The sequence below is a fragment of the Poeciliopsis prolifica genome, unplaced genomic scaffold (genome assembly GCF_027474105.1).
Source record: "Poeciliopsis prolifica strain line A6 unplaced genomic scaffold, Auburn_PproV2 SCAFFOLD033, whole genome shotgun sequence".
Lineage (NCBI taxonomy): Eukaryota > Metazoa > Chordata > Actinopteri > Cyprinodontiformes > Poeciliidae > Poeciliopsis > Poeciliopsis prolifica.
The window spans coordinates 2,589,464-2,650,411 of record NW_026562408.1 but is presented as its reverse complement, the minus strand read 5'-3'; the positions used below and the strand labels follow the sequence as shown (position 1 = coordinate 2,650,411).

The 60,948-nt window shown below is 37.5% G+C and overlaps 1 protein-coding gene across 3 annotated transcripts; it reads left to right on the top strand.

Annotated features, from left to right (window-relative positions):
• The first annotated feature begins 458 nt into the window (after positions 1-458).
• septin8a (septin 8a) lies at positions 459-36,614 on the top strand. 3 transcript variants are annotated; one of them, XM_055051317.1, is made up of 10 exons: positions 459-598; positions 10,260-10,374; positions 11,526-11,721; positions 13,829-14,015; positions 18,027-18,188; positions 19,328-19,424; positions 24,048-24,216; positions 24,368-24,500; positions 26,160-26,326; positions 33,405-36,614. In XM_055051317.1, the coding sequence occupies exons 1-10, from the start codon at positions 569-571 to the stop codon at positions 33,571-33,573; spliced, it is 1,425 nt and encodes a 474-aa protein (XP_054907292.1). In that variant the 5' UTR covers positions 459-568; the 3' UTR covers positions 33,574-36,614. The 3 variants fall into 3 exon arrangements, with proteins under 3 accessions (XP_054907292.1, XP_054907291.1, XP_054907293.1); XM_055051316.1 differs by having other exon boundaries at positions 33,402-36,614; XM_055051318.1 differs by lacking the exon at positions 33,405-36,614 and adding an exon at positions 28,494-29,553 and having other exon boundaries at positions 461-598.
• Positions 36,615-60,948: the final 24,334 nt, after the last annotated feature.

Here is a 60,948-nt window from a genome sequence, read left to right as displayed (position 1 = left end):
TAATTTTAAATTATTTTCTTGACTGTAACATTATGGAAAATAATAAAAGACTTAAAAATACCCAGCTGTGTGTAATTAATCTACATAATGTAAAATGGTTAGGAACTGAAGTTGTCTTTTTCAGGAGCTAAGCCAGAGGAGTCGGATCTCTGAACGGAACTGAAATTCCCATCACTAATTGAAACGTGTTCGTCACGAACAAAGATACAAAACACGTCAAGATACAAAACACTCTTTTTTGTTTTAGTCAAGCACTGGTCAAGTGCAAAAAGGATGGTTTCAACAAGTTGCAAACGGTTCAATTCTACCTTTATTTATCTGATTTAAAAATAAATAATGTTTTAAGATCGCCTCTCGGGTAAAGATGAACAAAACAACCGATCGAAGACCAAACAAGGCAGCAGGGAACCATCTTGTCACGGTTCGCCTCCGCCTTGTGTCGCTGTGTTTCCATCCCTGTCAGCTCGCCTTCAGTTAGTTCAGCAGGCAAAGTAAGGAGAGGAGGGCTGTTCCCTTTCGCCTCTGCTCAGTCTGCTGCTCAGCACGCCGTCAACACACATTCCACACCATGGCTGCCACGGAAGTGGACGTATTTTCGGTAAGCAAATGTCACTGCGCTTCGTGTTTAATCCCGTCAGCGGAGCAGAAACGGTAAAAGTGCAGCGTGTCGCGGATCATTTGGTTGGTTGTCGTAAATGTGTGTAGCTGAGCCTCCCCCGCTTATGGAGCCTGATCATCAGCGCCTGACGAGATGGTGGAAGTGATTTCTGCGACGGTGACTCAGTGGGTTTGTCGCTGTTAAGTCCAATCAATGTGGCTGCAATTTCTAGCTTGCTTACAGTAATATGTCCATTTTCTACCCATGCATGTTTGTTGGTATTATGCTAACATGAATGGTTGGCTTTAAATGAAGTGCCTCCAAACACAACAGCCAGGAAAGAGCAGCCAACACTGTCAGTGTGGAGAGTTGCAGATGAAAGTCCTCCCTGTTTTAAATTGGATTTTATTTGCTGCTTTGAATTGTAAACTCATTGGAACCATATATGCTCAAAATATTTTCAAAAGGTCCATTTTCACCTGGGGAAATGCATATGCACAGAGATCATGTATGCAACTTTAAAAAAAAAGAGACTTCATATTTTTATTTAAATTACTGGCATTAATGATTAAATGCCAGGTACTTACCTTAGTAGACCCATATTTCATGTTCCTTTCTCTAGGACATTGTTTCCCAGCCCTGGTCCTCAAGACTTTCTGCCCAGAATGTTTTAGATGTTTCCCTGCTTTAACACACCTGACTCAGATGATTGCTTAATTCTTAATCAGATGTTAATTGAAGTCAAGTGTGACTTGAGAACGTTGCTGTAGAATGTGAAATTAAATTATTTTAAATAACTTTAGGTAAAGTTAATTTAGTAATTAAGTTGTGAATTGTTTTGTTTTTTAATTAACAGACCTTGTTTGGGTATGTAGTCAATCAAATCACTTGATTTTATTTTGCATGTATGTGTCTGAAAATATGAACGCCATTTGAATGATGCAAGAAAAGCTATCATAGGAAGAAGTGCAAAAAGTTCAGATGTGTGTGTATAAATGTTTTTGTTGTGAGATTCGTGTGCTGTGGTACTTTTAGTTCTGACTTTGGTTCAGTTTGTTTATTTAGAGCAATTTCCTGTTTCTGTTTGGCAGTTTGCTTTCCAATACATAGACACACCAAAGTTTTAAAGAACTATGGTTTCAAAACTGCTAAAAATCTCACTGGAGTTATTTTGAACTGTATGGAAGGAGAGCAGCACAGCACTGCCCTCCTCTACTGTTTGTTGTGCACTGCTGGTCAGCTGGCTTAAAGAATGGTTTTTATTATTTTTATGCATAAAGACAAATTCAGCTCTTACAAAATATTCTGGTTTGAAAAGTAAAGTAGTGTTTATTAACCAGCTAATCCATCTTGTTATGGCTGAGTTACTGTACAAGTAGCGCAGCAGCAAAAACATGTTGAGACCTGAAGCTTCAGAATCGCATAAAGACAATTACAAAAACCCACCTGTACAATGTTTTTATGATCTAAAGCACTTTGAACTGCCTTGTGGTTGAAATGTGCTATACAAATAAACTTGTTCGATGCACATAAAATAGCGAGGGTTTATTCTATATTCTAGAGGTCATTTTATCAAAATCCAAGCAAATACTGAATAAAATAACTATATTTATCGGTATATCTGTATCTAGTGCAGTTTTCAATCTGATTTGGTGACAATAATCTTGTTAATCTAAATAGAAGTTATACGGTATTACACATTCTTAATTTTTATAAACAATACAACAAACTCACATGATCTGTCAGTATCTTACAGAGTAATTTGTACTTATCAATGCAGCTAAATGTAATTTGCATTTAATTGTAGTTGAATAACAGATGCTGTAGACATGAAAATGTTTACTGTATAATTTTTCCATGCACACTAACACAACGGCTGCCAGTGTAACCTTAACACAATTCATTCTCCAGTAATAGACTGTAGAATATGTTCAGGGTCTCCCATTGGCATATACTAGACGTTATTGAAACTTTTATTCAGTGACACAAAAGACAGAGAAAAAAATAGATTTCATTCTTTAGTTTAAATGATTATTTAGTAATTTTATGTATGTTTACAGGGTGTAGATAATCTAGTCAGATGCTGAATCACCCAGAAGATAGCAGCAGTAGGATGGACATATTTTCAGATTGGGTTAGAGTTTGTTTTATATTACACATATTGTAATATTGAGTGTTACCAGTCAGGTGTGGCCCAATGGGAATATCAGCAGGGTGGGACAGTTTATAGAAAACACCAGTAACACTGTGTAATAAAAGTAGAGGAGAGCATTTCATTGAAGAGTGGCCGGCGCAAACGACTGGGATTTAAAGAGAGGGGATTAACTTTTTTGGCAGATGCTTGAAAAGGTTCTTGAATTGGATAGTAAGCAGCACAGAGATCCAGGGATAAAGAGATTAAGTTCACACTCCGGCCACTCCTACTGCTTAGTGGTGCAACACGTTGTCAAAGAAGAAAGGAGCCAATGCAAAAAAAAAAAGAGAACTCGATATTGCTCAATTAGTACTTTTCAATTTAGGTATCTTCTTGGAATACAAAACCAGAGGATTGATTAGAGGGAAATGCTGAGCAAGCCGGGGAACAGGCCAGAGTTTGCAGCTGCCTGACTGACTTCCTGTCTGACTTTGTGAACAAAGTGAGACCACATTGAACAAACTGTCATGCCCTCCTGCCTGGCTGCGTAAAGCGAGAGCTGTTAATTATGTGCAGCTATTGATAGAGACGTGCGGCTTGTCAGACTGTAGGTCCACATCGACCACATCTGGTGGAAATGGAAGCTTTGGGATGAATTTCTGAGCAGGATACACGGGAAGTGATCGATTGAGCCCGACTGACTAGTAACTTTTATTGTTTTCATTTAGTAGCAACATCTGATTGTCCCGCTACGTATCCAGCATGTACAGTGCTTGCTGACCATGAAGAGTCTCGCCCTGGAGTCTTGCAAGCATAAAATGAAATTAGCGTCATCAAGCACTTAAAGCAAAGAGACAAGGAACAAGGAAGTGTTCATGTGTGCTCTAGTTTTAGGTCCATTCTGAAAACTCACTAGTTTCATGCACCAAGACAAGTGGGAAGAAATTTCCCATATATTTCAGGTCCAGCTGTACAACAGATACTGATGTTGGTTTGTTGTTTGTGTTCTCGGCTGCATAGGAACATAAAACCCAGAGGTTTCCTGAGGCACATTCATCAACATTGATGGAGAGTGACAGCCCAGATGCAGCGTTTTTAGTGATGATGAGTTCTTCCAAATCTGAAGAAAACTCAGGAAATAAGGCCAACACACATCTTAATATGATGTTAGGAAACATTTAGTGTTTCATGATGTTTCTTCATCTCAGAAGTGAGATTCTATCTGCTCCCATCTGACCCATCATCACTCAGCTGTTTGCCTTATTGATGCTTTTATTGATTTTTATCTGTAGGAATAAAATCCATTTTCTTGGTTGTATGAATTGTTTCAATGCTGCTTCCATTAGTGTATTTTTAACTATGAAAAAGTAATCTTCAGGTTGATTGCTTAGACTGTAAATAATCTGTAGATTATTTTTAATGCTCTTCCTCTTGAGGACTAGCAGTGTGTGTATTTGCACCAAAGATGTTCTTTATGAGGCCTTGCAGTGTGTTTTAAACTGTAAGTATTGCAGGGCGTGTGGACTGTGTGATATTAGGAAAACGTGATTCTAAGAATGTATTGATTGCTATAATGTGTGTGTAATAATTTTCGTTTAATTAATATACATTTATTTGCACTGCATTAGCAGCTCATGGAGATTTTGCTGATTGGATTGTTGATACTTTGGATCAAAACCAAATCATAAGTCTGAGAAATAAATTTGTTGTCATTGAAATGTGTAATAATTGATTGTTTTTGAGGAAGTACAAGAAACTGTATCACATTCGTGACAGTTTTTTGAATCTTTAAAAAAAAAAATGAAAATTTTTGATTTACAAGCATATAATTTTGTATAGTGGGGCATATATTTGTTGGATGGACTCTCAAACAAGAGATGCTGAAACTCCCAGTGTGGTGGATGAAGATGGAGAAAAACTTGCTTCTGTCTCTGCTTCCTTCCATCATTCCCTGCTTTCTTCATTTCTGTGTTTTCTTCTTCTTTTCTGTCCTAACTCCTTCAAACCTCTTGTCTTTTTTTCTTTCTTCATTCCTTTGCTGTTTCTGACTTTTCCAGGTTTCATTTTAAAATTGTTTTATTATTCACTATAAAACATTATGGGAACTCTCTAGTCTGGAAAAGGTGGAACTTTTAGGTGAAAGTTGAAACACGGCATCATATTTTCCAAAAGCAAAGTATATCTACCTCATAAAATCCTTCCCTTCTGTCTCCTCAGGTCTGTGTATTTTCTCCTCTCTTCCTGTTGGCATGAATAAAGCCACTCTGTGGTGATACAGTCGATGTATGTGAGTGATAAATGCCAAAAAGAAACTAGTTTTCATTCCATTGTTGTAGTTGAATTCCTGACGTGAAGCATGACGTTGAAATCTCAACCGTCAACATTTTTTGCCGTTGCAACATCACTGCCGGCCCGAGTAAGTACAGGAGGTTGCTGGCATGTGACTCTGAGATGGGAAGGTGTGGTTGGAGCTGGCAGCTTGGGAGAAACGTCAGGGCAAATAAAAAAGTGTTGCTCAATGAATTCATGATTTAAAAAAAATAAAATCTTTCTCCTACTGACAGAAACTACCCAGCAGCCATCAGACAGGAAAAACCAGTCAGCAGCCACTTCATGTAAAGAGTATAGCCTGTAAGTGTTGGTTTGTTGTTGAGGTTACTATGTGGTCAGTTCCCCTCACAAAACCTAAGTTCACTTATAAACCCAGCACTTAGTTCAAAACCCTCAAACTGACATTTGCACGTTCTCAACTTTCTAGACATGACTCGTTCTTCAGAAACTCTTAAAGGATGTGCAACAAGTATTTATAGTTATGGAAAGGTTAGACTTTCATACTTGAGATCTCGGTTTGTCATTTTTCACTTTCAGGTCAACAGTTTCTGGTGGTTAATGCAGTGACTGTATGAAATCAGGATTTCTGTCAGACTGCAAGTCAAACACCAAACTTATTCAAACGTATATTCATAGAGACTGGAAGGGTAAAAAAACTTGAAACAAACTTGCACTTCAGCAACTATTGACACAAGTTTTTGAAAATTTAGTAGGAAAACATGACGGTTGAGTTCAAATTGTGCAAAGAACAACCGGCATACTCAATGAGCATCAGCTGCAGTGCAGTGTGGTTGTCTGTCAGATGACTCAGAGACTCTCTTATCAAAAACAAGACAGTCAAGGCAGGTGTGGACAGAGGCCACGAGGTGTAAAAGATGGCCAAAAAAAGTAGTTACTAAAACAAAAACAAATGGCGTCTGGAGATGCTGATTGATTCACTACTGTTGGTTTATATCAGTCGTTATTGCAATGTTTGTTACATTTCTCTTTGACCTCTACAAAGGCTGGATGAGTGAGGAGTAGGGATGGGTAATAAATCAGTATATAGCGATAGACGTGATCAAAATCAATAGGTAATATGTCTGATAGACTGTTCAATAATTTCACTGAACTGGTCCAGAATCCTACAGCGTTCTGGATGATGTAGGCAGAGGAAAGACTTCAGGTGCTCAATCTGTTGGTGACATCAACTCACTCGCTCACTCTTTGGTTTCTGGTAACAACCTGTTGACTAACTCATGCAGTTGAACTTTTCACCACTGTTCCTCAAAAACAAACTGCTTAAAAGTGAAAACTGTGGATAAAACAGAAAAGGTGTCACCACTACTTTCCCAGTTTCTCAAATATTTAAAACAAAAACAAATCAATATTAATCTATTATTTATATAAATTCCTTATATCTTGATTTCAATTCTGACATATTTAACAGTGACTCTCATGAACATAGGTTGTTCAAAATGGCTGTTACAGCAGCAGCCACAATGTGAAGCTAAATTATTGCTTTAATGGGTATTTTTCACTCTTCATCAAATAGCACTCAGAAAAACGGCACTATAACGGACAGTTTATTCAATACTAACACAAAGACAAACTTAACTGTTCAGTAAGGCTAACAGCAACACAAAAGAAGTGACTTCTGTATGTCCCTAATGAGAGATGTGTGACGGAGCCCCTTTCTACCAAAATAATAAATAAATACACCTGACTAAAATCTCACAAAACCTGGGATGTGATGCGACATGGTATGTTTGACCCAAAAGCATCAGTAAGCATCAGTGTTTGAGATCCACAGTGAAACAAGGTGGTGGCCGTATCGTGATGTAGGTTTAGCAGAGGGATTTTATGGCTCAAAGTGAATCCATGCATACATCCAAACTTAGAAAAATTACTTTTTGGAATGGCATGACCAAGGTCCAGAAGAAAAGCTATGCTAAAAGAATCCCACCAGAGAGAACTGAATGTCAAAACTTAATCAAAATGTACTTCAAACTAGTATCTTTTAAAAAAAAGTTTCATTTTCCCTTTTTAACAATTCTTTATTTTTTGCTGCTGAATTGAACAGGGTAGTTTTCACTCAAAAGTTTGAGATTATTCACAGTCTCCTTTTGTCCACTTTACCTGACCAAACAGATCTTTTTAAACTCTGCATGTTACAAGCCTACTGTGCTGTAACAACATTGTACTAACTAGCAGATAATGTTTGCGCCTCATTGCGCTTTAAAGCGCCTTGGGGCTTCCTCTGCATCCATTTCCTGTTGGCCTGGTGATATGGTGGCCTGGGAGCGTTGTTGTCTCGTCACTCTGGGACTTTAAACCAGAAGCTTTTCATTCCTCTCATGCTCCATGCTGTCTCTCTGCGTTTCCTTTGTTTGTACGAGCTCAGATTTTCTTCATCGTTGGTCTAATAGTAACTATTGGGTGAACATCCTATGTTTCTGCTGATTCTTCTTGTGGTCTTTAAGTTAAAGTTATGCTTCATGGATGCAGAGCTGACAGGCTTGGTGGTTGTTTGAACTTTGTGTACATTTTGTGGGTGCAGCTGGTTCCAACTGAGGGAAAGGGCTTTACAGCTATAAATAATATGCTATATAGAAAAATTGGAGCAAGTAATTCGATGTTATACTGCTGTTGATGTGAAGAAGTGAAGTGAAGTTCTGATTTAGTCCAGTCTTGACTGACGTGGTTGAGTCCCAGCTGCAGGGCTTTGTGTCCACGTCTACACTTCTGTTTAGTCTGATCCCAAAAGATAACACTTTTGGTTTTGGTCAGCAGGCTCAGTTTGCAAGATTCAGTCACAAACCCATCTGTGTGTGTGTGCGTCACCGCTACATACACAACACAGACAAGCTCAATGTGATTCAGTGTAGGAGGTTAACCCTAAATTATCACCTGAGTCATAATCCTTGTTGTTCTTTTCAATTGCACAGTTTCACTGTCACACTTTGAGTTTGGAGCAGAAATAAGATTTAAATGGTGGCTTATCTGCTCACGGCTGATCATGGCTCCTTTAAAAAGCTTCCATACTTTACATGTTATGTTACAACCACATACTACAGTGTATTTTGTTTGGATTTTATCTGACACACCTGGACTGACATCGTTTCATAATATTCTCTCCAATAATGTTGAAACTTGGTAGCGTATATATGAACATCAGTTATCAAATCTTGCCTCATATTCTCAGTTAAGTTTAGGCCTGGATTTTGAACAGTGTTGTAACTGAACTTTTTTGTGTTAGGAAATGTTAAAAGTTACAACAATTGTAAGGTTTACAAGCACTCAGCACAGTTTGGACATAATAGCCAATGGGCAGGAGCAGGGATGGTGTAATTGTTGCATACCCCCTTGTGCCCACTTCAGTGTGTTAACTATAAACCCAGCTTAATCTGTCTTTAATGTTATTGGTGTGTAAAACAAATCCTATTTAGGATTTAACAACATTTAGCCTGATGGGGGGCATATAGTCCAGTGGCTTATGACACTCTGGGGGAAACCCTGCAACGGTATACGGCTCTTCCAAAGTTACTACTGGCATCCTTAGTAATTCCCCCATCAACTGTTTCCTTTCCTGAGTTGTTGGTTAAAGTGGACAGCCATCTCTTCAGAGATCTCTTGTGCGTTTTCAGACATAATTATGTGCTTTCTGCATCTTCATTCCTCACCTGTCTGCTGTGTTCCTTGGCCTTCATGATGCCGTTTGTTAGGGGTACCAGAGTGAAGGAGACTGAATACCATGAACAAAATAAGAGCAGTGAGTAATAGTTACCGTAGATTTATATTTGAGCCATCCAGACTGAAGAAATGAATTAAGATGAACAAAAAGGGAAGTTTTATTCAGTTTCACATGTGCTGCATTTTTAAACAAATATGCTGATGGAAGCATCGTGACATCCTTCATATAGATCATTTCTCTGTAAATAAAGACTTATGTAACTTCTCCCTTTTGTAACGTTCCTCTCATGAAGCTTCAGTGTGATTGCACTGGTTTCCTTCCAGGCGTGATAATAGAGCCAGCAGCCTCCCTCTGCTCCCTCCTCCTTCTGCAGGAATCTTAGTATCTCTGCAATGTTCAGCCAGTTAGCTAAATACCACAGGAAAACATAAAGACAGTAAAACAAGCTCTTAGTTTACAGTGAACAACAAACAAGGGCTCCTCCTCATTCCTGCAGTCTTTTCCTGGGTTTTTGTTTGTGTTGAAGCTGCAGTTAATTCAATTATGGAGAATTCAATAGCTTTCAGCTGACAAATTTTCCATTTAACAAATAACTGGAAAAGCATTATAAACTTAATGCCTGTGAAGAATTTATCAGGAATTTATTAATAAGAGAGGTTAATTATTGAAACAAGTCTGCTGTTTTATTGATAAGATTTTGCAGCATAACAGTTTCTTTTGGTATTTTCTTCTGTAAAAGTAGTGGCAGAAATGCTGTACTTTTGCTAAAATTGTTTTTTATTTATTCACCCTAAAACCTGCAGATCCCTGCTGTCCCACACTCTGCTCATCCTTCATTGTGAACCTCAGTGAGGTCATTTAGTGATCTGCTGTGTCTTGGAAGCCAGTCTCCAACCCCCAGTTGAATGCTTTGGTTGCATTCAGCTGAGCTCTCGTCTTTAGGCTGCTAGTGTTGAGTGACATCAGCCTTCAAGTATGCAGCCCGTCGTGGCTGGGCCAGGCGGGATTGGCTGCCTGTATTCATCTCAAGGTGCAGTCTGCTCTCTCTCGACCGATTCAGTTCAGATAGATAATCAAACACTTCCAGCGGTTTTTGCCTGCAAGGTTTAGTTTGTTCTATATTTGAGATCTTTGTCTGTAATGTTCTGGGATGCTGCCAGAGACAACAGCGTATTGGTTGTGGACTCTCATTTGTTAAAAATAGCATTGGCAACTTAATAGAAACTTTAATAGATCCCATAAGTATGAAACTCTTCTTTTTTGAGGCTTTTCATCCATTTTCTGTTCACAAGTCCCTTGTCCCTTCATGTGGGAGATTATTTGCGCTCATCCCTGCTGCAGGCGCTGATTAACTAAATCTGGGCACACATAACTGATGGGTTTTACATCTGCACACTGAGCAGAACGTCTTTGATGTTGTACAGAAAAGTGAACGTGTCTTTTTACTTTCAGTTAATATATTTACCATATGTTTTTCTCCTGACATGCACCAGATGTCTAATGTTTTGTCTCGTGTCTTCCAGAATGAGGAGAAACGTAACCTCAGCTTGGGCGGCCATGTTGGATTCGATAGCCTCCCTGACCAACTGGTCAGTAAATCGGTCACACAGGGTTTTTGCTTCAATATCCTCTGCGTAGGTGAGTAACAAAATGTGTTTGTGTGATGATAAAGTGTGAAATATTGGACGTGCTGCAGATCTGGTGGTGGAAACAACCTGCTGTTGGAAAAACAATCCACAGACACAATCATGTCCAAGAGCTTTTTCATGTCAACTTTAAGATGAAGTAAAGTTAAACAGTGACTACAGAGAAAATAAAACAGGGTGTTTAGCCAAAACTAAAACAAAATTTTAAAAATAACCTACTGGACATAATTTAGTTTGAGGTTTTAGGCTGAATAAATTCTTGGTAGTGAATGAACTGATCAGAATTTATTAATTTCCGATCTAATCTTTTTGAGTTGTGTTGAAATGAAACTATTACTTTAAATCAAACGTTGAGTTGAATTTAATGACTTGGTTTTGATTTATCTTTACCATTTTAATTTAGCAATAGCATGGCTGGCATTGCACAACTGTCTGTGTCTCCTACCGAATTGTATCTTCACCTAACTAATTAAAGGCTGCCCACATTTCCATGACGACAAGATGAAACAGAGTTGATTTCCCAGCATGTCGGGCTGAAGTCGAACTGTTGATGTACAATCATGCTGTTCTTGGATGTTCATTTTCACACGCACCTTTCACAGTCTTCAAGATAGGACTGCTTTCTTGCCAAGTGAAGGAACTGCAGACATGTGTTGACATGTTGCCGAAAAATAGTTTTCTTCTAAATGGTTTCGATCAACTGTGCTTTCCTTCTTCATCTTTATTTCTGAAAATCTAATTTATGTCGGTAATGGCATCAACACTGAAGGGTGTTATTGTTACCGTGGTCTGGTGAGACTTGCATATGGTGAGCTCACATATCTAGTTTTTGTTTGACTATGAAAAGCATCTGCTGTTAATGATATTTTGCCTCCACTAGTTTTGTAATTTTTCAGATGCTCACTATCATTTGTTCATGCATTCTGAAGATGTCTCCGATTTTTTGTCAGGACTTTTACCGATTTTTAATTAATTAATTTCTTTTTTTGACTTACTGTTCAGGCTGCAAGAAGCTCTGGTTCTTTGAAAGTGAAAGCAAAGTGCCAAGTATTCATAGATAACTAGATTTTTGCACAGTGGTCTCTGCATACCACTGAATAATTTAGTCAACTAACTTTGTTTTATTATTTTTTTCTTTCACAGGAGAAACTGGCATTGGCAAATCAACATTAATGAACACACTGTTTAACACCATGTTTGAAAATGAGGAGGCAAGCCACTACCAGAATGGTGTGTATCTGCGGCCTCGAACCTATGACCTCCAGGAGAGCAACGTCCACCTCAAGCTAACGATTGTTGATACCGTTGGGTTTGGTGACCAGATCAACAAGGAGGACAGGTAAAGTTGATAAAATAACAGATCACAGCACTGAAAGATCTCAGTAAATATCAAGTTTTCTGTAAATCAAAAGTGATGTAGTTATTTTTTTTATTTTATTTTTTCAAATCCATGTCTCATCTTTACATTTCCATTTATAAGATGTTGCTATGCAAATGTTGATGTGGATACCAATGAGAGAAACTGAGTTTATCACTCTGGAATTCCACACATATTTCTTGTGTCTTGTGGGACTAGAAGGGGAGGAGGTGGGAAAAAATAAAGAGGAAGTAGTTTATTTTTTTAAAAACATTTAGCTGTGGAATGAAGCGTTCTCGCTGTGGCTCAGCCAGCAAGCTGCACTCTCACGCTCTTTGATAGCAGCGTTCTCTGTGGGTCTTATGAACCAACACGCTGAAGGACGGACTCTGTAGCGAGCTGGAAATGAACACAGGGAGCTTCAAAAGGTCAGAGCGTGTGCATACCACAGCGAAGATTGAAGAGAGATGTGAAGGTAGAGGACAGATGACTGTAAACATGGTGCTTACTGAGGAAATGGAAAAGATTGTTAACCTCTGTCTCACTATGAGCAATAAAATGTTAGTGATGTGGGACATCCTGAAGTTGAGTTGGAGCCAAGATGGTTTAATCATCACTACTGCAACATTCATCTGCTTTATGATGAGCTTTTCTTGTTAAAATATTTTGCAACGTAAGATTAAAATGATTATTTGAAAGCAAATTAAGGATCTGTGTTGAATTTAAAGGCTGACTTCATACAGCAGCAGCTCTGCACTTTGGGCTCTTTTCTGCTAAGTCTAAATGTGCTTCATCTAAAATAAACATGTAAAAAAAAAAAAGGTGTCATACATCACAGGTAGAATTTTAAATGTGGTCAAATGTGGAGCAATAAGAGCAGCAGAAATGACTCATGGAAATAAAATATCAACAGTGGAGCTAATGAGTTGTCAGATGATTTTGTGAAGCTATTGCTACCATTAACAATGTGTACATTTTTTAAATTTATTTTTCATGGAAACCACTGCTAGTCTTGGGCTTCTAAGTTTAGCTGAATTGAGTTATTGACTGTCCTGAACTCTGTGTTCCCTTTATTTTTCACCACAGTGCTTCAGTATGTTATTTGAGTCTCTTTCCTGGATAGACATGGCAGCTATTAACTTTTTAAAGTCTTTTTTTTTCTTAGAAAGTACTCCTGGCTTAATTCTTATTTGTCTAGCTGTGGCTCTTTAATGAAGAAAGCCACTGGTTAAGCTGTTGTTGTCACTAGCTCTCTGTACAATTAATTTGTCCCTGCTCATAGAAAATATCCTCAGCGCAGAGCTTATATTTTGCTTTGCCTCTTTTCAGGTCATTTGACAAACCTGTGGCTGCCATTACGTTTTCTTTGTTTTAGATCAAACCGCTGCCTTCAGGACTTCTGTCTTTAACCGTTTCTCTTCACGGACTGAAGCTATCAATTTATGTCTTGCTGAGATTTTCAGTTCCTAGCTTTGTTTGTACTTTTGTTTTTCTTTCCCATATAAATTATCAATTAGCTTTTCTTCAAGAAGCCATTAACAAAACTGTTGCACCCTCAACTAATTATTCTTTTTGTCAATGTAATCAAGCAGCAAGTTGAAGTGTATTTCAACCATTCTGTTAGTTTTTCCAGTGCCATATTTTGCATTTCTTAAAATTTCTTTGGTTAATTAAAGAAACTTCTTCGATGGTGTTAAGAAACGCTATGCTGTTGCTGTCTGTTTGTAATAGTGTTTGACTTTTAGAAAAACAATGGGTTTTATCCACATCTTTAAATTTCTCATGAGAAAAGCATGACTGAACTGAAGTTTTCATGTTTATATCCCACAGAGAACAGGCTGATTTGTAGCGTTTCAGTCAGACGTCAGTAAGATCATTTTGATCAGAACTAAGCTGTGCAACTCTTAAGCTGAGATCCTGGCATTGAATCAGAACATACAGTAACTGAAAACATAATTCTCCTGGTTTATTTATTCAGTGACAAGTTCATATTTTCTTACATATTCATTATCAACACATGAATGGGAAGAAAAATATTTAGCTTTAGCAAAAAGGCATAAATCTGGCTTGTCTTTGGCTCTATCCACAGTTACAAGCCAATCGTGGACTATATCGACACCCAGTTTGAAAACTATCTGCAGGAGGAGCTGAAAATCAAACGCTCGCTGTTTAACTACCATGACACCAGGATCCACATTTGCCTTTACTTCATCGCCCCAACAGGACACTCCCTCAAGTCCCTGGACCTGGTCACAATGAAGAAACTGGACAGCAAGGTATACATAAGTGACATGCACACTCTGTTGCCCTATGGCCTACAAACTAACTCCTGTTCACCTGAAATCCAAACCTCTCCTTCACTTTGAATGGAGGAGATTTGAATGAACTGTTGGGATTCCTCATCTGTCTCTGTCAGGGTGTGGATTCTTTGTTCTGAAAGAAAAAAGCCTTAAGTTTCCACTTGGTGGTAGGGTTTCGGGAAGAGGTATTTGGAGATAACGTGACTTGTTTTTGCTCTTTTTTTTTTTTCTTTTTTAGAGAAGGCTGTTTTCTTCAAGTCAAGGTTGCCCAAACATAAATCTACTTCTCAGTTCATCGTTCCTTTTTGTTTGCTTTTGTTTTGACTGTAATCAAAAAACATTTTCATAAAAACCTTTAAAAATTGTCTTCTTGGTGGCATGTCTAATACATTCAAATTTTACTTTGGCATATCTGCAGCTGACATGTTTGTAGGTCAATAATCAACTGCGTTTAGTCAATAGACACACTCAAACATATCGATTTCTGGCATTTTCATTGCTCTCGTGCAAGTTTTACTACTGACAGTATTGGCTTGCGGCTCATCTGTTTTGCTGCATTTCTGTTTAGTGTAGCTGACTAGACATGCAACCCCTGGCATTATTCCAGCCAGACAAAATGATGAAAATAATCTCCTCAAAATAGAGGACGTAAAGTAAATCGGTTTGAATTTAAACAACATTGTTGGGACTGGAAAGGTTGAACCTGTAGGTTTTTGTATTTTAGTTTTAGTTGGAAATATTTTTACCTGAAATAAGTCAGATCATGGCTATATTGTTATAGCCATAATTAATGAATGAGTGCATATTAGGAAAATCTTTAAAAAGTAATAGGAGAGATTTATTTATTTATTTTTTCATTGTAATAAATGTTCGTTAAATGACTTCAATGCATTAAAGCTGTGTTTGATGGTTTGAAGACAAAGTTTTTGTAGTTTTATGATGCACAGCATCTTGCTCTGAGATAGTTTACTTGCTGCCCCCACAGTGTGTCTTTGTTATGGCTACTGACGGCTCTGCTGCACACATGACTGAGGCAGTCTTTGAGCCGTTTGGGGTTTTTTGCCGGTGCACAAATAATAAATCCTGAATAAACAGATGGAGATCGTGTAACTTGAACCTGCTGCCTTTACCACTGCCAACCTTCAATTCATGTCTGCCAAATACCTCCCGATACTATTCATAGCACTTACTGCTAGCTTAGCCAAGACTCACTCTCAAGGAACAGAAACTGGATCACGTTTAGGGAAAATGTATAAAATGAGTGTGCAATCGATAAAAAGATAGCTTCAGAATTAGTTTAGATTTTTTATTTATTACGACTTAACCCGATTCACAAAACTCTGGCCGTTGTTAGAACCTTGAAAAGGGAAGCCAGACTACAATTTTGAACTAAGACTAAACCTGTTCACACTTCAGATAAAGGGAAGAGATCCAAATATCAGAACTCATGGTGACTCAGTTGAGCTGACCACTGAGCTTCAGCTGTGTAACAGCCAATAGGACGATCACATCCTGGCACATGACATTTGCCAGCTGTCTACTGACACAATCCAAATAACCACAGCACACACAGTCAAGTCTCTAACCTGCTGTTGAGAAAAGAGGATGTCATTTACCTGAGCTAAAGCTTTCTAGATTTTCAAGTTGTAACTGGTGAGCTGTTGATATTTATAGTTTGATGCCTCAGTGCTTTATTCTTGGCTGATGATGTTTTTTAAAGTAAAGATCCAACTTATGTTTGTGATCAGTCTTTGCCCTAAAAATGATTAAAATGAGAGGTAATGTCCCAAAGTATTGTGCTTATATTTTCAAATTTATGAGCACAGCGGTCAGACACTTTACACACACCATCCTTACTCCTGTCCAGCCTGCTGCTCTCTCCTCTACATGTTTACAAGATTCATCTGCCAGCAGGTGATGCAACACACTGAGCACCTTTGTTTAGGTCACTGTCATCATGACGAGCTGTAATATTATCATGTTGATGTCAGTTGGGAACTTGAAACATGAAACCGTTAGCTTTGTTGTTGTTATCTGATTTTATGTTCATCTTTTTTGTATAATTTTGCATTGCTCTTGATATGGATTACCTTTGCTAGATGTACTTCACCGATTCTAACCTGCTTTTATGTAATCATTTAACTTAAAATAGGAGATTCAGTAAAATAATTTAGTTTCTTTGGACAGTGCAGAATAACTTGATGGTAAAATTACCTTCCATACTGGGTCAGTTAAGTAAATTATAATTGTTTTATGGCATTATGACTTATTTCCTGAATAGACAGTTGACAAAATCAGCTTCATTATGTCTAGAGCTAAATTACACTTATCGAGCTTCGGAGTGAATAAAAAATGTGTTTTAGTGGCTACAGCATTACATGTAATCTATAAAGTATTATTTTCTAGGTATTAAGCTACTTTGGTCAGTTTCTATTGAAAGTTAGTTAAAAATGTCCATTAAATAAGTTCATAACAATACCAATATTCACACTGCAGACAAATGTCTTTTTGGGCCCTTCAGGAGATTGGAGCTTCAAGTTCAAAACATTTAAGAATTAAATAGCCAATAGCATGTCCTCTAAAACTAATTAATATTTCCCCATGTTGCTTGTTCAGTATTTTTGTCCACTAAAGGTTTAGCGCACTGCCATTAATATTCTGCTGGTTTAGGGAGAATAAAACAGAAACTGTTGCAAACTGCATCCACTGCTGTTTTTCTAGTGATTTTTTTCTACATGTGAACTGATATGTATTTACAGCTGGTGGTCCTGGTTGTTCACAGCAAACAGAGCTATTTTGGCTTTCTGGTCAGCTGGGAAAACCCGGCTGTGGGAAGTGAACAAACATCACTGTACGCTCCTTCCTGAGCCTACATGTCCAGCCATCTTCCCCTCCATGTCCTTCAGGAGACATACAACGTTATCATCAGTTCTGGGTAGCGATTAGTGAGCACGGTTTGTTAAATAAGGGTGAGAACATGATGCTGGGGTGCCCAGCTGCAGATTAATGATCCAGCAAAGTGTGATGAGATTGTAATTTGACTCCCAATGAGAGCTAGCTTTTGCCCAGAGGCTCACTGTGGGATTGATTTGAGTGGATCTGTGAGAGTTTTCACATCATCCCAGATAGATTTCCAGCAAAGCAGCTGTGTGGAGGAATGCAGACAAATTATATTTATTTCTGCACATCTGTTGCTGATTCTGCAAGGAATGCAGTTTGTTTTCACAATGGCAGCTTGTTCTGTGAATGCCCATCAGTTCTAGCTGAACTTATTTACTGTTTCACTTTCCTGCCGCCTCTGGTAGATATGTGTAAGAGTAATCAAATAACCAACATGGCTCTTTTTTAGCCCTCAGCTTTGGAGATATTTTTAAAAAACTTTTTTACAATGCCACTCTTGCAATTATTTTAGCCTTTTCTAATCACTTAACTCACTGTGTATATGGAAAGTTTAGATGAGTTTCTATTTTCATCTTAATATTCCTTAGTTAAATTGCATGTTATTTTGTAGGACAGCTGAGAGTTACAGGTCTATGTGTTACATATTTCTTCCTCAAAGATAAAGGAAGTCATAAATTACTGAAAAAAGTGTTCATAGATATTCTGTGTAAAGTAAAAATATTTATTCAATTCTATTTAAAATTCCATTATTAATCCAAGAGGGAAATTACATGTTGCTGTAACTCATATCATATGACAATTTTCTATATAATTTAATATAGATGCTGATGGCTGTGAGAATCTCTTGTAGCACACTGTGTTGCACCAGTACTGAAGAAGCCTCTGACTGAAGAATATCTGACAAAAAACAAGAAAAAGTGCTGCTGTTAATTATTGTGTCTGATTCTGAGGAAGATGAATCCACACTTGTATATTTTCATGCATATGGCAAACTCATAAGTGTCACATAATTTGACTGATTTTCTTTCGTTACATAAAGATGATTTTCACCGTCTACCCTTCTGGTTGTTTTCATTCTCTCTTTAGGTCAATATAATTCCCATCATTGCCAAAGCGGACACAATCTCCAAGAGCGAGCTTCATAAATTCAAAATCAAAATAATGAGTGAACTCGTGAGCAACGGCGTCCAGATCTACCAGTTCCCGACGGACGATGAAGCTGTTAGTGAGATCAATGCGTCCATGAACGTAAGTCACGTTTTGTTTTAGTGGATGGTTTCATCTGGCAAATTCTTTTACGATTGGCATAAAATTTTACCTTAGTGGCTGCAACAGATTTTTATTTATCTGCAGAATGTCCAACACAGCAAAACATTACTAAGTGTTACTATGATCGAAGTGTATTTTTTTTCTTTCCACAAAGGTAGTAGGTGTATTTGTAGTAGAATAAATACAGAAAAAGGAAACGGATTGTATAAAAATACTTTTCCTATGTTCCTTCCTTCATTTATTTATTTGCCTGTTTTTCAAGTTGCCATGTCCGCCTTAAATCCATGATGACATTTTTGGAAGTGAAATTTTTGTAACTTTGAGGCTCGTGTTGAATATTGCTGCTGCAATGCACACTGGAGCACCAGTTTCCACATTTAGCTGCAAATGTCAGTCAACAGATACGCGAGTCTTACATTTTGTATCATCTTTTAAAGGTAACTACAATTTCTGCTATTTTGTTTTAGTGCAAGTAAAACTTATCATTTTACTTCAAAAAACATAATTTCATGACTATATTCCAAAAATTCAATAATAATTTAAAGAAATACTGCAAAAGTGTTGAAATGAAACTGTAGTGGGACTATTTTCCTGGGAAAATTTCCTTTTTTACTTTTGTTTCTATATAATGAGTTGTTTTCAGTTGACCTACACACACCCACTTATGTTCAGATGCACAAATGAGAGTGCATTTAATTCTGCGGTTTTATCCTTGTGCACTCTCCTGATCTATTTATAGTCTGTTGCATCAGTGCCCACGCCCACCATCTTGTCCCCTTCAGCTTCATCCCAGCTGGTTTCAGCTCGCCATCGAACTGTTGAGGAAGCATGTTGGGTCTGTTTCCACACTGCCCCCCGCTGTCAGTCCCACAGAGACGCCGTGTCTAAAGGAACAATTAAAATACAGAGGCTTGTGTTTGAATTATCACCTCCAGTAAAACTGATGCTAAAGATATTGCATTCAGAAAACCATTTCTGGGCTGTAAATGAGGAAAAGCAAGGAGCATAAAATTGTAACATGGAAAATGTAGGCCAAGTTGGAACCCCCGGTTCATGTCTCTATTTACAGCTGGATCTTTTGATCTTTCTAACATTTATGGGCCTTTCTGCCTGTGCAGGCTCACCTGCCGTTCGCTGTGGTCGGAAGCGTGGAAGAAGTCAAAGTGGGGAACAAAACAGTGAGGGCCAGACAGTATCCCTGGGGAGTGGTGCAAGGTAAGAGCTGCTCACAAAGACTCTGTCACAAGAAGGGTGTGTTTGTTTCACTCAAGCAAACAAGACCGTGTGCTGAATGTTGAATGTTAGTCGTGTTAGAGATCACACAGATGAAGCACCAACTAGGGTTGGTCTAAATACCGATGAGTTTAATTAACATTTCATTCAGAGTTTCATAAGGCAAATGTTGACAAACACCCAAAACAATGAAACAAAAATTTTAATTAAACCACATTTATAACATTTCAATAGTCCAGTTTTGGGTTGTGCATTTCAGGTCTGGTCAGATTTGGTAGATTTTTCCTGCTGTTTTTTCCAGTCATGAAGTTGTGAACTACGTAGTACTTGAAAGGAATTTTGTTTTGTCTTTTCCATTACAAAGATTAGTCCTAGGTCAAACTGTTACATTCAAAAATATTTCATAAGTTGTTTAACATTCTGATCAAAGTAGATATGAATCACATTATGTGCAATTTATAGGAATTTCTAGGCTTACAATTAACCAGTTCTTATTTTCTTTGCTGGGAAAATTAGTCACACTAAATGTTTTTCTGTTTGAATTTTTTTTTAAATTCTGTAATAAGAATATGATTATTGAATAGACGGATCAGGAATTCTGCAGCTACTTGTAAATATTGTGAATGTAAAATATTAGGACAGCAGTGACTTGTGTGTCGTGACAATAAATAAGTTCAGACATTTTGCAACAGTTTTATAAAAATATGTAGACTCAGTGTCACCATTTACTTGATTTATGTTTGTGAAATGTTAATTTGCCCTTGTGGCATATTGCTGTGGGATTATTGTCTTTTCAAGGTAAATGTAGAACCAAAGTTTAAGATTTACTAAGTACAGTAACAGTTTTTGAGTTTACACTTAGTTAAACTAAAAAACTGTTCTTGTTTTAAGTCTTTTTTTGGTTTTGCAAGACTTTTTTTTCTTGAACTGTTTTTTATATATTGGCCAAGGTGAAAGCACTAGCTTCTTACTGGAACTTCAAGATTCTGAGCATTTTCCTTTTTTATCCCTTGTTTATTTGTCTATTTTTCAAATTATCTTTATCTTTGTTTAAAGACAAATTAACTTTAACATTGAGAACTGCTTTAGCAGTTTTTTTAAGTGTTTAACTCTGCAGTTTAGCAAATATCCGTGTCAATGGAGATAAACTGCCTGTGGCAAAGTGTGAACTGCAACTTTGTTGGCCAGTTTATTTCTTCTCACTCTGCTAATGTTCCAAGTGTGATTTCCTGTGAAGGAAAACATAGTAAAAAGGTAGAAGGGTAAATGGCTTCCTTTATAAAGTTGCTAATAGTTGCTGGTGTTAGTTTTCGATCTGTATTGCTTTCTGTGTGTCTGTGGCTTTTTATATGGAACATGTTTTTATAGAGATGTCACCTCTCGTGCCTGCTTCTTAGGAGTTTTCTTTTCCCGCTCCTCATTCCTCGGTGTTTGTCAGTGCTGGTAAACAGTTTAATTTAATAACGTGACAGAGATGCACAGTGAGAATGTTACTGCTCATGTGGGAGCTCCTCTCAGGAACCGGCTCTCTTCTCCTCGGTTTACTGCGCTCTTCCCTTTATGCTCTGACCATTCTCATTCTCCAACCCTCAGAGGATGCTCGCTGGTTATTTATGAAGCTTTTTGTGTGTTTCCTGGGGGACAGTTTTTTTTTCTTTTCTGGAGTCGCAACAAAGCAACAGCTCAGTAACAGATTAACAGCAGTTGAAAACAGCCTTCTTTAACTATTAAACTGGACATTTTCTACATTTACTATTTTGTAAATTATGAATCTCTGTTAAAAGGTGGCTAATAAACCTTTATTTACCCTTAATTTGGCCTTTAGCAGTTGTTTAGCTTACAAGCTAATGACACTTCGTAGAAAGCAATTAGATTAGCTTTGTTTTTTGTTTTTTCTGCCACTATCCCTCCATTTCTGCCCAGCATGAACCAGCTGAATTCAAAGTGATATAAGCTTCACTTTTTCTGAAAAATGTATCACATTTATTGAATTATTTTTCTTTCAACACATTTTTAGGTGAATGTAAAGCCAGGAGGTGCAGGACAGCAGCTCTCTGTTTTCTCTCTGGTGGCTGAAATGAGGAGCTCCATCAGAGAAAACCGTTAGTTCATGCCAGATGTCATATAGATTGGTTATGTAGCCTCTTGAAAAGAGCCATGAGAAATTTCCATCTCCTTGGAAGAGAGACAGAGGAAGGACTGTGCTGTGACAAAAACAGAGTAATTGTAGGGATCTCAGTGAATGTGTGCTTGTCTTCCCTCGGGATCTCATGGCTCTGTTATCTCTGTGCTCTTCCTGACTTGTGTGACATAGGGCAGAGCTCTGGTATTTCTGCTCTGAAGCATCATGGTCGAGTGTTTGTTATGCTGCAAAAACATTTTCAAGTGCTTTGTGTGAAAATGAACGTGTGGAAGCAACGCATGCATGCAAAGAATGCATTTCATTCTCAGTCATCATGTTGCAATGCTGTCAGGTTAGGAATGTCAGATAGTTGATATTTAGGTGATAGACATTTAAAATGCATTCAATGACATGAACATTATGAATACTTAGATATTTAGTTTTTTTTTAAACAAAGGATAAAGCAGGAAAACATAAAGCTTTAGTAACGCTGCAACCTCAGCGCTGTTTAAAATCAGTCTGTGCCAGGAAACCAACCAGTTTATATGAGCGTTAAAGTCATTAAAGGGCCAGAATTAGATTATTTCCTGTATTTGGTAGTTTCTGGGGGCTTGTGGGACCAGGACACACCTCAGTTAAGAGTTTTCCCAACTTCTGATTACTTGAATTATTGAAATGTTCCGTAAGCCAAGATTTTTGGCCTAAATGGTATTTGTAGCTCCAGAATCTGAGATTCACAGCAGTCGAATCGTTCATAAATTAAGAGCAGTCGTTTCATTTTATTGTTTCTATGGAGTTACTGGGGTGACTCGCAGTGGTTTTTGTGACTGCTCAGTGTGGATTCACAGTTCAGCTTTTTCAGATTGACTATTAATTAGACGAAATGAAGACAAAACTTAATCAAATATATTATTATTTGCATTTTAAAAAATATTGGCTAAAAATAGAAGAGGACAGGATATTTCCCCCCCCCATCAGTCGACATGACAGACATGTCGACTGATGTCGAATCGTAGCCCGACCTCTCCTCAGGATGCCTGTTGGCACCAGGATTCAACCTCTCCAATGTCAGCAGATTTCCTCGTTTCTTCTCCCTGAGGGCTGAGCTCTGCCATCAGTCACAGGATTGGGGTTTCTCTCAGCAGGAGGCCAGAACAGGGAGGTGATTAGGAACCCAAAGAGCAGGCTGAACTGAACGGAGTGGTTTTCTTTTTTACTGGGCTTTTCCTACCACTGATGGGTTGTTAGCCAGCAAATTTTGTACACTCGTTCTTAAAGATGTTCTAAAAATAAATGTAGAGTTTTTGTAGTTTTCACAGCAACAGGAATGTGCTGGTGGCTGTTTAGTTTCTCTCTTTTGCCTTGACTAATATGAACATTTTATTCTGCTTAACTGACATGTTTGTCATTTTTCACCAGTCAGGCAGCTTTGAAAGCCACATGGTGGATTTTATGTTTTAAAGTCTTGCAGCCTGTTGTGGCATTAAACACTCGCCTTCCCCCAGCCCCTCGCTGCCATGTGTGGGGTCATGACCCTTGTAGTCCATGTACTTTCAGTTTACACATGCCCTGGGGTAACGATGGGATTGCACTTTGATTTCAATTCAAAAAATTCAAGACATAAAAATTAAACGGTTATTAATGGTTAGATCTGGCTTGAAATCAAAACTTAGTGTTTTATAAAACATTTCATGTTCCCTGAAATTTTCCATTCTATTTTGTAAAACTACAAACATTAATACATTCTGAGATGTTGGGGGGATTGCCCAACAGAAAAGATGTTTTATAAATAAATATTAGCCTGTTGCCTTCAAAAGTCTAATAAATAATGAGTAGATTCAATCTATTTCATTTCACATTGTTTTTTGTCTCCTTTGACAGTTTTTTGTGAAGGCTTCCAAGAATTGATACAGAACATTATTACACCATCTCCACTTTGAGACCTGGTGGTGGCAGCATCATGCTGTGGGGATGTTTTTCCTCTCAATGGAGGGGAATCTGGTCAGAGTTGTTGGGAATTTGTTTGGAGTTAAACAAAAGGATGTCTTGGAAGAAAATCTGTAAAATGCCAGTTGAGCTTGAGCTTTTTGTTATTTTTTGAAAGAAGAATAAACATGAATTTCAGTATCTATATGCACAAAGCTGTTGGCGACATACAGCAGCCTGCAACTATAAATGCAGTTGTTTTATAGTTTCTAGATTTTTATTTGACAAAACGTTTGAAAACCATTTCTCCTCTTCCCTCCGGTGATTACAACTGTCGCCTATTAGCTGACAAATGCATAATAAAGTTCATTGTTCTCACAACAAAGTTTGAACAAATTCAATGAGTATAAATATTATAGTATAGTATTGATGGTATAAAATGAGCTAAAAGAAATCTCAGAGGATTTCGGTCTGAATGTTAAGAAATTTGATTTGAAAAGTGAACAACGCTGCATATTTCACATCTAATTGTTGTGTGTTCTTGTTTTCTCTTTTAGTTGAGAATGAGAGCCACTGTGACTTTGTAAAACTCCGAGAGATGCTGATCCGGGTCAACATGGAGGATCTGAGGGAGCAGACGCACGCCCGCCACTACGAGCTGTACCGGCGCTGCAAACTGGAGGAGATGGGCTTTAAAGACACAGACCCAGACAGCCAGCCCTTCAGGTAGACCGAGAGAACCTCACTCAGAGTCCACCGGGATGGACAGGGTGCAAAACCACAGAACTGCTCAAATGTTAATGTCAGAAAGCAAGCTCTATTGTTTAGCAACAATAACAAATTTTTAACTCTTTGCCGTCTCGTTTCATTCATGCAGTCTTCAAGAAACATACGAAGCCAAGAGGAAAGAGTTCTTAGGGGACCTGCAACGTAAAGAAGAAGAAATGAGGCAAATGTTTGTAAACAAAGTAAAAGAAACCGAAGCAGAACTCAAAGAAAAAGAACGAGAGGTAAGTGAGAAATAAGTTGATGTTTCACTCCTTGATAATACATATCTATGTTCTGGGCCTCCAGTTTTGCTCGGGTTCATCTAACACTTCCAGTTTTAACCATTTTTACCACAAACCAGCAGCAAAGATATATCACATGATGTAGATTATGATCGCAAATTTTAGTTAAGACATAGCTCAGCTCAAATTTCTTAACAATTAAGAAATAAAAATATTCTTTAGATTTTGAAGTTGGGATTGGGTTTTAGGTTTTGTGATCATTTGCCATCAGGAGGTTTGAACTGAGACATCTTCAGTCTCTTCCAAGGCAGCATTACTGTTTTAAACTAGAGATAATGATCTGAAACAAACGGTAATGAGTTTTTCCTTTTTCCACGCTCCACCTCTTCTCTGGTTTTCTTTTGATAGAATCATCCGTGGTTCTTTGCTGGTTGTCCTCTCTAGTGACGTTTCAGAGTTTAATAGTAACACATCAATTTCCCAGGATGTTCAACACTGCTGGCTGAATTAGAATAAAAGTTGAAAAGACGAGGGAATATTTATACCAAGTGCTGTGTTGACATTTTTAGGATCAGATCATTCCATTAATTTCTGATGTGAATTTAAATCTACTTACAGGTGCCATAGATGCTGTTTTTTGGAGTTGGGATAAACATCTCCAAATCTAAATTCCTTTACTTATTGCTAATGTTTGCAATTTTACTTGTGCGATGGCTTAATAATTGTAAAATTATGTTGCACTTCTGTATAAATAGCATCACTTTTGGCAGAGTGTTTTATTTAGAAACTTGCAGAGTTTTCAAGGTTATGTCGTATTTGTTTCTTAAAGTTTTGGTGTGATGTGTGAGTGAAAAGAGTGAATATTGTGTCCTGAAAAACAGGAAAGTGTGCACACAGCTATTGGTCAGGTTTGGTGGACTGGATTTTATTTTGGAGGAGCCCAACTCATCAGATGCTTGTGGGATAATTAGCACACCACAGTGAGGGGGTTGTCAATTACTAAAAGAAGACATGAATTTAAAGCATTTAGTTTGTGGATAGTAGCTCCAATTTTATTATTTATTTTTTGAAGATGTCCATCCATCCTTTGGTCGCTCAATATGCTGGTCTAGTTGTTAATTCATCTGTTTTTTTTATTTTAATGCATTTGGTGATTCCTTCCTGTCATTTTCTGGCTATAGTAGCATCCATTTTAAGGCCTGACTACTGTATAAATATTTAGCATATATTCACAGTGCTTCATCACTTTTGTTAATAATAAAATTGGATACAAGAGAACCGAGTCTGGGAAAGTCAGAACATTTGATACAAAGCTGGAGAACAATGAACCAAGGTAGAGTCGATCAGATAAATACAGAACTGTAGTTTAATGCAGAACAGTTACCTGTGTGGAGTAAAACCTTGTCTAGTTTAGTTTTAATATTTTTAGCACCTTAACTTCCTCCACAACAGTGAGAAATACATTCAGCAGTTGCTGAATGTATAATAAGAAAATAAGAACAGAAATCGGAAACAAACTTTTTTAAAGAGACACAAAATATTTGGTTTCAATCTTTCAGCTTTAACTTAAAAGTTTTTTATTTCACATAAACTTGTGATCCACTTTTGAATATTAAAGGACACATAAAAATCTGAGCTTTTGTTTTTGTTTGGGCTCAGCTGCATGAAAAGTTTGAGCAGCTGAAGCGGATGCACCAGGATGAGAAGAGGAAGGTTGAGGAGAAGCGAAGGGAGCTGGAGGACGAGATGAACGCCTTCAACAGGAAGAAGGTGGCATGTGAGACGCTCTCATCTCAACCCCTCAAGAAAGACAAAGACAAGAAAAAGTAAGGCAGTCCTTCCTCTTAATCACCCATTTCCTGAATTCTTCCTCTAATAACAGGAGCTTCGTTTTCCAAGCCTCCTAATTTCTTTCAGCAACTCTCCTTCCTTCCATTGTGTGCCTTAGAGTTGAGATGCTGTCTACTGCTAGATGTGCTGCAGTTTTTCTTTCTTATTTTGCTGTTTAACTCATTTACTTAGAATCAGGAAGTGCACATTCTGCCATGTCCAGCGGCAAACCCTTTCATTAATGACTTTGTGATGGAGTGTGGTCTGCTGTTGTGGAATCATCTCCAAAACATAAAGCACTTCAGCGTTTTTAAGGACCTGGCAAGTGTGAAGGAAACGTCTTCCCTTTTTGTTCTGGCCAAGTTGAACATTTCCTGTGCTTTCACTCTTTCCTTTCGTTTCGCTCTAATTATTCTGGATACTCGGGGTCGGTTGCAGTCTGCGCGCTCTCAGGCAGCAAAAAGCTCTGAAAACTGATGTAGCATTTAGCCAAGAAACAGCTACACTTGTTCAAATTACAGATGTGCAGTTCAAGTGCCACACATTTTCATTTCAAACTACGGTACTTTAAGTTCATTTTCACAATAATAACTGTTGTAAAATGGATTTAAAGTAACATTATGTTATACTAGTAAACATAAATCAATCAGTCTCATAACTTCTCTAAATATAAAAAGTGATTTTTTTTAGAGCTGCATACAACTCACTAAAAAAATATTTAAAATGTAGTAATTAGAAATAAATTGCGAGATGTCATACATCAGCAATGAGCTGTGAAGAAGCTCCATTATTGAGTTTTGTATTACTCATCTTTCTCCATAATCATAATCAAGGAATCTTGAAAATTTAAACACGTATGTTTAAATTTAATCCAGGCCTTTCCTGTTCTATTCGCTCAAAATTTGCTTCTTAAAAGTGCCTGCTTTCAGAAAAAGGCATCTATTTTTACCCAAATGAAGGACCAATTATAGCTTCATGTTTATAGATCCAGTGAAATATTTTCACTAAATTAAATTAATGAGCTCACAGTAGTTCATGTTAATTAATGGGAAGCATCAATTATGCTGATTGTCACTGCATAGCATTTGCACCCTGTTAAAACCTTTTTAATCAAATTAACTGCAGTTTAATTTGCAGAATATTCCGCAAAGCTGTTTTCATTTTCATAGTTGTATGCTTTAATTGAGAAAGAAACATAAGTTTGAAATTTGATAGTTTTGCCTATTTGCACTACAATTTTAAGTTTTGGGTTTTAAAGCCTCGACCTGGATGTCGATAAAAAATGTATCATTTTTGTTTGCTGGGGTATAAGTCTTTGGTTCAGATTACGTTTAAAGGGAGAGGAGCCCAGTTATCAGTTACAGGTTGCTGCAGAAAAAATAACATTTGTACTTTACAGCTTAAATTGAGTGTGTGCCCACAAACATCATCTTTCTTCCACTTCCTGTTTAATGTTAAAGTTCATCACGTAAAAAACAATCCAAAGTTTTAAAATAACCATGCTCATAAGTGTTCATTTGAAAGTATCCATGCACAAACTGAATTCATAACAAAGTGTATAAAAACACATAAAATCAGTGGGATTTTTTTATTTTTGTCGACTTCTCACCGTTTTGCATATTTTAGTGAATATCTTCATTTTCAGAAAGTTGTAAGTTTGTCTTGCAATTAAACCTGGATCATTGTAGCTCAAGTTTGAAATTTGATAGTTTTGCTTATTTGCACTCCAAGGTAGAGCTCATTTGCTCTACCTTTTCTTCAGCTGGTTATTCATTTCTGTGTGGTTTGAATTATGAAAGTTTAAAAGCAGACAAGTGGCTCCCTCTTGTGGCTGCTCATGCACACTGTCGGTGGCTGTGTGATCTTCCATTTTGTGGATATGTTGAAGTTCTTCCTGAACTTCTCAAATTAAATTCCTCAAATTAAATGTGTAATTTTCTAAAACAGGTGATTGAACAGGCAAGCTTTATTTACTTTACCCCCATCAATAACGCTTGATTTGTTTTTTTTTTTTAAATGTAATTTTTTGATTTTTTTTTTTTTTAAATGTAATTTTTTTAATTTTGCTCCAACTTCTGTATTTCACAGTTTTTATTTAAAATGTCAAAAACCCAGCCAGCCATTGATTCACTTTATTTTCTTTATTGTTTCATTGTTTTTCAGTTAATTTTTGAGGCGCAGCAAAAACCCATCCACACACGACCACGGATTTGTCCTCCATCACCATAGCAACGACCACATCTGTGTTTTCTTTTTTTGTTTGTTTGTTTGTTTTGTTTTTGTTTTTTTGTCTTTTGACATTCCATCTTGACATTGTGCACATGGACCAAAGACACTGAGGATGATGATGATGGTGAAGCCACAGGAGAGAAAAAGAGTGAAAGATGGTGAGAGAGAGAAATATTCACGTCCATCAGTGGCCATCTCATTGATTCAGGATCTTTCTATGTGATTTTTGGACATTTTTTAAAATAAATATATCTGTTTATTTTAATTTCTTTGTTGTTTTTAATATTTCTGTATCTTTTCTTTCCTCATTAGCCATCCAAACTGATTAAATCTTGTCAAGCATTGTCATTTTGTGGTACTACAATTTTGGAAATATGGGCAAAATATGTATTTAAAGAAAATATAAAATATAAGGGGTACCCAGTTTTTATAGCCCTGACGTTCAAAGCGAAGATTAAAAGGTCCTCAACTTTTTAAGAAATGTATGACCCATTTAAAATATTCAGAGGTAATTTGTCTTTTTGTAACCCTGAGGAATTAGTTTAGTATAATCAGTCCCTCGTTAGTGAATAATACATTAAAATCTTAGCGTGTCAAGCAATAACTGAGTACCTGCTTTTAGAGGTACTGACAACATGTAGTCCTATGTCTTAAAACCTATGCAATATGCTAGTGCTGTAAGTCAGTAAATGTATGTGAATATTTTCTCGAGCTTACCAAGCTTCCAGTAATATGCAAATATGTACTAGTTTTTAAAATGATTAATGAATATGATGCAAGAAGCCCATAAGAGGGTGTACATTATTTGTGAGTGACTTATCTATATTGTAAACCCTGCGTGATCGTTTTGTTACGCCAGTGGAATCACGACTATGAAGCCAGTAAACATTTAAGCCTCAACTCGCTGTAGGAGAGTTTACGTTCAGACATGGAGAAGAGAGCAGCTGTAGTTACTGTCTGTCGGTGCAAATAAATGCAAACCCTCCCTCTGAAATGTGAAGCCTCTCTGTGCTCTGATTTGTTTGTCTGCGTTTACTCCTGGGAGATGAAGATGGTGGTGAAACACGGGCAGGTAAAGATGCATTCATTGTGTCTGTAACCAAAACAGCTGTCAGATGGAGGCGATTTGGAACTGAAGCAGCTGCACAATGTTTGCTCAGCGTGTTGCTTTTCTAACTCAACACTGCGTTATTACCCTGTGTGGTTTCTCTGTTTGCTAAAGATGGAGTGCAGTAGTGAAAAGGAGAAGTACAGCTCCTTGAAAAACCGAAGCATTTTGTCACTTATTTCACTGTATGTTCTATATTTCTAACCGTTTTTTCAGGTAAGTCTAATATACATGGCATGCATTTATATTCAGTCAATAATTTGTAAAACCATCTGTCAGTTTCCATCAGTGTTGCACATCTAAAGAATGACACTTTTCTTTGCAAAGTAGCTCTAGCTCATTCTGTGAACTTTAATTTTAAGATCTTGCTTCAGATTCTCTATTGCATTTTAGTTTGGACTTTAACTGGACCCTTTCAGCACATGAATGTGCTTTGAATAAACGTATCCTTTGCTCTTGTGGTATATTTAAAAACCCGATAAATGGTGAACCTTTACCCCGTTTTAAGACTAGAAGGTTTTTCCTTCAGACATTTTCTGTGTTCCCATAAACCCTGCTGTTTCCTTCTGCTTTTTGACATGGTGCTTCCACCACCATTTGTCTCATTGACTGCAAAACTATTCTGCAGGTTCAAGATCCTTACATTAGGAATAAAAATGTGCCTTGCTATTCCTTTTTATCAGCATGCTCTGTGAAACCAATTTTTAAGTGTTTGATTTTGTGCGAAGATCTTTTTCAGTTTCAGAAACTCTTTGAGATATCTGATCCGTTCTGTGTCTCCACCTGGAGTACTTCAATAATTCTTTAAACCCGACTGAGAAAGACGCACTACAGTAATACAGATTCTCTGTTTATGCCAATCCCTTGCCAAATCTATTATTATTCTGTGCACTACCTGCAGGGCTGACTGGATCTCTTCCAGCAGCACAATATGTTTGCAGCTCTTCGTCGTGTCCTTTAAAGCTCCAGGATACTGTGCTAACAAAGCTGAGTGAAAATCACTGACGTTGTACAGCAGCTGCTGCTTTCTGCTGCCGTGACACGTTTCATTGTTCGCTACGAAATGGAAAGTTAATCCCAGGTGAAGCCACATCCACGCTCGATTCCATAATTCAGATCGCAATTAACTTGATAAAATACCTTAAGAAAAGATGTTATACTTTTTGAGCTTTCTGAATACACTGTAAAGGACAGTTTTTTAAAAATTTCTTATTCTAAACAGAATCATAACTTCTTGGATTTTATTGTATGATATAACTGAGTCAGGGGGTGGTGGTTAAAAACAAATCAGTACTTCATTCAACCCACTTCCAGTCTTTGAGATTAACAAAGCAAACATTTGACCCTTCCAATTTTTTAAAGCTGTAGTTTATTTGTGTTAAAAAACAAAAAAAACAAAACGTATAATATAGCTGCCTTAGCACTCAAATGAAAATATGAAACATTGTTAAAGTTTAAAAAACAGGAATTAGTTCACATTGCAGACATTATTGCTGTGAGTATTCAGTGTCTGAGCTTCAGAGCTTTGGCAGTGGAGATACAATGTGCATTCAGAAACAACAGAAAATGTTGCTCAAATGGCTGCATTTTTAATCATACTTTGATAAAGTAAAGCTCATGGCACTGGCTAATCCGTCTGATTAAATCAAAACATGTCACCTTGATCCCAAACTTCAGTCTCGCATTACTTGTGCTCTCACACTGAATGCACTTACAAAATACTGAAAACAAAATACCAAAAGATTAATCACCTTTAGTCAGTCTAGTGTTGAACTAATCTCCCAAAAGGTGCTCATATTTGATATGTAATTACAATTGCATGAAGAAAATACATGTTGCAGCATAAAATGCTAAAAAAAATTGCATAATTTAGTAAAACAAAGTAAAGCTTATATGTGTAAAAGGTTGTGTTTGTAAATAAGGTAAATAAAACATGTTAAGTTTTATATATACACATAAAAAAAACTAAGGCTGAAAAAATATATTTGCAAAAAGTTTAACTTTATCTTAAAGTGCTTTGTGGCTCTGGAGAGAAACCTGAGCACCAAGATGCCTCACATTAAAACCTAAACCAGGATTAAGACAAAACTGAAAATTAAACTTCTTGCATCTAACAAATTGATACAGTTTGGCTAAAACAAACGCCTTTGCAGAGAAACAAATGTGTTTCTTTACAGTTAAGCTTATTAAATTCTCCTCAGTTCCCCTGATCTCACAGCAAAATAAGAGTGAGCTGGTACCCAAATCCACATTGAATGTGGCTGAAGACAAAAGAAGAAGAGGATCTAAAACTAAATCTTGTAAATCAGTAACTCTGGAATCATGAAGCTCGTTAAAAGCTGGATTGTGATTGACGTCCTGCTAGTTGCCAGCAGGGTGCAGCGGCGGGCAGGGAGACGCACCTTTCTGCTCAAATTCAAACATTTCCTCTCTGTCGCTCTCCTCATTATACAAACGCCTGAAACCGTCATAGTAGTCATCCAAATCCCCTTGCTCACTGGTACCACGCCCTCTTCTGGCCGCCATGTGTCGCTGCGAGGGGCTCCAGACCTGCTGCTGCTTCTCCTGGATCTGGGAGCCGTCCAGGATGTACACAGCGTTGGCGGGCAGGGAGAACTCCAGGCTGTGCAGAAACTCGTCTACAATCTCTTTGCAGTGGATGAACTCGGCACTGTCAACCTGGGAGGAGCAACACACCTGGTGAATGATGGCTCTAAAGCAGCGTGGGTTTTTATTTTTCAATCATTTAATTGGCCTCAAAGAATTAAAATACTAGGCTTCTACACCCCCATTTAAATAAACTTAACTATTGTTTTTCTGGGTTAATTATAGAGGCTGGAGCTGCAGAGGAGGCTGTTTTAACCAAATATTTCATTTTGTTTTCTTTTTCTTTAAACAGGATAGAACATTTCTTCCATCTGGATGAACCAAATTGTGCCTCCTTACAAGAGATAAGCAGCAGACCTTCACATTATTTGACAATAGTTCTGTTAAACACTGCGATAAACAGAGTCTTTCTTTTCCTTTCATTACCTGGGATTCCTGCACTCTGGGACATTTGGCATTTTGGACCATGTCTTTTTATGTGACCAGTTTTAGCATCCACTGACATGAGACTGTCTAACTGGCTCGACATTAAAAACGCAACTTCTCAACACTTGCAGTGCATTGAAAACTAATTTCACTGACGTGCAAAAATGCTTTTTATTCTAATAGCATAATTTTACAAAAAATGTTTTAGAAAAATCCAGCCTTTAGATTTTATTATGATGCAAACAAAACAACTACATTGAATTTTCTACCGAGTCACACAGTACGTATGACGTAAATGATGCCAAGTTCTATTATTCTTCCTTTAAAATGGGAAAGACAGGTGAACATGTCAAATATATGTTCATCTTTAAAAATCAAGCAAGAAAATAGCAACTTGGCTAAATCTTCCCAAATCTTCTGCAGTGGGACTTTTCAATGCAAAGACAATTGTCATTCAGTTAAATAGAGGGCACTCTATTGCCTTCACTACAATAAAAAATAAAGCTAAAGTGTCTCAAAAATTTAATTTCCTACAAATTTAAATAAAATTAGATTTTGCACTATTAATTTTTTAATAATTTAATCAAGTTTTTCTGAAACTCAGCTCAATATTTAAACACATTCCTGACAGTGGCAACGATTTACACCGTAGCTTAATCTCCAGTGGGCCTGAACTGCTCTCTTACCTGCGCTTTTTTCAGTAGGTCGGTGAAGACAGAGAACCAGTCTGGAGTGAGCGCCTCCAGCTCCAAAGTGATGATGGCCAAGGCCAGCGTGGAGCCCTTGAACTGCCAGAGCTGGTGGCAGGCCATACAGTGCTGCACCTGCCTGGTCCACAACGCCGCCTGGAAGCCTGAGGGGGGCGTCTTCTGATGCCCGGGCTTCACAGGGATTGCACCGGCAATCACCCCGGGGTCCATGCTGGAACCGAGACGAAAGGACGGAGCCAGGTGGGGATGGCCGGAGACGAGTAGGGCATGGAACTGGGAGCAATGAGGAGAAACAAGGCCAAAATGTTAGCATTATGTCATTTTCAGTCCTTCTTTTGCCATCTCATTATGTTTATTGCTATAAAAACCCTTTGATCCAGTCAGCCTAAACTTAAATCTCCTGTCAGTTTACAGTTGGGGATTTTGTAGTCCTCCCAAATTGTTTGTAGAGGTTCAGTCCAGAAACTGTTCACCTCGCCCCTTTAGAAATCTCCCATTCTGTCTCATGGCCGTCCTGTTTGTTTTGTGTTGTCTGTGCAGTGCTTCTCTGTGTTCGCGATTGTGTGCAGACAGTATAAAACCTAACCTTGTTGGATCAATGTTAAAAAAAAAAAATCTCCATTTGCTCAGTGAGTCACAGCTTGGGTAACATCTCTTTCAAGCAAAAGGATTTAGAACTCATTTGGTTTACAAGAGAGGAGCTTTTGTTATCTCATCCCGTCTTTCCTTCATTAATACATTCATGTTGTGCTTTAGTTTGTCTCTAGCAGAAATAAGCCATGTTTTTAAAGGAAAGTGGAATTGCACTGGGAGGTAAATTCAGTATCGTTGTGCCAAATGAAATGAAATTGAACTAAAACTATCTGAAAATCCTCCATTTTTCTGATTAAATATAAACATTTTCGATAGACTTGGCTTTAAAGGATGGCTGTTCTTCGCCACCATCCAGCTGAACGGGACTTTTATTTTGTTTAGATGCACATCAACTTTAATCTGTGAATCTCTGTAAGTTTATCCCTATCAACGTGTCATGGTGGAGAGTCTGTGACAAATCGCTGTTTTGTAGATAACAGAAAATAACTATTCAGTATTTAAAAATGGAATGCAAAGTAATTTCTTCAGGGCAGATGTTTACAGTATTGATGTGAAATATTTAAAGTAAAAATGATTTAAAATATATTTATTTAAAGTAAAAGAGAAAGAAAAATCTTTATTTTATTATAGTTTTGTTATATTATGGCTCTTTATTTTAGAAGTCCTGGATTTTGTATTACCCACAATAACTCAAATTCAGATCCTGAAAATGTACCAGAGGGGGTTTGGAGTTTGGGAGATGAATCCGCGTCTCGATGACAAGTTTTACGATTTGTGGCTTTATGGAAAAATATGTATTAAGTGTTTGCAGACAAATCCAAAGCTAGTGTTGAAGGAATGTAGGTTTCCCCTGTTGGAGAAGGAGAATGAAACTAACTGGGGATGATATTTGACTGAAAGGTTGATTTTGCAGAAGATGGTAATCAAGGTTTTTATCAAAAGGAGTCGTCTCATTGTAGCACAGTGGGATGAATATTACAAACTGGCCTGTATTCATAACACATTCAGCAATGGGCTCTAAGCTGTTGCATTCTGGGTGATGTAAGGTGCCTTGCAGAAGAATTCATATCCCTTGAACGTCAACGTATGATATCGAGATTCTTTGTGACTGCTTGTGAGGAAACGACTACTTTCAATGTGAAATCTAAATACAAATGATCAATTAGATTTAGTGCTGGACTGGCTGTAGTTCAGGTTTTATTCAGTTTCAGGTCTGTTGAAGCCTGCAGCTGCTTTTCTTCTAGAATTGGCTTGTATTTGACTTCTCTCAGTTTCAGTTTCTCTGCCTCCACTGAAGAATAAAAACAGCCCACACTCAGCATGATGCTGCCACCTCTATGTTTCACAGTTAGACAGTATGTTGAGACTGGTGTTCAGGGTTAGATAGTGGTTTGCATGTAAATGATGTGTTTGAGAATATAGGTGTCAAATGTACTTCTCAAATTTTTATTAGTTATTGATTCTGTTGATCAATACATGAAATCCAGAAAAACTATATCAAGTTCAAGTAATAAGGAGACTTTTGCAAGGCTGCCTTTATCTTGACCTCAAATTAAGAAGTTGTGCTCACTGTTAACCATCTTCAGCTTAATTCTGTTTAACCTCAAAAGCCTTATGAATGCAGCAGCAGGCTGTTTGTCTGTTGGTAATTTAATCAGTGAGTTCTGCTTCGAACAATAATTTTTAGACGATGGTGTACAGATCCAAGATGTAGACTAAAAAATAAACCTGTTTATCACAGTTAAACCACATTATGTTGTAAACTGCAGTGTTTGTGCTGCTTGAGGTCTGAAAGCCCAGACAACATGAAAGCCCAGACCAACCTGCCATCTGGTGGCGACAGATTTTATGTTTCCACAAAATGGCTGCAGAAAAGTCAGAAGTGCCTTGGCCCAATGCACAGCATGCATGTTTTGTTGGTAGCTTGCAAATGCACTCTTGAAATTTGGAACAAATTGTTTTGCTGCATCCATTTGGTATTAAAAGAATACACTATTTCTGCAAGAAGCTGTTATTGTCTCAGAAAACAGATTTGCTAGTTTTTTTGTACCAACAAATGTTTGCTTTTGCGACTGACGCAATTAGAACCCGTTTTTACTTGAAGTTATAATTCATCAAAAGGTGGGAAATCTAACAATCTCCCATCAGATTTTCTCACTTGAAGTTTGCATATCAATCAGAACTAGTAATGTAGTTTGTAATTCTAATCGCAGGCACATGAAGTCCAGTTAAATAAATGCACAATGTAACCTAGGACCAACCCTTAAATGTGGATCAGAGAATCTTGAAGCATGATGGTTTGCAATGTCTGCTTTTTGTACTGCTTGTGTTTCACTGTTAGACCACAAGTAACAGAGATGTTGAGTCTAATGGGAAAAAATGAACTGTTAATTAATCTGCTGTTCTGTAAACTCACAATGTGAATGAAGTCGACCGGTGTCGCCGTGTACAGATCCCAGTGCAGCTTGTCCAGAATGATCCGCTCCATGCGAAGAATCTCCGCTGTCGAAAAGTTGCATCCACTCCGCACCACCAGGTCTTTAACAGAACCAATAACCTGTTGCAAACAGACACCAACAGAAGCCAAATAAACATATTGTTTTGAAAATGTGTGACGCGTTTCTGTGTTTCTATGAAAGAGGTTACCTCGTCTTCCTCGTTGATTTTGGCAGCCAGGACCAGGGAGGTGAAAGCGATGCATTTTAGATATTTTCTCTGAGCCTGGAGGAAAAGAAAAGTGTTCATCTGGCTGTAGTTGCTGCAAAAAGTGAAAATAATTGGACAAAAACAAAATGTGCGTCCCCGCAGTCAAGGCTGCAGCCATTTACCTTGACAGTGGACAGCAGGCGGTTAAGGACACACACTCCCAGCGCAAAAGTTTCTGGACAGAACTGAAAGAGCCGGTTCATTTCTCCAATCCAAATGATCATTTGCTGGTGTTGAGACAAGGAGATGTCAGCACCCTGCCAGGTAAAGAAAGGACAAGTGTTGATCATTAACTGACAAGAAGGGAAAATTGGTCGCTATGACAATGGCCACATTCAATGCATTTTTTCACATGCAGTGAAAAGAAAAAAACTACAAAAACTGAAAGTATAGCAGAAGTAGAGAGAATGCTCTTGAAAAGCAGACAGACAGAAAACAATGAGTTCTTACATTAGTAGTGACTTTGCTGACTTTTTTACTTATAATTTCATCATTTATTCAGAAATTGTACTTGTCCACCTCTGGCTTTCACGTTTGCTCATTTAAATATTATATTGTTAAAACTTTTGATTGTTTTAAACTTAAAAATAGGTAAATCCATGCTGTACATGTACAACAAAAAATGTCAGTTTGATATTGTTGTAATTTATTGCTACCAGTTAAATTTTTAATCCACTAATGTTTGAGCTGAGGTTGTTGACAAATTCATCTTCCTGACTGAACTAAATCAGTGTCAACACACTGCTAGCGATGGCTGGTCTTCAATGGGCGTAACGGGTCGTGGGCCCCAAGTCACATTCTACTTGAGGCCCCCAACATCCTTAGGATGACCTTCCTGACAGACTGGAACTAAAATTCAGTTCTGTGCATGTCTCAACCAGAAACAACAGGATCTTTCCCAAATCCGTAATAATTAATAGCTCACCTGAATGTATCCGTTTTTGAAGAGCGGGACCTTCCACAGCCGAGCCTCTCTGAGCAGAGCAGCCTCCAGCAGGCCCAGCAGCCGGCGGCTCTCTGCAGCCACCGGGTCCTTCATCCCCTCCACAGCACAGGCCAGCCTGCACCCAGCGCTCACACACCTGACACAAGCATCGCAAATGGTAATTAATGCAATAAATTCATTTTCAAATTGTGTTGGTATTCATGTAAACATTGACAATTTATTAAATAAATATTTAAGTGTGTGAATTACTGCATTAAATTATAGTCGAGCTTTGCATTTTGTGAAAAAGAAACATTCATATTTGTTTAATTAAATGAATTTGTTATGTTAGTTGTCCATATAAACGATTAAAATCTTTAATAATTTTAGGGACTGATGCATTTATTTACTAGACTAATTTCCGATTTTATTTAAATGATAAAGATTTACCTGATTATTTATTGAACTGATGTATTTTTGGCCTTCAGCAAATTACTGCATGCAATGTTGGAGCTGCAGTAATTTGCAGCTCCAACATTGGAGCTGCAAATGTTGCATTAAACATTTATTTTAATGCAGTTTTCAAACGTAAGAACTGAGCGTTGACTCTTTGGAAGAATCATTGTGTATTAATATGCATAAATTGTGAACTCTTCAAAACATCCAGTGTGCAGCAGGAAATCAGATGCGCGCTCACTTTGTTCAAAAACAACGCCATTTTCAGACTCTGCATGCAGACATGAAGCGATGCAGCGACGTTCAAACCCACATTTAGTGACAAAATGAGCTTAAATCTGCAGATTTAATGGTTTAGGCTTTATTATTCTGGCAGAATAATAAAGTGCAGCAGCTGCAGCTTCCTGCACAGCTACAAACAAAAGCATTTGGCTTCCTGTCATTTCGCTGCTCAGTCTTACCTCTTTGATTTGAGAAGCAGGCAGTGTGTTGGACGGCGGTTGCATTTATACGATGTTTTTGAATCAATCCATATTCACAGAAGAAAACAAACCAGCAGTCAACAACAGAAATCAGTTCCGGAAAACAATCTCGGCGCAAAATGTAACTCGGAGAGCAGCCGCATTATATCTTTACAATAACAAAAATAAAACAAAGAGTAAAAGTGAAGTGAAGTTCCACAAAGCAAATGATAAAAATAAAAGAAGGCGAAAATAAAAAAGAGCGCAAAAGAGGCAGGAAGCGCAGATCAGGAAGGACAAGCTGCAGCCTCCGCCCCCTTATGACGTCAGGTGAGCAGATCTGTGTTAGTGGGTCAGACGTGCGGGGCTTCACGCACAAAATGGTTGAGCTGTCTGGAAATGGAAGTTCTCAGCAGTCTGTGCTTCTATTGATGCTGTTTGTTCTGTTTTCCGCATAAACGCCGCTGTGACGCAAACTGCGCGCGGCGGCTGATCTTCCGCAAAGAAAACCCAAACACTCAAAACTTGATTTTAATCATTTGCAGTTGTTAAGGTTGGCCTGACCTCTTTACAGCCATGGAAACAAAGAAGTAAATAATTTCACCATATCACAACATACAAAACAAATAATCTGTTTCCTTTGAAGTTCTGCCATTATTCAATCTGAAGAGTTTCCTTACTCATTACTTATTAAACAAAAATGTAGCACTAATACAATTATAATAATACTCCTTGAACTTTTTCATAATTATTCATGATGCAGTCAAAAACCTAAATGTATCTATATGTATGCACTCTGACGTAGAAACAGGACAGAGTCATTACTTCATGCTGTCGATTTGCTGCTGTGCTTTGGATCATGATCCTGCTGATGACCCAGTTTGCACAAACTTTCTTTTGTCTAGATTATATTTTTGGAACTCAAAAAAAGTTTCTGGTCAATCAAAACTGACTGCAAAATAAGCCCAAATCATCAGCCTCCCACCACCAAGTTGACTCAGATTAGATGGAGAGCGTTCATTTGCTATTCGCTGCTATTCGCTGTAAACTGTTTGCCAGTTTAGTGACTTCTCAAGCCAGTTGGATGCACTTGGTTTTACGTTGTGGTATTTGAGTAAAGAGAATTGAATACAAATGGTTTTCTTGATGGTGAGAAATGTTCTGTTCTGTTTTACTTTAAATTTCTAAATTACTTTGTGTTAAACTTGTTCATAAAAACAAAAATAAAACACATTGACTTCTTCAGGTTGACAAAGTGAAAGTTTAAAGGGCAAAGGTAAGTAGGGTTGTGTTCATGTCTGTGTAATTGAGTGATAAATTGCATTGGAGCCAGTGCATGTTATTCATGAAGTTTCTTTCATCAACAGATTTTCCGAGTTTTCTGGCGCAACACATCAAACAAACAGAAAAAGATTGCTGCTAGATTGGAGCGGTTCTGTTGTCAGTAATAAACCTGCTCTTATCCTAAAACCCAATCACATCCCTGCTGCTCTTATCTCTCTGGCTTCATTCAATTTAGCACCAGCTCTAAGAAAAGAGATGAGAGATGGTTGATTAGACTGTTTACATATAAGAAAAGCAAAAGGAAGACTTTGAAAACAGCACGACTACAAATGGATGTTTGATTAATGCTGGAAAATACAATTTTAAACTCTTTGTTCTTCAGCCATCAACAAACTTTCTCCGTGTTTTGCCTCTTCTTCAGCTTTGCAATGAAAGCTGCCAAAGTAGATGACGATGAACATGCCCTTTGGCACAAGATGTTTATAGATGCGTGCATAATTCCTATTTAGAATAAATGAACATTTTTAATGAGAAAATGTATTTGTATTTTAAGCAGAATAACAGGATCTCAGAGCTTGTCTGTACACAGCCAAACCTTCGACGTGACCTTTTTCTCTTTTTCTGATGCTGTAAAATTTTTTAGCCATGCAGGCAATAGTAGTTTGCAAGTACTTTAAAGCTAAATAGTAAATCATTACGTTTTGTTTTTCAGTTCCATTTAAATCATGTGAATGGCTTTGGATATTTGGATGTTTTGTTGGGTTATGTTGCAGAACAGTGATCCAAAGCATTCTAGCAAGTTCACCTCTGAATGGTTGTATAAACAAAAGCAATATCATGTTTTGTAAGTGGCCTAGTTAAAGATCTCATGATTGTACGCAAGCTTTTCATGTTTGAACATGTTCCAGTGTGGGAGAATTAAAATAACTCTGTAAAGAGGATTGAGCCAAAATTCTTCCACATCGATGTTAAAACAGACAATCAGTTCTTGAAACTGTCATGGAGTTAATGCCCACAGACAGTTTTTACCCAAACTGAGCAACAGTCCTAAAGTGTCAAAGTTTGACTAATGTCTGATGAATTCAAGTTATTCAAACTAAACTCGCTGTGGTAGAGGAAGACATTAGCATGTTCATTTCTTCACTGTGTGCCTGCAAGCATCATCCGAAATAAATATTCAGAAAAGGATCAGATTTCAATTATAGTGTTAAAATATTTCACCTAATGTGAGAAAGTATTTGCTTCCACTCTCAGCTGAAATTCACGACAGTCGCAGCAGGCAGCAGCAGATCTGCGTGTTGACAGAGTGCAAAAGCAGTGGGAACACACTGATTATGTTTCCGCATGAGGTCAGGTTGTGTTTGACTAAAAGAAAACTTGTTTGTTCTTTCCGCTCTGAGTCACTGGGATAGGACAGGTTTGTGTACACCATTTAGGCTCAAAAGGTTGTATAAACATATGGTGAGAGTTTTCTCCGTCAGTGTGCATATTCTCTCTACTTTTCAATTTTCTGCATCACCTCTGACCCGTACAAGGTTGTGTATTAGGTTTTCTCACTGGTTCTGGTAATTAAAAATGTCAGTACTTTTCTGCACTGTGTGAAAATTAACTGAAAGAACAAAAATTCAAACTCAATGTATCCTTTAGTTAACACTCTATTCACACTTTGTTTGAAATGTCATGTCTAAGTCATTATCAAAATATCAATTTTCCCACAAGACCCGCGTCTTGTGTGCAGTGAGGTCGGAATATCTGCGAGGCAGCCGAGTCTGAGATGAGAACACTGACATAGCCTGAAGGTCCCTCTGCTTTCTCGGTGTGAAGCTCTGAGAGAGGATCTACATGTTGAGCTTTTCTCAGTGAAGGTTGGAGGATCAGTCTGCTCCGATCAGTTTAACCGGACCATCCAGAGCATCTGCGGTTCCCCCGGCTCCCTCCATCTCTTCATGTGTCCGCTCTCCATCACATTGTAAATTAATGTCAGCCCTTAACCAACTTTGTCCTGTCAGGAGGGCTTTGTGCACTTGGCCGAGCACATTATGTTCCCAAAGTCACATCTAATCTCTGACTTTGATAACTGCCTGTTGGGCCAAACTGAAATGGATTTTCTTTCCCTTTTTATCTTTAGAGGCCCCTCGCTGATATTTTAAGGACTCAATGTTTAGACAGAATCAGGCTCCACCGGTATCTGCTCCTACCACTGCAGTATGAGCATTGTTCTGTAATTACATTTGACACGACCATGCTCAATGTTCAGTCACTATGGAAGTGAAAGCTATTTTATATTTAGGATTTTAATTATTTATATGAACTGCTCTTTTTTAAAGTGTGATGTTTAAAGAATCTAGTGTGATTTATCGATGCCAATCACTTAATGTGAGTTTTGAAGAGTTTCCTTCGACCCATTTATCTTCACGTTGTTCAATGAAAGGAGCTCAATCAGTTTGTTCAAGAACAACACAAGAACTACAACTCAAGCTGATAGTAAACTGGAAGTTACAGAAACACCCAGTTCAGTTAGATCTTCTGCAGATAAAGACAGAGCAATTTGTCCACAAAATGTTTGGAGGAATCAAGATGGTTTTTTTAACCTAAAGACCCTGCACTAAGCATGGTGCTGAAGGCGTCATGCTGAGGGTTTTTTCCACTCCTTGTGGACCAGGTGCTTTGCACAGAATGGGTAGAATAATGAAGGTGAAGGATTACATCTAAATATTTTAACTTTGTAACACATTAACGTCTAGATGAATGTTTCTTGAGGACCTTGATCCCAGACACACATGAAAACATTGTAGATTTTAGAATAGATAAAATAAGCTACATTAAGTGAACGGGCCCTAACCACATGTACAAAATGTACAGATTGCACTTAAACACCAGTTCCATTTCAGAAAACCAACCATTTTTAATTAGAAATGTGGTCAAGTATCCAGACATGGATATGGCAGCAAGCTGTTTATCCCTCTGTCCTCAGAGAGTTATTCACATATTAGGCTATAAGTAAACATTTGACCCATCTAGAGAAAATTCACAATGTATTAAAACAAACTGATACATGTCTATTCATACATTTGAGAACCTCAGCTTGAATATAAATAATTTTTCTAAAACTTTTGTCAAATTGCTCAATCTTTGTCCTATCAAGCATAACAACTAGGATGGACTGGAATTGGCATTTTACCCAGAAAACCATTGGATTGATGCCAGCCAGCTCGGGCTTTTTACTCTGACTTTGAGTAAAAATGGTTCAGAAAGCATCATATCTTTGATCCCTTAACTCTCTTATCGGGTCATTGCTAACACTCTGAGGACGTTCATGTTACAAGATTTAAAAACTTGGTTGTTCCAAAATGTTATTATAATTTAATCACAGAAAACTTTTATTCAAATGCATTCAGTTGCCTTACCAATGACACCAAATTCTGCTTAACATAACATAATTTAACACTAAAATTCTAAAGACATATGCATTATAAATTCAATCAAACTAAGTAAGTCTATTTAAATCTGAGATAATGTTCCTAATTGCAAATGATGACACTGCAGTATGTTATGTTTTAAAAATTCATTATTCTTGGCTAACTAGAAGCATTTTACTGTCTATGCAAAGTAAGAAAACATAAACAGATCAGCAGATGTTTCCTGTAATTGTTGCACTTATCCATCGACCTCCTGTAATGCGTATAAGAGAGGAGTGACTGGAAAACTGTTCCATCAAAATGCTGCAGGAATCACTATCCAGACTGAGTGGCTCATTTCCTGCCCAGCTTACATTTAAATGAACATGAAGATCTCGATGTATCTGCTGCCAGCCACTGGAGGGAGACAAAGGCCAGCTCATGCAAAGGAACATATATATGTAAGGCTTCATTAACTTCAGCGGATTCTCTTTATCATTTTTATTGCCTCCATGATTTAAAATAGCTGAAAAGGTGAACTGAACATCCATTTTTTAGTCGTTTTAAAAATACATGTTTCTTTTCGTCTTTCCCAAGGCAAGCTTTTCCTATTTTGAGCCCCACAGATGACAGATTTCACCCTTGCCTGCCTTGAAAAGCACCAGTGCATCATTTCCAGAGGGAGAGACTTCACATTATTGGAGATGAAAGAAAGTGCTGAAGAAGAGGTGGGAACAGGGAAATGCCCCGAGCTTGACCATCATTGCTAAGCCGGCGTGAATAGCTGAAAAACATGATGTTCTTTTCTCATCATTTGCACACTGAAGGTGAAAAACATCAAGATAACAGGAACAAGGCCAACTCAATCAACGTCAGAGTGCGTTTTAATTTAGAGGTGACTATATTTTGCAGAGACAAAATGTCTGGATAGAGATGTGACAGTGGGAGGTTGCATAAGTCAGTGTCTTATTAAACCCCAAGCAGAGGCTTTAAATTAAAACCAAATCTCATAGGATGTGGTATTTATAAACCTCTTCTGAAGGTGACTACAGAGTGCTTCGTGAAAACCTTTTATTTTATTGCAAAACGTTAACACTCCCTAAACAAATTAGTGCATAATAGTGAAGTGGAAAGAGAAAGATCTATATTTATTGGCAACTAAAAATCTTAAAAGTGTGGTGTGCTTTTATATTTTTATTTTTGACCAAAATAATTGAAGGAGTCTTATCGCAAATGATCAACTATATTTTCATTTTATCTTTGACCTTGCCATTTAAAAAGCAATTTAAGCTACAGTAGCTCTAGTTTACTGAACAATGAACTAAAATGTTTTGCTAACTTGCGACGGGGGCCATCGTGCCATATGCTTTTCTTTTTTATATGATTAATTGAACAACAGCTCTGTGAGAAGCTGAAAGCCTTTGATGTTGTTCTATAATGTTCACTAATGTTCTCCAACAATCCTCTGAAGTTTTCACTGAATAGCTGCACATTTACTGTAATATAAAAAAACAGGCTCTTTTTAAAGACTCTTTCTGGTTGACTTCTGAAAAAATTAAGTGTCAGTGGATTTTATTTAGGAGAATCGCATTAAAAGCACCACACACTCTTCATTTTTTATTTAAAAATAATGTATTGTGCATGTCTTTAATTCCACATTGATATTATGCTCTGTGATATTTTAGTTTATCACATATAATCTCTGTAAAATATTTGAAAGTTTGTAGTAAATTGCACAAAAATGTGGAAAAAGTTCAAAAATTCCATATTTGTTATTTTTGACATATGCCAAATAATGCAACAGCTTTTGTGATTCATGACGAGTTTCTCCTACAGTGGCCTGAAAAAGTGTTTTAAAATGCTGCGATTGACAGCATCTGCATGACTTTCCATTGATTTGTGTAGCTTTTCAATTTATCTTTATGGGAGTCTGATATATTTTTAAAACATGTAGAGATTGGTGAACAATATCCCACCTCAGACCAATTCGCTCTAAATTCAGAAGACCACAAAATGTTTTGCTGTTCCCATCCTAGATCAGTAGGGGGCAGTGTGCTCTCATAGGAGCAGAGTCATTTTTCAGTGAGCAAAGACTCTTAAGTACAAAGGCAGGAAAATATTATATAATAAAATCATCCTGGGAGCAGAGCAGCAGTTGCTGAAAAATTTCTGGAAACTCAATAACTTTTATTGTCAGAGATAGAGTTCCAACCTCTGATTCTTGTGTCGCCTTCTGCCTTTCAAGATCATATTAGAGCCATCCTGACGCTGTGAAAACCTTTTCATTTTATTGCTGTTTAGTTTTGTGTTTGCTGTCTTTCTCCTGCTATTTGACTCAGTAATCAGACTTGCATTTTTATCCTCTCCCTTCCTGAGCGTGTGCGCCGCTCAATTTGAAAGCAGAATCGATAATTTACTGTGTCGAAACAGTTTATTAATCTAATCACATATATCCAATGTCACAGTCTCTTCTTTTTTCACAGCTCAAGTGGAAATGGATTTGTTCTCAGTTCCCTTTCTGATTGACTAAGCCCCTGGAGGAGCCCTTTTTAAAATACCTGTTAACTTTGAAATTAAATTCTAATCATCAGTCTCATGCATAAACTGGAATAAGCAAATTTCCATTTAAATCACTTTTCTCTTGTATAGCACCTCTGGTGGAGAATTGTATTTAAGACTAATCGGTACTGAGTGTGGGTTTACTTCAGGCATTAAACAAATTAAAATTTATGCTATAAGATTGCTTTGCTGGAACCACCCACTGTATAAAAATCATTACAGCACAGCTAATCTTCCACTGCTGTACATATTACAGCAGGAGTACCTGCAAGGCTCAGATTGAAAGGGGAAATTCTGCATTTATGGGAACAATTAGCAGTTTTATAATCCACGCAGGACAATGCAACTGCGGTCAAAATGAACATAACACATAAAATCCAGCATGCTTGCTTTATTTTTCAAGCTCCCCTTTCAGAAAGCAGCTCTGTTACCACGCTGAAATATCAAAGTGTCTTCTGATCTAATTTAACCTGGATGAAGGAGGAGATGCAGCTGCTGATTTTTCAAACTGCACACCCAACTCTTCCAACTGTTTCTCCTCGGCTTGCTTTTTTCTAATTATGTTATATAAGAAGTGAACCGCAGTCCTTTGGATGTCTGGGAATCTAACACACTGCTCTTTTTGAGGTGGGATTGCAGAAGTTTTGGCTAAGTGAGTAGAAACTTCCTGAGTTGCACTGATCAGTGGGTCAGACAGTACAAATCATATTTTATGAAGGTATTCATTCTAAAAAATAAATCATCCTTTTTACTTCCAGCGTTGGCTAAAATGTATCGACTTGCTCATTGGAGTGAATTGGCAGGCAAAACCTGAATATAGATGGCAAGAGTACCAAAATAAAAATGACAGCTTGGGTTATTTGTGAGACTAGTTTGTGACATTTTATGACATTACAACTACAAACTTGAATGTATTTTATGTAATAGAAAACAAAGTGTTGACTTAAAGGAGGTAAATACAAATGTTTTCCAAATACAGCTGGACCTGGAGTCTGGACTGACGTCAGAAGAAAAGCACATGCAAAAGAGCTTGAGAAATATTATGAACATTGAACCATTCAGAATTGAACAGTTAAATAAAATGACGCATGGAGTGGCCAACTTCTGTTAAACTGGATTAAGGAGAAACTCTGCCTGAAAAAAACAAAAAACTGAGGCCCCGACCGGATAGTTAAATTACTTAATCTCATGCCACACCGTGCAAAAGCTCTGTTTGCATTGAAGAAGACTGGAGTGACAAAAGGGGCGGCAGGTTTGTTCCTGTTATTTTATGTAACACGTACAAGAATATTTTACAACTTGGACTCTCATAGGTTGTATTTAGGTAAAATTTTCAAAGAGGAACTTATTCCTTTTGGGAGGATCAGGGTTTTCCTCATGCTGCAAGCATTCTAGGAAATCTGAATTCATTTTGATTGTCATGGTAAATTTAAAACAAAACTACTTAGGAAATTGAAAATTTTTAAAAAGGAAATATATCTTCTAGTCACTTCTTGTTTCATTATTATGAATCTTGGAGTTCCCATTTGGCATCAAACGCTGCAGTGGCTAACTGCTGCCTGTCTCTGACAAAAAAAATAAAATATTCAGAGCAGTTAAACATAATTACTTATTGCTTCACAGGAGCTATTGTCTAAAACACACAAACGTCCACAATTCATTGCAGACATTATGGCTCAGAAGATCTCATCTGAGATTCCTGCCAAAAATGTTCAGAGTATTCCTGTGACAGATTTAATTAACTGCTTAATTTTTTAGCCACATTTTAAACTGTTGTTGGCTGGAGTCTCCATTATCTCTGCCTATTTGCTCCAGCCAAAAACACCCTCCCCACATACAACACAAAAAAAGAAAAAAAACAAGTGAAATTCAGACAAAAAGGCACGACAACGAGGATGAAAAATACCAACATTCATTCCCACTATGTTATGAGACATAATTGAGAAAGATTATTTTGATACAGGTTTTATAATTGCCAGCAGAGAGAAAGAAAATAGTTTTATTGTTGATTTTGTCCCATCATTATCCCTTTAATCTTACTGTGACCTCAAAAAGTCATCATTTTCACCCGGAGGATGTTTGCCCTCCAGGTTGAGAACAATAAATCACTAAAATGTTGAAAAGAGTTTTCAATTCTTCTATGAAAACAATGTCCAAATATCCTCCCCCTGCAGAACAGATGGAACAGCACGTTAAAGCCCTGCTGCTGGAATCTAAAAACGATCAAAAACCCAGTGGCGATGTCTCTTCTCGTTGGAGAACGTCTAGGGGATATGCATCAGAGAAAGTGACTGTGATGTAGGTGCAAGACGAGGTGCACAGCATACAAACCTAGCAATGGAGGAAAAAAACCCACCTGAAATACAAAACAAAATCAGAAAAGTGGGGCTTTTTATCTTAAAGGTGATAAACTAAAAGAGACATGTGAGTTACTCATTTGTTTATTTTCTAATTAGACATTTTTGGTTGCCACCCTCATTTCCCATCTCTGAGGAAAGGAAAGCACCAGTCCTCATCACATCAACCTGTCTAGAAAATGCTCATTAAAAAAGTGTCTCACACACACACACACACGCGCAGACACGCACTCACACACACACACACACACACACACACACACACACACACACACACACACACACACACACACACACACACACACACACACACACACACACACACACACACACAGCGTGCTGCCTCTGCCTCCACGTGAGGGGAAGGAGAAGAAGAAAAGTTGCGTCTGCAGAGGACAGTGATGAAGAGATCCAGCCAGCCGGATCTCTGAAATGTTAACATGCTGAGCAAACAGAGCAACAGCAGAATCGCTCGCCTTCTCCATGAAGCTGCTCTGTTTGGGTTGAATCCAGCCTGCAACAGGTCGCCTGTTGCACTGCCGGACCCAGAACCGGACCTGGGGATCCAGTTTGCAGAACAAGAAGCTAAAGAGTTAAAAATGAACAGGAATAATTTGGATAGTTTCCTTCAAAATTGACTGCTTCTTCTTTTTTTTCACTATTGGCTACACATTGAAATTATTATGTGGCATTGTTTACTTTTTGTCATGTAACTGCAATAGAAATAAATACAGTTTTGGGGTAAAAATTGTTTCAGGTCATGTTTCCAAGCATGTGAGTATAGAAAAATAAATTACATTAATGTCCTCCGTTGAAAAATGTCTGGTATTCCTGCCATGGATTTGTCTAAAAATGTGTTTGATGCCAGAAAAAAAAATCTAATACATACACAAACATTATTTCCCACAGCTACAAGTGAAACTGTGGTAAATTATTATTGTGTAAACCCAAAAGATGGGGATAAATGAGCAAAAACCCTGAAATTGAAGTTGGACACTGACTGGGCAGAGCAATTTCTGTCAGTTGACCTTGATGTGAAAATGTCTCTATTATGAGCCTCCATCTGGTGCAGAAATCTATCGGTGGTCCTGGAGGAAGTTTATCTAAAGAATGCAGAAGACAAAAATTACTCTTTTTTTCAGCTTCTGTCAGTGCAAGATAATGCTGGATTCTCCTGGCCAACAAAAAAAACCTTCCATTTTCTTCTTTGAAATAAACAAATTATGTTTTTTAAAAAAAACCACATTGTCCTCTGTTGGCTTCTGGTTGTCTAAATATTTCCCTCTTTTCTGTGTGGCTCTGTAAATGCATATGTGAGAGAACTGAAGTCAAGTCTTTGGATTAGAAAATTATTTCAATAATGTAAATGAACTTAATGAGTAATATAATGTGAACATTCCTGCACATAGTATGAAGGGACAGTGCTGGCCACCACTGCTTTCCTCTGGTGGAATCTGATTCCTGATTTCTGCCGCTCGTTTTTCTCAGCTGCATTGCTTCAGGACTTTGGGGTTCATCTCAAGTCGCATTTTATCCATCTCTTAAATCACTTGCCTCCAGCAGTGACAACATAAATACTACTGTGTGAAAATATAGTCCACTATTTGTCTGCGAAATACTCAATACTGAAGTAGTAGCCTGTTTTATGCATTTGTAGTGAAATTCAAGAATGACTGAGGCAATGATGGGAAGCATTTATCATGCATCATGTGCTTATTGGCATCTTAAGCTGTAATTGTATGTGTATTTGCAGTATCTAAAATAAAGAAGCTGTATAAACATCTTCCAAACCAGGAGCCAATAAAACTACATGTAAAAATAAACTCTTATGACTTTATGATTAACAACCAAATAAAGTGGATCTGTAAACTTATTTTATGCACACACTCTTACTGGTGATATTTTGAAGTGTTTTTATTATCAATGCATTAAATTTTTATAGTTTGTAAGCATCCTTTAAGAGTCTCATCTCATCATCACCATTGTATTATCAGCTAACATGGATTTCCAGCTCATCCACTAGAAAAGCCCTTTATAATAATGCACAACACATCAACAGAACAATAGCTGGCTGATTTTTCATTAGGATAGTTCATACCTGCATTATGTGATGTACAAATTACGATTAACCATAAAGCATAACTTTATTGTAAGCATTTGTTAAATAGTCATATGTTATGTGCTGTTCTTCCCTGATGATCAGCAAGAACATTTTGATCACTGACTACACTTTGTCTTGAATCAATTCTTTATTCCTTTCTGGTTCTTTTTCTGGTTAATTTAAAACAGCATCCATTTGACCTCTGTGGGAAAGTACTTTTGCTTAAAGAGGTTTCACACTACTTTATATCATGCTAGAAATCTGAAATGCAACTAGACAATACAGCTAAACTCTTCCTGAATAGGAAGAGTCTGAGGAAAGTTTGTCCACAGGTTTATTGAATCCAAGGAAGTGTGAAACTAAAACACACATCCATCCATCCATCCGTCCGTCCGTCCGTCCGTCCGTCCATCCGTCCATCCATCCATCCATCCATCCATCCATCCATCCATCCATCCATCCATCCATCCATCCATCCATCCATCCATCCATCCATCCATCCATCCATCGAGGCATCCACAAAAATCCCCAGCAACACAAATATATTTATTAGTGTGCTTGCTGTTTGTCAGCCATTTTCTTTTAAGACAATCTGGGGAGTACATCAGTAGTCTGTTGTTGTCTATTTTCTTTCAGCTTTTTAACAAAGCTGACAAAATGATACAAACATTGATCAGTCTTGTCATAATAATAAAAGTGTATATTTATTTTTCATTAAAGTTACTATGTTCTGTTGAAAATATATTGTCAAGCAAAAATAAACCAGCAGGACTTAATATCTTGAATGTAAAGTTAAAAACTGTAGAAGATACATTTATTATATCCTATTTGCCATGTGTTTAATTTGAGTTTACAACTTAAATGCAGTTTATTTTTACATGTGAGATAATTGCAGCAAAAAAAACATGAAATATTAACAATTTGAAAATAGGATTTTGAGTGTACTATAAAACAAGGTGTTTATCTAACCAGATTATCATAATACAGAATACCCAGATTCTGTATTATGTTTTGCCTTCGATCAAGCTACAGCATACTTTGTATAGAATTAAAAGACTCCGGCATTACTGTTTAATGGCCCTGAACCAAATTAAACATTTAAAAGGCTCCACCATCAAAGTGATGTAAAAGGAAATAAATATTAATGAATGAACCATCACTTGGTTCAAAAAGCTGGAGAAATTAAAAAGGGCCCATCTAAGGAGAAATTCTCATGGCAGTGTGTTAAAGGGCCACTAAAGGGATCACATTTTTTCTGTGATCGCATGTAAACCAATGCATGGGTTCTGCTGTGAGGCAAATACAATAAACAGCATACTTTACCTCTGATGCTGAGATTATTGCAAATACTAGATCATAAAAACATCTGTATATGTTGGGAAAATCCCAAACTTTTGAAAGTGAAATTTTAATAGATCATATTTTAAAACAATGATTAAAGATTTTAATCTTAGCACTAAAATTACAAAATTATATTTATTTCTTGTGAGTCAAACTGGAGAACTTCATCACACTAAACAATTTAATAATATGGTGATTTGTAGGCATATTATTGGTGACTTACAGTCTGTGCAGTTTGATAAAGCAAACATTTTATATATAACAATAAATATGCTAAAACTATGTCTTTGTCTAGATTTAATCTTATCTCACAGGAAACTAGATTTTTATTTTAAAATGTTCAAACTCTCACTGCCTCTCCAGAAAACTACACAAAGAGATTGTTGTATTAATCCGTATATATTTTTACAAGGTATTCTTCTGGTTACAACTTTAGGAATTAAGTGAAAGAAAAACTAAAGTCATTGTGCCATTATGTGACACTTTTCCAGTGCAGTTTAATCTGGAAATAGCTTTGTTTGAATATCTGAACGGGGAATATGTTTGACATCAAAAATTATGAGCTGGGATGGATATGACAACTGAGGCAGGAACATTGCATGTGCACCCACATCAAACTGCGTGGGTGCATGAGCTTCGCCAATACGTACAGCTTGAATCATTATTTATAAATGTAGCTAGTTTTGAATGTATTTTTTTCCTCCATCCACAGAATTGTCATCATTATCTATGCCCTCAGGAGCTCTGATCCCTGACCATGTGATAAGGTAATGGTGAATAGGTTGGATTATTTTTCATCTTCGAAATTCTCTTTGTGGCAGCCCAGGGAGGTGTAGGAAAAATGGGCTACTCATCATGCTGGAATGACAAGTGTGTGGGTGTAAACTTGACCAAAAGAGCTGAGAAAGTGGAGACTAATGACTCATTTTTTTTTCTTCCTTGGGACAAAAAGTTACATGTTCATGAGTGAGGATTCCATGTTGCCCACTGGCAGAAATGGTGATGTCCTCCGTAATGCAGTATTGTATGGCAGCATGCCACAGGTTGACATTATTATAGTTGGAGAATTATAAACCTACACCAGACCAGTTTTTAAAACAAATCATGAAGATATATATATATATATATATATATATATATATATATATATATATATATATATATATATATATATATATATATATATATATATATATATAACGATAACTATCAAATCAGCGAAACCTTTTTTAGAAAGAAAAAATTTGTGATTTTTCAATTTTTGAGCCATGGACAAATCACAATGCAAACAGAAATACAAGACAAGACACAATTTAGAAATCCACAATAAACCTCAAATATTTTTTTATGTTTGCTGTAATAGCGAGCAATTGGATACGAGGACTGGTTTAATATAAAGCTGCAGATTTTCTATTCCACTTATATTGTGAAAAGTTACATTAAATTTTCTCATCATGAGCAAATTTCTCCATGTTTGGTTTCTTGCTAAAATCATTCCTAAGACTGTTGTCTTGAGAATCTGTCATCATTATTTTCTTTCTGCTTGTTTTCCTACCAGAACTTGAAAATATCTGCCAACTATCTGGCAAGCAGGTTTCAGCTCCCAGGCTATGTGCTTGCATTTTAAATAGTCCCTAACTTTAACTACTTCACCCGTCTGTCTCCAAGGCCCCAGAAAAGTAGCAGAAGAAATGCTGTGCTATTCTAAAAGAAGCATCCAGGGAGTATTTGTGTTTGACGGAACGCTCTGCTGCCATTTAATTAAGGCTTACATGACGAGGTTTCAAGATGAACTGCACTCATTTAGTTTGAGCACAGAGTCTCTAGTGTGGGCTTGTATAACTTGGTTTCAGACAATGTGTTTATATTTTTAGATTGTATTTGTGTTTTGCTTTCAGTCAGTATTGAAATAGTGGTTTCTGTGAGCTTTTTTGATAGACACATTATCTTATTTAACTTATCGCTGTTACAGAATTTCTTTTACTTGCATAACAAATGGAAAAAATAAAATGATACTCTGTGGGATAGATGCACAGTGCAAAAAAATAAATAACAATGTGTTTTTGATGCCATTATCTGGCACCACTATTAAACTCACCGTAAAAAGAGGCAAGAAAAGCTTGGCAAGATCTGCCATTTCTCAGAATATTAAACTGCATATGAGCCCATTTGAATGAATAATTCAAAGAGATGAAATGAAGCATGCGCAGGCTGCTAAAATGCATGGATTTTTTTTGCATAGCTTTGAGGCTGTTACTACTGTGAGTAGGGGTGGTTGCACTGCCTCATTCGCCATGATCGATAGTGAATTTTCTAATTTGATTCTGTGCTCCCTCTGATAAAAATGAGTTTACACCACACTGAAGATCTGTTTGAAAGCAAAATAAAAAAAAAAAAGAAAAAGAAAGTAGCTTCCTGGCTGACAGTCAAGAATTAATAAGGCATAAGGGAAAAGATGTCCTTAGAACATTGTGAATATCTGTATTACATGGCACAAAATGTGTCAGGACATTGTGATTTCTGTGCAGGGCAATAATTACTGAAGTATGCCATCAACTGGTTATTAATGGATTTTGCAAAAAGTATTTAGAACCTTCTACACTCTGTCACATTACAACCAGAAGCTTCAGTATGGTATTTGGGTATTTTATGTGACAGACAAACAAAAAGCAGATCACAATCTGCAACAGAAGGAAGAATAAATCATTTTAAAATAGTTTTTACATTTGTACTCAGTCCCTGTCTGTCAACATTTTGTACAACTACCTACAAACTGAAACGGCATTTCGAGCGACTCACTACCAGCTTTCGCTCATTTTTCTTTGCAAATTTGCTCTAGACCTCTCAGATTGGTTGAAGTGTCTTGATCAGCAATTTTCAACTTTTGCCACAGATTCAAATATTTATTTCTGACATTGACTGGAAGACTAAACACCGGAAAACATTAATCTAAGCAATTTAATTGTAGCTCCATGTTTGTGTTTTGGCTCGTAGTCTTATTGAAACATTGAAGTCTTTTCTTACTATTGAGAATTTTGTCTAGGATTGTCCTGTATTTTTCTCAATCCATCTTCCTATCAGTTCTGACCATCTTCTTTGCTCCTGCTAAGAAATTGGATTCCTATGCATCGAATATGGTTTTATAACCTAACTCTGCTTCAAAATTTTCAACAGCTTTTTTTGTAGTCTGTCTGGTATGTGCTTTTGTCTTCATGATGTTGTTAGTCCGCTATTGTTGTCAATTTTCTTAAGAACTTAACAGACAATTCTTTCCTCGTTCTTTGGTTTGATTACTGCTTTTCAGGACTTTGAGAAGAAGTTCTTCTCAAAGGAAGGGGACTTCTTTTTTTAGTGTATAAAGTTGTACACTAAAAACTTCATACAATTTAGTGTATAAAGTTTTTCTTTAGTCACATTTTACCCTCCTTATGCATTTGGGTCACAAAAAGAAAATCCTAGATTATATCTTTTCAACTTGTTGACTATAAAGTCATTTTGGATCATTTTGCCACAATAGTTATATTGTGTTGAAGACACAACCATAGAGTCAATTACACACCACATAGATGTGAAAATGCTTCGGTTCTAAGATTTATTAGGAGCAGACAAACACATGAAAAGACATGTGATCTTCTCCAGCAGAGTGCTCTGCCTCACTCTGCCTGGATTTGGCAGCCAAGAAGGTGGAACTATAGATGAGGGTGTTGAGAAATACGGGAACATGTAGAATCTGCCACCTGCTCAGGTACAGGTTCTCATGACTGAAGTTGAACAATATCGCCACCTATACAAAAAAATAATACAATTAACAGTGTCATAGAAACAAGTGGTATCTCCAGAATAAATGCAGTCTTTCTGCCATGTCAAGAAGAAAAATTCACTCAATCTGTGGTGAGTGGCAAGTTGTTCCTTCAGGCAAAACATCTATAAAAATCATGCTTAAGATTCAGTTAAGCTATTTCTATTGGAGGTTAAGTTAAGCCAGGTCATTCTGACCTGGAGGACCCAGGTGTATACTGAATATGAGGAACACAGCAGGGTTAAAGCATTCTGTTCACTGCTATGGGGAAGCTTTATGTGGGCCGACTGACAAAGAAACCCATATTATATTCTCTGAGTTGTCTCAAAAATGTTTGCATGGTTGTGTCAAACACAAAATAAGATTGCAAAGATGTCAAAATCATAATCCATTCATTTTCTAACAACGACTCAACCTGTTTCAGCTGAAGCAAGGCATAGCATCTGCCACTGGTCCTCTATCTCTGACAGGACTAGATAAAAAAAACAACACAAAACAACATCAACTGTGTACCAAAATGTCACGCATATACTGTATATATATTTTTAAACCTGTTAGAAAACTGGAATACACAGTTTGTGGAAGCGACTTCAAATTCCAACCAAGGCTCAAACCAGACCTGTTTCAATATTCTGACAGCGTTGAATTTAACATTACAGTCAAAAAGTCTTCCATCAAGAGTGGATTTTTACTATTTAAGGTTTTTCAGAAATCAGTCTTGTTGCACAAAATTTGAAGATCTGAGGCATTGCTGCATTAAGATTGTGCTGTGGAAGTCAGTTTGGTCACTAAAAACTTAAAACCATTGTCTTCAAACTCAGTTTGGTACCATATCGGCAAATGAAAGTCAAAAGTGACTCAATCAAGCTGGACTAAGACAAAGTGGAAAGCTGTACAGCAGACAGACAAATCTAATTTGTTTTATCTTTTGTTTGGAAACCTCGTCTCCTCTGGGCCAAGAGAAGATGAATCATCTGGCTTGTTTGGGGGGACAATTTCAAAGTGAGCAGTCATGATGGTAATGCCTTTTTACTGAAAGTCCAAATAAATGTGAATAATATATATAAAAAAAACCTTTTGAGCAAAATATACCATAAATACAAGAAATAATTTATTCTGCAAGATGTTCCACCAAGAAAAAACCTTCTGGCCTGACTACACCACAGTTTAGTAATATTTCTTACTGAGCGCTAAATTGATCTGCCTTTATTTATAACCCTACACATGTATGAAAAGAGGGGAGATGTAAAGGGTACTGATGCTTAGTAACTCAGACAGGAGAGGTTGGATAAAACAGCCCTGAACACAAGTTTAATCTTCACACTTTTTCGGTCTGTGATCTGACCACATTCTTCAAAATCATCTGAAAAGGTAATGGGAGTTGTTGAACTCCCATTCTATCTTTGATCCACGTTGGGAGTGGCAACAGGGCTACAGCAATAAAGAACTGGAACTGAAAGAGAGGATGGGACTTTCTGCTTCTGGCAGATCTTTGCAGGTTGCCAGAAGCAGCATGGTGGTGCAAAGAGAGCAGAGCTACAGTATCCATCTTATCTAAGAAATATGTTCAGCAGAATCCAGTAAAGACAGTAACATGCTGAGAATGGAACCCAACAGCATTTCACATGCCTGGATTGTAACAAGGTTGTAAGTTGAATTTCAAAATGCAAAAGGTAGAAACAGGATCAAGAGAAAAAAGTACAGTGGTCACATTAATGAAAACAGTCAGATGGTCAAAAGTTTAAGGCTACTCGCTGAACTTGTGTGTGTGTGTGGAGGTGGGAGGGGGGGACAAAAAGTGTCAAAAAAGACTCAGTGTTGTGTAGCTCAGTTTTAGATGACTCCAAAAATATGTTTAGCCACTTTTGATGTAAGTGTTTCTACTCAGCAGGTGGGATTGTTGCTCCTTGTGGTGAAGATGACTTCATAAATGCCATCAGTCGGCTGAGATTACATGCTTCCCATCCATCCCAAATGTTTTCAATGCGATTTAGATTATGGAACATAAGACGGCCCAAAGGAAGGATAAATCCTCCTGAAACAAGGTGTTTCTATTGTGATGCAGGAAATTGAATCAAGTGCGAGTATTAATTACAAACAATCTGAAATGATAAGTAAATGGTTAATTTTGAACAGGAATATAAAAGTCTAGAGACCTGCTGGAGGTAAATGAGGTTTGATCTGAGTTTACTTTGAAAGAAAGGTGAGTGATTCCTGATTGCTGGCTGAAGGTAAATGAGATACTAAAGGGAGCGCATGGAGAGTCCTAATTGATTTTGCAGGAGGAACTGACCGGAAGGGGTGTGGTTCAGGAGGTGTTTTATGTCATCTGTTTGCTTTCCAACAAGTGGAGATGAAGCTTTGAAGGGGGGACTGACTGGTGAGCAGTGAGGGATCCAAGTGGGGGGTTTGTTGTTGCAGTCAGAAGAGTGTCAAGGAGACTGGAGGGTGAGTTGTACCGCAGAACAAAGGAAACAACGTGAGAAGCCAGTGAACCAGGAGTGACCCTTTGATGGAGGAACAGAGGAAATACATTAAGGAAAATAGTTTTCTTTAACACGAGGTAACAGAGAGACAGTTTTGCCACAAGCACAGAGATAATCTGGCATCTGCCTCAGGGGACCAGCGCTGCTAAATACTGCTTCTTAATTGTGGCAGGTGATTGCTGCACCTTGCAGAGAAGGAAGCTTGGAAAAACAAAGATGCACACAGCCCTGTGGACAAAAGTTTGTCAGATGGATGTTGTGAACAACAGAATTGTTTCATTGCTGCTGAAATATCTCTACAGTTAGCTACACTGTGACACACCTGAGACATAGCTAAGAAGTAAGCCTTGTGGAACCCCAAAGAGCCTTGTTTCAAAAAACAACTGTGGTAAAGTTCTCTCCCTTAAGTAACATTAAACCTGGAAACCACAGGGCCAAGTTAACCACTGAATCCTGAAGACTATGAATTAAATGCCACAGTTTTACAGGGCAGATATGCATAGCGCAGCAAAACGACGGCATAACAACACCAGGCTGAATTGAAGGTAAATAACTGCTTGTCAGTTAATAATGGCTGTGTAGTCTGGTGGTTACTGGGAGAGAGGGTCTCCTGTGGTGTTCGTTGTTTTCATTTATGACAGCAGAATGTTAGTAGTTGCTCCTGTGCTCATTTAGAAATGTGTTGAGTGGGTATGAGGCAGTGATCTCCCTAGTGGACTGTCTGGTACTTGTAGTCTTCAGCTACCACTGCTAAATCCATCCCTTTGATGAGGGCCAGTGACAGCAGGATTCTTTTCTCTCTTGAATTCTCCCCTGTCAGCCTCTTCTTTGCTTTGTGACATTGGCAGGTTGTTCAGCCCTCACTGTGCAACAGTGAGGGCTGCCGGTGCATCCCTGCCGGTGCATCCTACAGTACCAGTCATCCGAGAGTTTACTATTATGTCTGACATATGAGGTTTTGGAGGAAAATCGTCAGGAAGGCAGGTCTGTCCACTGGGAAGCTGCAGTGCTTCCCAGTAAATACCTAACATACATGTAAAGCATTTCATGGCAAACCTGATGTAAAAACAGGCAGATTTTTCCTACTCTTTGCTCTATTCAAAAAAAGGTTGTGTGCAGAATTAAACTGCATCTAAATAGCAACAAAACTGTCTATGCATCTTTGCTGCTATTTTGTTGTTGTCTTTAAATGTCCAGATTTTAAAATGATTTTGAAAACATGACATGCAGCTTCACTGACACAGTTAACACACCGACATCCCACCTGGGCCTTTCATGTATGCGTTTCTGTTACATCGCTCTTTGGAGCTTTCTAGCTTCTAAATCTGCACAATTTTCCATAAATCAGCGTAATATATTGTGGTCTCGTGTGTGAAATAAGGGGGAGCTTGAGAAAGCTGCCTGAGGGTCATGGTTACTGAGCAAATGAAAAATATGTTAATTGCTATACACACTGCAGAAACACAATTTAGTTTTGAATGAAGCCAAAATGTGCAGACCCAGACACACATTATGTGAAGTCAAGAGTGTTGAAGATACGCTTCCACCTACACAAACTGTAAAAAGTATACAAACGAACTTTTCATTTTCCCTCAGGCCTTTCTAACCTTCCATGTTTTGCCCTATTGATCTGGTTGCAGTTGCAGCGCATTAAGCATCGCCTTGTGGGATTCAGTGCTCTTGGTGCTCTTTAGAGAGTTACTGCAAAGTTTTCCACATTCAATATGGATTCTTCCGCTACTTCCTGTAATGCAGTACTGAAGTATTTTGATTCACATTCAGACTTATTGGATGGAGAATCTTTATGGCAGGGAGTCTCTTATTTTAAAATGCACATGCAGTTCTGGACAAAAGTGTAAATATACTCCCGTTCGTACAAAGGACATGGTAATGTTTGGCATTTAATTATTTATAGTGTGCTGAAAAAGCATTTTCCCCTTTACTGATTTCTTCCATCAGTTTGTGACCTTAAACTCAAGCTCTCTTGGTTTATGAACCATAGTGAGAGTCGTTATTCAAAGATCATTGCTGGCCAAAACCAACACAAAGACCCATTTCACTTCTACCGAAGAAGTCTAGAGAAGGACTTTTGAGATAATATTCTTGGCACTAAGTTAAAAGTTAAACTTTTTTTGATGGTGTCCATCATGTGACATTGATCACCTGGTATAAAACTAACACATCAATCCATTGTTGCAGCTTCTTGTCCTTGCAGGATCAGGATGGTTCCTGTCTCTAGTGGTCAGTATGCGATAGGTGGGCAACCAGACACACAGACACCAGATTAGACCAATTAACCTGAAAATCATGTGTTTGACATGTGGGGGGAAGCTGAAGTACTCTGAGAGAGTCCATGCATGCAGCACGTTAATTCCAGGAGGATCTTCTTGTTGCCAGGCTGCTTCACTATGCAGATAAAATAAAACAAAGGATTGTCTGCAATTCTTTGAAACTTTGGATTCAGTGCTATAGATATCTATGCGTACCAGCTGTGACAGATTTCTCTACTGTGATTAATACTCCAGCTGTATTGAACCTAACATGCCCATCCCTATTTGAAGTTGTATTCATGTATTAACAGGGGTCTGCAACATGTTACTGTTGTATGACATGTATCGACATGAAATTGTCTGCTCCAAGCCATAAATCATGACATGGGTATTAATTTGATGTGTTCCAGATAATTAGCATTTGCTGTATCACTGATGTGACTTAAGAAGGGCAGACATTGTGTTAGTTCAACATATTTAACTTGCCAGTCTACATGGTAAAGGGCTGTAACTAATGTTTACTTTCTACATCTAATCCCATCACCCCTGGTTTTAAGCCTTGGCCTCTTCAAGTCTGTTCATCCAATAAAACTGAAACACTATGTTTCTGAAAATGTTAGTTAATAATGGAAGTTTCTCATTTTTTAGAATCAGTGTTCACAGTGTACAGTTATAAAGGTTGGATGTCCAATACAATATCTTTTCATGACCCTGTCCTAACATTTTTTGTTTCGGATTCTGTTAACAAACATCACATTAGCACAATGTAAAGTTATCTGCAATAATGCCTGCTTTCCTAGA

Bases quoted from the DNA above. Each gene is read 5' to 3' on its own strand.
- septin8a (XM_055051316.1), top strand. From the start codon at position 569: ATGGCTGCCACGGAAGTGGACGTATTTTCG. The intron at 19,425-24,047 runs GTAAGAGCTGCT...TTTCTCTTTTAG, and splicing joins TCCCTGGGGAGTGGTGCAAG to TTGAGAATGAGAGCCACTGT. The intron at 24,501-26,159 runs GTAAGTGAGAAA...GTTTGGGCTCAG, and splicing joins TCAAAGAAAAAGAACGAGAG to CTGCATGAAAAGTTTGAGCA.